The 72089-nt window shown below is 44.6% G+C and overlaps 1 protein-coding gene across 1 annotated transcript; it reads left to right on the plus strand.

The window, feature by feature from the left end:
* The first annotated feature begins 18163 nt into the window (after positions 1-18163).
* Positions 18164-46322, plus strand: LOC138296749 (L-threonine 3-dehydrogenase, mitochondrial-like). Its single transcript, XM_069236159.1, has 9 exons — positions 18164-18287; positions 23359-23558; positions 26279-26321; positions 29311-29381; positions 29526-29675; positions 29774-29946; positions 31764-31854; positions 36113-36382; positions 43091-46322. The coding sequence occupies exons 2-9, from the start codon at positions 23366-23368 to the stop codon at positions 43228-43230; spliced, it is 1131 nt and encodes a 376-aa protein (XP_069092260.1). The 5' UTR covers positions 18164-18287; positions 23359-23365; the 3' UTR covers positions 43231-46322.
* The last annotated feature ends 25767 nt before the right edge of the window (positions 46323-72089 follow it).

Below are 72089 nucleotides of genomic sequence, written 5' to 3' on the forward strand. Positions count from 1 at the left end.
GGAGGTCATATGCCTTTGGTGTCTCAGTTCCAACCATGACGTTGCAGGTGTCCTTTGTGCCAGAGGATGAACCCTAAGGCTTTAAGGAAAGAGAAGCCAAACTGTTACTCTTGAAAGCCAAAAAAGAGAAACGTAGTCGTAGGAGATAGTCATGGAGAGAAGTCGTCGTCCCATCGATCATCAAAGTTGTATAAGAAGCGTCATCGTCATAGCTTACGGCGTCGTTCCTCCACTCCTGGGACGGACCAGTCTGCATTTTTTAATGCCATGCTTAGCTTTTTCAATAGAGCTTTGGCCCTTGCTGGTGCGCCTGCGGGCCCCATGGCACCTTTGGCATTTAATCTTGGAAGACTCCTGGCGCCTTATGAGCAGGCTGTTTTCTTGCCTTTCATGCCATCGACTCCAAAGACATTAGAGTTGATGGCGCTGCCGGAACCGATGTTGACGTCAGATAGATCTCGTCTGGCGTCGATTCACTCCGCTGATGGTGACATCCCGGTGCTGCGAAAGACGTAGTCAACGTTGGCACATGCTTTATCGACACCAAGACTAGACTCTAGGCTGAGGTCTAGAAGAGCAGCCTTGAGGCTCTTAAAAGAGCAGCAATACTATGAGGAGCAACAAGAACTTGAGGGAGAAGAAATTCCTTTACCTTCTCAAGGGTTTGAAGGTATTAATGAGGCTAGTGGTTTGGATACCTCTTCTGAATGGGAGTTGTTATCGCCTGGTGGTATTTCTTCTCCAAAAGTTACTGGTTACCATGAGTGATAAGAAAAGCAGATGCATTTTGTGAACTGCTGTTACCCACTCCGGAGTTAAAAACAAACATTCTAACTTAAGTGTTTAACACCTCTTCTGCTACCTTGGAGCCTTTGCTTCCTTTTAATGATGCTTTGACTGAGCCAGTCCTGGACCTGTAGCAAAAACCAGCCACTACTCCGGCTGTATCCAAGGTGTTTGCCAGAAGATTTAAAGCTGCCTCAAGTGACCTGCAATTTCTAACTCGGCATCCTTCACTTGAGAGTCTGGTGGTCCAGGCTTCTTGCTCTTCAAAGGCAGCTCCTGGTTCCTTCCCTACAACTCTGGTGGATAGGAATTCTAAATGCATGGAACAATCTGCAAAGAAGATCTTCACCTCATGTAGTATGGCATTAAAGTCGGTTAATGCTACATGTGTGTTGGGCAGGTATCTCCATGCACTAATGGACTTGGCAAGAGAGGATGTTCCCAATCTGCCACAGGAGGTGCAGGAATATTTTCAGGATTTGTTACATGATAGTCAAGCAGTGGCTAGACAGGTTATTCAATCTAACCTAGATACAGCCGATTGTGTTTCCAGAGCCATGGGAACATCAGTGGCCATTAGAAGGCATGCATTGCTTAGGGGCCAGGTTTTCCCAGGATGTGCAATCCACCTTGTTGGACCTCCCCTTTGATGGGCCCAAACTGGTTGGAGAAAAAGCTGACTCTGCACTTGAAAGGTTTAAAAACAGCAAAGCCACTGCTAGGTCTTTAGGTCTTCAATCGCTTTCATCGACCTATAGACCTTTCCGTAGGTTTAGGGGGTTTGGCCGTAGCTCGTCCTTTTGTGAGAGGCAGCAGTTCCAGGGTCAACAACCTGCCAACCCCCTCTACAGGCCCTACAGAGGTTGTGGAAGACGTAGATAACGTCATGCCACTCGGCAGCCTTCATCCTCTGCCGGAAACCAGTCAGGAAGCAGCCCTAGTTCTCTCCCCTTTCAGCAGCATGTGCCACCCATAGGGGGAAGATTGTTTCATTTTCTCCAAGAATAGGAGTTGATAACATCAGACTCATGGGTGTTGAGCATTGTAGGAAATGGTTAAGCCCTTCCCTTTTGGGAGTTTCCCCCTCCGTAACCGCCCCAACATTCTTTTTGCTCAGAAGAGCATCTACTGCTGCTTCAACAGGAGGTGAAAAATCTACTGTTAAAGAGCGCAGTGGAGTTGGTTCCGGGGCAGGAAAGGGGTCAAGGATGTTATTCAAGGTGATCCCTGATTCCCAAGAAAGATGGTAATTTGAGGCCAATTATGGACCTGAGGATTTTGAATTGGTTCATCAAACAGGAAAAACTCAAAATGCTGACCCTGGAACAGGTGCTTCTTGTGCTGGACAAAGAAGACTGGATGGTTTCTATTGACTTGCAGGATGGGTATTTCCACATCCCCATTGTGAGGTCGCACAGCAAGTATCTGCGTTTCATGGTGGGTCACCAGTCCTTCCATTTGGTCTTACTTCCGCACCTCGAGTTTTCACGAAGGTGATGGCAGTGGTTGCAGTGCATCTCACAAGGAAGGGAATATTCGTATTCCCTTACCTGGACGATTGGCTGATCAAAGCCAAGTCACCAGAGTTAGTGCCATTTGCAGGTGACAACCCAGTTGTTGTTCAACCTGAGCTTTTTGTTGAGAGTGCCCAAATCTCACCTGGAGCCCTCTCAGCACCTCCTGTTGTTCATAGGGGCAGTACTGGACACATCATTGAATCATGCCTACCCTCTTCCTCAGAGGATTCGGCACATTCAGGCTATGATTCAAATGTTTCAATGGAGCGGTTGTTCCAGTCCTACAGGTCCTACTCTTGCTCGGTATGTTTGCTTCCTGTATTCTGTTGGTCACTCACGCACATTGGCACATTAGAGCTCTTCAGTTGTGCCTCCACAAGCAGTGGTTTCAACACAAAGGAGATCTCAAGGAATCAATAACAATCTCCAGAGATGCTGCAGTGGATCTTCAATGGTGGAGTGTGGACGGCAACCTGTCTCAAGGAAGGCCGTTTTGTCTTCCACCTCCGGTGACCTCAGTTATAACAGATGCTTGCACTCTAGGGTGGAGAGCACATCTGGGGGACCTGGAGATCAAAGGGCTTTGGTCCCCAGTAGAACAAATGTTTCACATCAATCTGTTGGAGTTATGGGTGATACATCTGCCTCTAAAGGCCTTCCTTCCATTAGCGATCAACTGGTACAAATCTTGACAGACAACCACTACTGCAATGTGGTACATCAACAAACAGGGAGCAGTAGGGTCTTACCTTCTCTGCAGAGAGGCTCTGTGACTCTGGTCCTGGGCTCAGGACCATTGGGTTTGCATAGTAGGAAACCATTTGGCCAGAGTTCTCAACATACATGCGGACAGAGTCAGCTGGCACTTGTCAGTCAAACACGAGTGGCGTCTCCACCCAGAGGTAGAGATAAACCTGTTTGCCACTTGTGAGAACGTGCACTGCCTGTCATTCTGCAGCCTCCAGTATCCAATGCAGGGAGCATTGGGGGACATGTTTCGGCTAAGCTGGAGCAACCGGCTGCTTTACTCATTTCCTCCCATACCTTTGATTCCTCGGGTTCTGAGGAAGATTCGCCAAGACCGGGCACAAGTCATACTAATAGCCCCGGATTGGCCAAGAAGGGTGTGGTACACAGACCTTAGACTATCACTGTGCCCTCCGCTCCGTCTCCCTCTCAGGGCAGACCTCCTCTTGCAATTGCAGGGATAGGTTCTACACCCCCACATCCAGAGCCTGCACCTACATGCCTGGAGATAGAACAGGGCAACCTGATTTGTTTTTCTCTACTCCCTGAAGTGGTGGATGTTATTTTATGGGCCAGGTGCACGCCACCAAGACTGCCTGTGCTGGCAGATGGGCAAAATGTGTTAAATGGTGTGAGAAGAGACACGTTGATCCTCTAAAGGCCCATTCATCTAATATTTTGCAATTTGCTCTTTCCTTACCGCAACAAGGTTGCGCAGGTGCGACAGTGAAGGGTTACCTATCTGCGCTGTCGGCTTTTATTTGTTTACCTGATCAACCCTCTTTGTTTAAGTCCCCTATAGTATAAAGGTTTTTTAAGGGTTTAACTAATATGTTTCCTCCCACTCCATTTATAATGCCTCAGTGGGATTTAAACTTAGTTTTAACATATCTGATGGGTTCACCTTTTGAACCATTACATAGTTGCCTATTGAAACTTCTTACGTTTCAAACTGTTTTTCTAATAGATATCACGTCGGCTAGGCGTGTTAGCGAGCTTGAAGCTGTAAGTGTGAAACACCCTTTTTTCTACCTTCAATGCTACTACAATGGTTTTGAGAACCAAAGAGGCTGTCCTATCTAAGGTAGTGACACCTTTCCATTTTGGACAATCTATCACCCATCCATCCTTTTACCCTCCTCCCCATCCTTCGAAGGAGGAGGAAAGGCTGTATCGTCTAGATCCGAAGAGAGCACTGAGCTTCTATGTGGACAGGATGAAAGACTTAAGGGCTGATGATCAGCTCTTCATTGGCTACGTGGGCAAGATGAAGGACAGAGCCGTCTACAAAAGAACACTGTCAAGGTGGGTCATTCTTTGCATATAAATGTTATTTGCTAGCAAAGAAGGATCCTCCAGAGGGCATTAGAGCTAATTAGACCAAAGCTAAGTCTTACTACTTCTGCTTTGGTCAGAGGTGTACCGGTTGTTGACATTTGCAAGGCAGCAATTTGGGCTTACATTTACACTTTTACAAAACATTACTGCTTAGACTCCGAAGTGAGGAGGGATGGTCATTTAGCCCATTCAGTGCTGCAGGATTTTTGGTATAGCCAGACAGGCACCCACCTCTGAGTGCGGGACTGCTTTGGGAATCTATTCAAAAGGTGAGGAATCCAGAGGTAGATGTATCCATCATAAGAACAAGTTACTTACCTTCGGTAACACTTTTTCTGGCGATACAGTATCTACCCGTGGATTCCTCACGGTCCCACCCGCCTGCCCATTGCCTGTTTGGATTTACCAAGAATGTTATGGGTTGTATATCTTGTATACATATGTAATGCTGGAAAATTATATATTCAGAATGTATGTTTACTTATATATATATATATTTATATATATATATATATATATGTGTGTGTTATTGTGTTGATTTTGCACACGTTGTGCTTGTGATGATGATCACCTGGCACGGTAAAAAAAGTGGGCGAAACTGACGTCAGCACGCTGGTGAGGACGTCTTATGGCTCCGATTACGTCAGATGGAGTCATGTGCAAAGACGTGTTATTGTGACGTCCTCGTCAAAGTGGATGCCCTTTGATGGAATTGACATATTTGAAAAGGGAGTCATCAAGGACCCTGAGAGTCTCCGATTCAAGCATCTTGACAAGCCATTCAACTTGACACGAGCACAGAGTAGAGCACTCAGTGAATTATGAGCTATGAATGACATTGTTATTCCCAATTCTTACAAAGGTGGGGTTCATTGTGTTTTTTTCAAAATAAAAATACCTTGCTGAGGGGTACAGACAGATGACAGTGCATGTTACACACCTTGCACCAAGTCTGACATCAATAAGGCCAATCAGGTTTTTGGGGGTAGGCTTCTGAATTGGAGATACCAAGGGGTATTGGAGTGGGGAAATATCTATTCCTCTATAATAAGTATCCCAAAATCCTGATACTATACTTATTGCCTAAAATACACAAAGACCCCCACTAATCCACCAGGACGGCCCATTGTGTCATCCTTGAATTGTCTTTTAGAAAACACCTAAAGATATTTTGATTATTTTTTACAACCACTGATTGAGGCTGTCCATCTTATGTGAGGGATAATGTAGATTTTCCTAGTAATTTATGAAGGAAAGTCTTAATTTTATTAAAGACACTGAGGCGAGTATTATGCATATGTTTCTTACTTTATTAGATTAGCAGCAGTCAAGAAACTTCAGCTCCCAAAGGGCTCAGCAACAGGCTAGCCAATGGGAGTGAAAAAGTAGGCATGTAACGAACCAATAGAGAGCCACCAAGGACCATAGAGTACACTCTTGACTGCAAGCAGCCCTCTTTTCTTGAGTGAGCATGCCAAACAAAGTCATGAAACAAAGGAAAAATTAATCCAATAATTGCCAATGCGAGGATAAAAGATAGTAAGTCTTGACAACAGGAAACAATCCAGGCATAACTCGGAGAGCAAAAGTCTTGAGGGAAAAGGATTTGAGGATACTGAGGTCCTGAACAGGAAGTAGAGGACGGAGAAGGTCCGGTATCATCCTGAAGAAGGAGGCAATGCTGGAGTCGCTGGGAGGGAAAGAAAAAATACATATTAGTAGAAATAGTGGTGGGATAATACTCGCCTCCGTGTCTTTAATAAAATTAAGACTTTCCTTCATAAATTACTAGGAAAATCTACATCTTATGTCAAGACCGGAGGCTCTTATTATGCAAGTTTAAAGCTTGTCAATTACCAAAGAAGTTGCAGTTTTAACAGGTTTACAGTAAAAAGTTTTAAAAACATTATCGTTAGACCAATCGGCCGACCTGAGAATGTCCTCTAAACTAGATCCTAAAGAGAAGGCTTTAGAAGCCATAGCTCCCCTGGAAGAATGGGCCCCAAAGATGGAAACATCTATACCCGCTAAGGACATAACCCATTTGACCCAACGGGCTAAGGTGGCTGCAGAGACTGGCTTATGGGGTTTGCAAAAGGGAATTAGAAGTTGATGGAGAGGACATTCTGAGGTTGAGAGTTCTTTTTTCATATTCTTTTAGACATAAACCCACACAAAGTTTTGGTTTGTTAGGGGAAAAAGGGATAGAAGATTGAATGTAGATTGTTTTTTGTGCGTTTAGAAATATGAAATAAAACACCTATAGGCATAAATTGGCGAGAGAAAACATGTAAGGATTTAATATCGGAAACATGTTTAATGGAGATTAAACACAACAACATGGTTAGTTTGGCAGAAAGCATTTTTAGAGAAAGATCCGGATTATCCGGCCATGCAAGGAACAAATTTAAGATCAGGGATATGTCCCATAGATAAGAGTATTTGGGAGCAGGAGGCTTAGACAATTTTACACCTTTCAGAAGGCGACAGACTAAGGGATGTTCTCTGACGGGTTTGCCGTCAATATGATGGTGCTGCATAGAGATAGCTGATCTATAAAGATTTGTAGTTATGTAAGACTTACCTGAACTGGCCTGAGCCGCTAGGAAGTTAATGATTAAATTCAACTCTGTTGAAAAGGGATTGATACATTTTCCCATACACCAGCTTGTCCAAAGAGACCAGGCTGATCTGTATGCTTTCTTAGTGCCGGGAGCCCAGGCGTTACTAATGAGTTCTGAAGCCTCTGCCAAAATAGGTGTGGTTTGTTGGGTAGTCCCGAGATTCTCCAAACTGAAAGGGTTAACGAATTGTTGAGAATTGGGTTGTGGGGCGATCCGGACGGATCTAGAAGAAGAGATGGAAAAACTGGGTGAAGGAGAGGAAAGTGTTGATAATTCGAGAAGAGGAGGAAACCAAACCTGGGACTGCCAGAAGGGAACCACGATGACCAGATAGGCTTTCTGGCATCTGACTTGGGCTAAAGCTCTGATTAAAATGAATGGAGGAAAAGAGTAATTGAACGATTGGGACCAATCTTGAAGAAATGCATCTGTTGACATTGCCAACGGATCGGGGCGCCAACTGAAGAAGAGCGGAAGCTGGGAATTGAGACGAGAGGCAAAGTGATCTATGCGGAAAGGACCCCATTTGTTCAGTAGTATTTGAAAGACAGACGGATTAAGTTTCCAATCGCTGGTATCCTTGAGATGAAGGGAGTGCCAATCCGCGATAGTATTCTGGGAACCTGGTAGATATTTTGCAAAAAGAGAAAATTTGTGGGAAAGACAGAACTCCCAAAGCCTTTTCGATAGCAGGGCCAAAGGTTTGGATCTGGTTCCCCCAAGATGATTTATGTACCAGACTGCCAAAAATGTTGTCCATGCGAAGAAGGATAGAACAGTGAGCCCTGTTTTTTGTAAAACTTTGAATCGCAAAGGAGCCTGCAAGCATCTCTAAACAGTTTATGTGCAATTCGGACTCCTCTGTGGACCATATACGGCCAGTCGATATTGGTCCACAACGGGCGCCCCAACCCGTGAGTCTTGCATCTGATTCTAACACAAGATCCGGCGCAGAGGGGAAGATAGTTCTGCGGTTCCAGGCTTCTAAATGGGATATCCACCACTGAATCTCTGTCCGAGATTCTGCATCTAGAGATATGAGGTCGGAATAGGCGAGACCTTTTCAAAGGTATAGAATTTTTAAACGTTGAAGAGCGCAGTAGTGTAGAGGACCTGGAAAAATAGCCTGCATCGAGGAAGAGAGAAGGCCTACCACTCTTGCTAGAGATCTGAGAGAGATTAGATCTTTTTGGAGGGTTTGGAAAAGCTCTTTTTTGATCGAAGAAACCTTTGAGGGAGGAAGATGGAGAGTGGTAGAAGAGGAATCTATTTGAAAACCTAAGAATTCTATTTGTTGAGAAGGGACTAACAGGGACTTCTCTGGATTTATAAGAAAACCGAGATCCATCAGAAGGGAAGCTGTGAGATGAAGGTGTGAGAGGAGAGAAGACACATTCTGATGTATGATAAGAATATCGTCCAGGTAAATTATGAGTCTTATACCTAGAGATCTGAGGTGGGATACTACCGGTTTCAACAATTTTGTGAAACACCAAGAGGCCGACTAAAGGTCGAAGGGAAGGGAGGAAAACTGATAAGTTTTTGAGAGCCATTGAAATTGTAAATATTTCCTGTGAGATGGATGGATAGGAATGGTCAAATAGGCATCTTGAAGGTCTAATCTGACTAGCCAGTCGTGTTGAAGTAGGATGTCCCTGAGATGAACTATAGTTTCCATTTTGAAATGGCGATATATTACGAATTGGTTGAACGATTTGAGATTGATTACCGGTCTTAGTTTTTTGTTCTTCTTGTGAAGGATCGGGAATGGAAGGTTGGATAGCGGTTTTGTCAAGGAGCGACTGGACCTCAGAAGTAATGAGAGAATACATTAGATGAGAGAATTTTGGAGGAGGAGGCGAAAGAAGGGATTGAAAAGGAGGGGAATATAGTTCTATGTAATAACCCTGGACTGTGTCTAGAACCCAGGGATCTGAGGAAATTAAACGCCATTTTGGAAGAAGAAATTTTAACCGCCCTCCCATGGAAGGGCCAGAACACAGGCTTACCTTGGAAATTATTAGCTCTGGCATAACGTCCGCAGTTGCGGAAACCTCTGGGGGTAGAATTGAGGTTTGTATTCTTGGTTGTAGGAGGAGATGTAGGAGCCTCTTGTGTCTTGGTTTCGGTAGGTGCGGCCGGTAAAGCGGCTCCTGCCTCTACCGGCCCGTGCAAAAACATGCTGGTTGAACACCTTCTTCAAAGATTGTTGCGCCTTATCAATAGAGGAGAAAGTGGTAACATAACGACTGAGATCTTTGATGAAAGAGTCCCCAAAAAGCTTTCCGTCAGCCTCAATGCCGGGATCAAGGGAGGCATGGTTAGCCAGTTTTGGGTCCAGCTTGAGAAGCAAGCCTTTTCTCCTCTCATGAATAATAGCCAAAATTGGCGTTTCCCAATAGGCAGAAAGCTCTTTGGATCCAGAGAGAAAGATCTGAAGGGTTAATAGAAGAGTCGTCCAGTCTAGCAGCCTCAGCCAGGCCAAAAATACGGGTGAGAGGGCCCACCACGTCGAGGAGTTTGTCTTCACAAGTTGTCCAGGCCTTATCAACCCCTTTACGGGGGTCCTTGCCAAACTTGGTGAAGAAAGTTATTAACGATTGATCTTTGGAGGGAGTAACTGTAATGTTGGAAGATAATGAAGGTCTTGGACATTCAGATTTAAGTTTTGCAGGGGTTTGCTTGTCCAGAGGGAAACGCAAACGGGACGCAATATGTTCACCCACATGCACGGAAGGAAGCCATTCAGTGGAATTGGGGTGATGAATTAGAGTGGGGTCAAACATTGGGACTCCATCAGAATCCATAAAAGCAGAAGCAGCATCGGCAATGGAAAATTTAAAGCGTTTAGCTGGATGAGAGGAAGTCGTAAAACTGTCATCCGGAATATCCGAATGATATAAATCATCCATATCATAATCTGTGTCTAAAATGTTAGCAATAACAAGCTTTTTGGGCGCATCATCAATATTTTTTTATTTAAATTTGCATTTTGGAGTGAAGCGTAGAGATGTTGGGATTTTTTGCGGCATTCCCCTCCTTAGCGGGAGGCCTTGGAGGAACCAAGTCCTCAATCTGATGTGAGGAAACCTCACTAGTCATTTCAGGAATTCTTTTTTGAGATTGTTTGCGTTTTCTGCTTTCCCCCGCAGAATGGGCCAGAGAATTGGACACCATATGTTTCACAGTATTTTCAATGTTTTTAGAAATTTTTTCCATGGAAGCTTATAAAGCTTGTTTAACCGAGGACTGAATAAACAAATTCAAATCTTGTTTGAAGACTTCCTCGTCCTCATTTAAGTCAGGCACGACAGGAGAACTGTCAGAATCCATGCAGAGTAAACAATTGAAAACAAGTATTTGCAGTGCACTAGGGTCTCATTTGTCGGAGTTACAGCTGTTCACAGTTGTAAACTCCCAACCGGATTTTTCTTGCATAAAAAAAGAAAACAGTGCAATTGCGCTGCTACAGTTCACACTAATAATACCTATCGGCAAAAGTGCAATTAACTGAGTAACAAGGTCGATAGTATGCGAAGCGCTGGACTTCTGCCCAGCGAGATCGCGCTGCGAAAACAGAGAAAAAGTAGTCCACAAACCCAGCGAGCCTCGTATGTTTTCTGTACTTGGTTGCTGCGTTCGAGGAGGGCTCACCACCGGAAAAAGCATGACGTATGCGTGCCTTCCACTAATCAAAAGAAGCGGATTCTAACAGGCAAGCCAACTTGCCAATGAAACACACTGACGTGACGTCGACAGGGCTCCGAGCCCTTTTCCAATACCTAAAGCGTCTCGCTAGCGATACGCATGTGCGAGCGCATGCGACGCAGGCTCGACCCTAAAAAAGGGGGTGAGGAAACAGTTAATGTAAAATGAAGCCTTCCAGACCAGTAAGACAAGCAGGTAAAACACTCCCCACAGGGGTGGGGTTAATATGGTCAATGACCAGTGAAGAGCGGGAGGCGGAGAGTAAAGCCGTGCCCCCAATAGAGGACATCGACCGGAGGCTTGGGAACACAGTCGGAAACCGAGGAACGAGCGTCTGGAGAAACGCGCTCTGAAATGAAGTTCCCACGAAGAAAGGGTCGAAATGCCACAGGGAACAAGCGTGAAGCGCTCGAATGCAGGAGAGCGGTGAGTGAAAAGATGCGTGACGGTTGGAAAACGACCGTTGTGAAGCGCGCGAGCGAGACGCCAGGAACAGGGGAAGGGGGATGAGCTATGACGGTGTTGAAGCAAAAAGGAACCAGGAATAATATTTGAAATAAAGTTAATAACAAACACAGTAACAGACCAAATTAACGATATATTCACAATTACAATGTTGAAGAGCAATTAAATAAGAGTCCTTATCTTGACTGCGAGCAGCAAGAAAAGAGGGCTGCTTGCAGTCAAGGGTGTACTCGATGGTCCTTGGTGGCTCTCTATTGGTTCGTTACATGCCTACTTTTTCACTCCCATTGGCTAGCCTGTTGCTGAGCCCTTTGGGAGCTGTAGTTTCTTGACTGCTGCTATTCTTATAAAGTAAGAAAAGTATGCATAATAAGAGCCTCCGGTCTTGACATAAAATAGGGATTACCTCAGGATCATTGATGGGATTCCCTGGGAACCTGATTACCTACTGATGGGTCTAGATGTCAGCAACTTTTACCCATGTATCCCACATGAGTTGGGCATTGAGGAATGCCGTCAGTTTTTAAGAGACATCATTATCATATTTTTAGCATAATGAAATGATTTTAGACCAGAAAAGTTTTTGTCTGCGCAACAACGTTTTTATGTTTGATGGGCAGTATTATCATCAGACCAGGGCACAGCGATGGGTACTTGCTTTGCCCCTAGTTATACATGTTTATATGTGGGCTGGTGGGAGGAGCGGTTTGTGTCCAATCTCCATCTTTGACAGCCGCGTGGTGCTCTGGGCCCATTATATCAATGACATACTTGTCATCTAGAAGGGATCGCAGCATCATGCACAGGAGTTTGTTGAAGAACTCAACAATAATTCACTTAACCTGAGCTTGACTAGTCAAATCAATTGTCACTTGAATTCTTGGATCTCAAATTGGAAATTTGTAATGCCCAACTTGAAACGAAGCTGTTCCGTAAAGCTAATGCAGGGAACAGTCTATTACACGCTACCAGTAGTCATCCCAGCAGCCTTATTTGTAGTATACGATATGAGTAACTCATTAGAGCCAGGCCGAACTGCAGCAGTAATGCCACATTTGAGACTTCAAAGGTGGTGATGCTACAGAGATTTAGGTAAAGAGGGTATGATACCAAAACACTATCTGCAGCTGTTAAGAAAGTGGATTCTATGAAAAGAGAAAATCTCTTCTGATATCCCCCAAGAAAGTCCTGGGGGAACAAGAACAGATCAGGTTTATCACCACCTACTGCACACAGGCTAACAACATTAAGGGCACCCTTATGAAACACTGGCTTGGCATGTCCTCCATACAGAAGACACTTTATCACAGTGTGTCTCCATGGCCTAGTATTACATTTCGACGCTCCAGGAATTAGAAGGACATGCAGTGTAAGAATATGATCCTTCCAACACATAATACAGTTGCCAGGATGCATTGTATGGCATTGTATTGTAATAGTATTTATATAGCGCTTCCCACCCCTGACGAGGCATCGAAGCGCTTACATACTCTCGGTCTGTACCCTGCAGAAACTGTAAAGCATGCAAACTGTGTCAGGGTTGAATCCTATGCACATCTGACTCCAGACATGAGTTTACAATACTTAAAGGGTTCTGATGTAATTCTGACTTGTGTGCAGTTGCTCAAATGTCCATGTAAACTTGTATTACATAGAGAGCATTACACACTCTGCCAATAAACAAGTTCTAGAGCATAAGAGAGCTATAACTCAGCAAGACAAGCATAATTTCTGAATCTCTTGAGTATCTCTGCCAGTTATGTTGCCTTTTTGCTTTGCGGTACTAGCATTTTGTGTAGCTGCACTCTTTTAGATGCATGACTTATGTTATTATTTTGATTTATTTCTCTTGCACATATAGGGCAACAAATTCCAGACTGTAAATAATTAAAAACCTTTTCATGCTTTTTACACACAAGAAAGTACAAAGTGGAATCTCCATCATACCTCATCAAGACTTATTTTTCCGCTGTCTTTTAGTATTTCTGCTTGTATGTTCTAAATGTAGATCTGTAGTGACCAGCGTGCATAGAAAAGCTAATGTATTTTGGTAGACCTGAGTTAACGGGTCAGTGTCTTAATCTTTCACCATAAAGCACTTTGAATCCTTGGCAAGTATATGAGACGGTAAACAAATGAAACTACAATAGAACTCAGGGTCTTTGTAGTGCATCACCAAATACTTCTTTATTTATTTAATGTTTTGCCTATACAGTTATGGGGGCCTGAGTCCTATCAGACAGAAAGGGGATCATAAAAACACACCATTGAACGTGCTGCTCACATCTTAACCCCTTAATCGCCACGGATGCAATGGTTCCGTCCGTGGCTGCGCCTTTCAAGTGCCACGGACGTAACCATTACGTCCGTGTACTGGCCCTCGGGGAAGTGCTAGCGCTCCCCCCGAGGGCCACCCCCCCCCCCCAACGTCAGGGCTGGAGAGGAATCGCTTCCCCTTCCACCCCCCCACCCCCCAGTGACGTCTGATTATGTCAGCACGCGAGATCGTGCTGACCTCATCAGAGGTCACCTCCCATCGCGCTGGAAGCATGCTTTCAGCGCGATTGCGGAAGAGAAATGCTCAGCATTTCTCTTCTGCTCTGGAGGAGGGGGCCAGCAGAGGCATGAAGGGAAAGGCCTTTGCTTTCCTTTCATGTCTCTGCAAGCATTTCTGCTGCATCACGATCGGGCAGCAAAAGTGGTCTAGTGGGTGTCTACCAGGAATTTGTTTTTTTCTTTTGAAATGCCCCACATTGTCCTTTGGGCAAGGGCCGCTCCCCAGGGGGGCAAATAATTTTAAGGCCAGCAGAAAACCCCTAGACACCAAGGATTTTTTTTTCTTTTATGTGTAGGGAGCGACCCCTTCGGCAAGGGTTGCTCCCTGGGGGGCCAGATTGTTTTAGGCCATTTCGGCCCTCCCTGGCGACAGAAACCACTAGACACCAGGGAGGTTTTTATTATCCTTATGCATAAGGGAAGTGGCCCCTTGGGCAAGGGCCAGTCCCCGGGCGGGCAAAATATTTTATGGGCCTATTTTTGGAAGGCCCATCTGCCCCCAAAGGGGGCAGAAAGCTCACCAGAGACCAGGGAAGATTTTTTTTCAAAATAAGAGGGGGCAGAAAGCCCACCAGAGACCAGGGAAGATTTTTTTTCAAAATAAGAGGGGGCAGAAAGCCCACCAGAGACCAGGGAAGATTTTTTTTCAAAATAAGAGGGTGGGGGTATGGCCATACCCCCACCCCAAATAAATGGGGCCAAAGTTGTTCTGCCCACCAGTGGGCAGACGGGACAATTACCCCGATCCACACCCCGGAGGGACAGATAGTCTACTAGATGGCATGGAATAAAAAAAAATAAAAAAAGAAGTGGGGTGGTGGCTACCAACCAGTATGGGCCTAGTTATGCCCCCACCCCAACTGAAGGGGGTAACAGTCTTTCAGCTCTCCCCCCGCACACTAAAACATCTTATCCCACGGCAAGCAAGAAGACATTTGATTATTTTGGGTTTTAGTTTTACATTTCGGCCATGAGAGCTTGGTAACTCTTGAAAACGTCCCACTTGAAATGGTGAGGGCTGCACTTTTTGGACTTTGGGACGCGGCCATGTAGAAAAATCCACAAGACCCCGACACATCTGAAAACTAGACATCTGGTTGATTCCAGGGTGGTGTGCTTCACATGCACCTGCACCATTTTCTTACCCACAATGCCTTGCAAACCTCAAACTTTGCTGGAAATCACATTTTTGTGATGGAACCTTCCGGAATCTGCAGGAATCCACAAAATTCCTACCACCCATCATTGTCTCATCTATATTGATAAAAATTCTGCTGCACTTGTCAGCTTAAAAATGTATTTTTTCAAACTGCCCTTTTGGACCCGCTTTAGTTCCCCCTCAATTTTGACATGTTTTTGGCTCTTTCCTGTCACAGGCACTTGGCCCACTTACACAAGTGAGGTATCATTTTTACCGGGAGACTGAGGGGAATGTTGGGTGGTAGGAAATTTGTCCCGGTGCGGTGATCCCACACAGAAATGCAGGAAAAAAGTGATTTTTTTTAAAGCTAAATTTGAGGTTTGCTGAGGATTCTGGATAAGAAATCATTGGGGGATCCACACAAGTCACACCCATCTCCCTGGACTCCCTTGGGTGTCTAGTTTTCAGAAATGTCTGGGTTTGGTAGGTTTTCCTAGATGGCTGCTGAGCCCAAGACCAAAAGCGCAGGTGTCTCCCCTCCCCCTCAAAAAAAAATAAAACAGGTAGTTTTGTATTTGATCATTTTGATGTGTCCAGATAGTGTTTTGGGGCATTTCCTGTCGTGGGCGTTAGGCCTACCCACACAAGTTAGGTACCATTTTTATCTGGAGACTTGAGGGAACGCTGGGCTTTGTGGCTCCTCTCAGATTTTAGAACTTTCTGTCACCGAAATGAGAGGAAAAGGTGTTTTTTGGCCAAATTTTGAGGTTTGCAAAGGATTCTTGGTAATAGAACCTGGTCAGAGCCCCACAAGTCACCCCATCTTGGATTCCCCTAGATGTCTAGTTTTCAGAAATGCGCAGGTTTGCTAGGTTTCCTTAGGTGCCGGCTGAGCTAGAGGCCAAAATCTATAGCTAGGCACTTTGTAAAAAAAAAAACAGCTCTGTTTTCTTTGTGAAAATGTGATGTGTCCACGTTGTGTTTTGGGGCATTTCCTTTTGCGGGCGCTAGGCTTACCCACACAAGTGAGGTACCATTTTTATTGGGAGACTTGGGGGAACGCTGGGTGGAGGGAAATTTGTGGCTCCTCTCAGGTTCCAGAACTTTTTGTCACCGAAATATGAGGAAAAAGTGTTTTTTTGGGGCCAAATTTTGAGGTTTGCAAAGGATTCTGGGTAAACTGTAAACTTTGCACTTGTATAGCGCACTACTCACCCGTTAGGGTCTCAAGGCGCTGTACTCATACCGCTATGGAACCCCTCCTGGCTTTTCCCTGTGAGGTGCCCACTCCTGGGCACCCCCAGGGTGAAGCCAGGCATCCAAGCGCTGTTGGGGCCGTTGTGGAGATTAAGCAAGCTATTGCCCAGAGTTGCGGAGTGGGACCCATTAATTAGATTAGGCACTGAGGCGAGAATTATCTGGTCCAAGGGAATTGAGCCCAAGACCTGCCGAAGCGGGACTTGAACCCTGGTCTTGAGCCAGATCTCTGCTTCAGGGTCTGCCGCTCTAACCATTGTGCCACACTTCTCCACACAGAAATGCAGGAAAAAAATGATTTTTTTTAAAGCTAAATTTGAGGTTTGCTGAGGATTCTGGATAAGAAATCATTGGGGGATCCACACAAGTCACAGCCATCTCCCTGGACTCCCTTGGGAGTTGGGTAACAGAACCTGGTCAGAGCCCCACAAGTCACCCCATCTTTGATTCCCCTAGGTGTCTTGTTTTAAAAAAATGCGCAGGTTTGGTAGGTTTCCCTAGGTGCTGGCTGAGCTAGAGGCCAAAATCTACAGCTAGGCACTTTGCAAAGAACATGTCAGATTTCAATGTAAAAAATGTGATGTGTCGATGTTGCGTTTCCTGTTGCGAGCATTAGGCCTAACCACGCAAGTGAGTTACTATTTTTATTGGGAGACTTGGGGAAACACAGAATAGCAAAACAAATGTTATTGCCCATTGTCTTTCTCTACATTTTTTTCTTCCACATGTAAGACAGTGTGTAAAAAAGACGTCTATTTGAGAAATGCCCTCTCATTCACACGGTAGTATGGGCACCCTGGAATTGAGAGATGTGCAAATAACCACTGCTTCTCAATGGCTTATCTTGTGCCCATTTTGGAAATACAAAGGTTTTCTTGATACCTATTTTTCACTTTTTATATTTCAGCAAATTAATTGCTGTGTACCTGGTATAGAATGAAAACCCATTGCAAGGTGCAGCTCGTTTATTGGCTCTGGGTACCTAGGGTTCTCGATGACCCTATAAGACCTATATTTCCCCGCAACCAGAAGAGTCCAGCAGACATAACGGTATATTGCTTTAAAAAATCTGACATCGCAGGAAAAAGTTAGAGTAAAACATGGAGAAAAATGGCTGTTTTTTCACCTCAATTTCAATATTCTTTAATTTCAGCTGTTATTTTCTGTAGGAAACACTTGTAGGATCTACACAAATGACCCCTTGCTGAATTCAGAATTGTGTCTACTTTTCACAAATGTTTAGCTTTCTGGGATCCAGCATTAGTTTCACCGCCATTTTTGTCATTAAGTGGAAGCAGGCTGAAAGCACAAAAAATAGTAAAAATGGGGTATGTCCCAGTAAAATGCCAAAATTGTGTTGAAAATTTGTTTTTCTGATTCAAGTCTGCCTGTTCCTGAAAGCTGGGAAGATGGTGATTTTAGCACCGCCAACCCTTTGTTGATGCCATTTTCAGGTCAAAAACAACAAGCCTTCTTCTGCAGACATTTTTTCCCATTTTCCCACAAAGTCTGGGTACCTCTAGAATCCCTAGGATGTTGGAAAAAAAGGACCCAAATTTGGCATGGGTAGCTTATGTGGACAAAAAGTATGCCAGCCTAAGCGCGCCCTGCCCCAAATAGCCAAAAGAAGGCCTGGCACCTGAGGGGGAAGGGCCTGGCAGTGAAGGGGTTAAACATGGTATAACCTGTGATCACTCAAGTACGTTTGTGGAGTCATGTTTTTATTATTTGCTCTTCGGTATGCAGCTTCCTGCCCTTACGGCACACTACAAGTACCAGAATGCAACTATTAAATACACAACCAACCTTAACTCAGACCGATAAATAATTTGACATTACTAGTTCCGCTGGTAATCTTTTTTTGTATTCAAAGATTTCGGCTATCACGGGGCAGCTGGAGATCGGGCGCAGCTTGCCTGAGCGGTACGCGAAGTGGACCTCTGCATCCCCGGGGTGAGGAGGCAGCAGGAAGAGGCGACAGTGATACTCTAGCCGCGTGCTTCTGCCTGACGTCAGGGCGAACGCCCAGAGGCTGACGAAGTGGCCGACGCCCCCTTCGCCGCAGCCTGGGATTGGGCAGGCCTGTGGGCTGTGCCGTATAAAGAGATCGACACGCCCTCTGCTCTGCTCCTGTCTTCGGAGGCCACGGTAAGGGCTGCGGGATAAGCGTGGTTTGTGATTAATTAATGCTGCGCAGGCTTTCCATTTATTTATTTATGTATTATTAAGAGTAGACGTCAGTGTTTTCTGAAGTCGTCGTCATGGCTTTGGCGGAAGCTACGTTATACGTTTATATATATTTTTGTTTTTTCCAGTTTGCTTTTTATATACCCCTGTTCTAGTAAGCGTGATTTTAGAGGCTGTGATACGTTTTCAGTGGCTCCGTGTCGTCTGTCTGACTAGCAGTGACATTTTGCGAGCTACCTTCTTTACTCCGCATACTGCGTTCTGGGGATGCGCAGCGCCTTCCAAATCACACTCTACAGGTCTCTTAGCTTCTCCCAGTTGCCGATTTTTAAGCTATAAATAAGTGATGCTATTTTAACACTCATCCTTGTACAAATTTGTTTAAACTAAATCGGTTTAACAATTGCAGTTTCATTGTTGTGAAATGCCACTAATTCTACTATGTACTAGGTGTTTAGGGGTAATATCCGTGGGTACAGTTGAGATCGAGGGCGCCCCAAGAGCTTTAATACGAATGTCTTGGTTCTGTTGTGGCACAAATCTAATAGAGACTACTTCAACTTTTAATGTTGCTGCTTTGTGCCTGCGTCCTATGCTTGACTTAAAACTATTTCCCCTTTTCACTAGGGTGGGGGTGGGAGTGATAAAACTTCCTTCTAGGTGAAGGAGGGACTGGGAAGCTCTGGTGCAAACATGGAGTGACTGGTAGGTAGCACCGCAAGCTTGACGCAGAATGAGACCGCTCTAGAACGGGACTGGGTGGAATTGGCTGGTTTGGTAAGGGGTATAGTGACACGGACGTATTAAAAATCTAGTTTTCTTGTAACAACTGCCGTTGAATTCGCTTCCACCGACGGGTGGCCACAAACAGGACCAGCTTCACACGCGAGGATCTAGCCGTACTGCGGGTTGTTTTTCGCTGGGTGGGGCTCCCTGGGGCCGGAGGACAGGATTACCCCCCGCCTAGCCCGGTGGAGCACGAGAGACGAATCTGTGCGGTCTGAAATGCCCTGTGCGCCTCACCATGCTGGAAGCCACGCACCCCGAATTGAGGCACTCGCTGCCTGTGTGGGCTAGCGCTGCACATATTATAGGGATGAAGGCTACTTTGCAGCTCTGGACACCTTTCTACCGACATTTCGGGCAGCTGCCCATGGCGTGGAATTACTGAGGTGGACAATGGCACCCGGGCACACCCAAATAGTTCTCAGTGGAACCGCTGTTTTCTCGTCATGTAATAAACGTGCACGTACGCTCGACGGGGAGTCACAGAGGTCTGGAAGTCGTTGGTTTGTGGTCCCACCCCACGCCGAACTGCAATATGTGCGTATCTTGGATGCCATTCTGTCGACTGAGTCGTTATTAGACCGGCATGTGTATACAAGCAAGCCCACGTCAGCAAAATGACAGTGGCCCAGTAAAACACGTTATTTGGAGCACGTGTATTAACTAACACAGATGAGTATTTGAATTACGGGAGCGCAAGCTCAAATCCCATCTTTGAGCCGTAGCAAAACTGTCTTCTGGAACTAAATCACGGTTTCTCACTGTGGGCCATGCTATGAAATTGCGCTATGGGTCTGCTTGAATATCTGTAATGCACGTGAAAGAACATCATGCAGTAAACCATACGTGTGAAGAGTAGCATGCTATTACACCATTGTTAATGGGGGGAGGAGGATTGGAATGGACCTACTCGAGGCTTTACCTCTTGAGTCATCACCCTTCCCAGGCAGTGTGGGTACATGCACTCTGCCCATCTGTGTAAATAGTTGTCATGGGGATTTTCAGAGTGAATATGCCCTAACCATGCTTCAGCTGGTCTGCAGTGGGGTTCCCTGTGGCTGAACATACAGTAGAGGTAGGTAAGCCGCTTGAAGGCTCCAGCCAGATGCCCTGCGCTGAGTGTGAAGGGCTTTTGGGCCAGAGCCCAAAAAGGTGAACCTTAAGTGGCTTTGTCTGCGATCTAATCTCATGCCAGGAACTAAAGGCAACGCGTGAATCATTTCTCAGAACAGGAGAGAGTAAGATGCTCATTTAGTGCCTGAATTGCATAATGGGGAAATCTGGAAAGCCATCAAGCCTGACTTTCCCGCCGACCAGTGTGTGATCTGACATGTTTTCACTGTACCTGTTGTATCCTCATTATCACATATAAGAGCACCCTGTAATACACGAGTTCGGATGTTCTGTGTGCTAAAATCTTGTTTTTAGTAACTGTTTCTCAATGGTTAATAACGTAGGCCACAAGGTGTGCATGACAGCTGACTTGCCTTTTTGCTAACTGATTATTCTGGTGGAGGACAGGGCCTGAATGTAAGTTCAGGCTTAGACTATCACTTTTAATAAATGCCTTGCAATGATTTAACCAGTTGTTCAACGGTGAAATGTTTAAACATGTTGAAGAAATACTTTATTTCAGTTTTCACGATTCTTTAAACATATAGTTGCATGATTTACCTGCCGAAGCTTTTTAAGACTCTTAAGCCAAGCCAACTCCTGGCCTGGCTTTGTATGTTGATTTCTTAGCCGTCCCCCCCCCCCCCCCCCCCCCCTCTAAATAGTCCGGGCTGAAGTTATGTCTAAGCTTCTCCGAAGCAGCATGCACAACTACAGCTTCCAAATGGCCCAGTGTTATGTCACATTTTTTTTTTTGGGCGATAGTATTTGTACGCACATAATACAGTTACAAGTGAACAACTCACTAATCCCGGAGTGCAAAGTGATATTGTAAAAAGAATCGTAACTGGCTGAGTGTGTCGCATGATTACTGGGACCACTTGGTAGCTTCACTCACAAGTCAATTAGGCCAGTGCAGGTTCCTGGCTACCAATGCTCGTAGCCTTAGTACTAGTGCGCCTGCTTCCACCCCCTCGCCGCTCAAGCACCTGAGGTCTCTGCTCGTGCTTTTGAGCACACTGAGACTAACCTAGATGTGTTTCAACTGAGAACTAGTTGAGGTGCTCCTAGAGGTTAAAAGCTTGATTCGTCCACTTGATTTCTTTTGTCTCCACTTTCAGTCCATGTGGGGTTTGTTGAACTTTGGTCTAAATGTCCATTGGAGAAAATAGGTGTTGCTAATGGTTTATTGATTTTTATTAGATGCCAAGAACCAGTTCATGGCGCAACAGCACGTTTCCTAACCGAGGGATGTCAATCCAGTTGCTTCCAGTGTGATGCTGTATAAACGATTTCTAACCGCTACACTGGAATGTGCATCATAACTTGTACTGTTGCCAAAACACAGCTTCTTAGACATATGTTCTTACAAATGCAATACACCTGGGGCTGTATTATGGCCCTTTGGTGTTACAGAAGGGGCCGCAGGCGCTTATGCGGCCCCTTTTGTAATACCAATAGCGCTGAAGCACATTTAGCGCCAGCGCTGTCACCAGAGGGTGTTCATTCATGCAAATGAAGGAATCCCTTTGCCTTGGAATCCACGCCATATTATAGACGAGGGTGCAGAGGTAAAGAAGCTGTCAGGAGGCACACTCAGTGAGTCCCCTGGTGGTAGCCCTCTGGAAGGGGGGAGGGTCCTATAGCCCCCCACCAGGACATCCTCTTGCTTGCAGGTGCAGTCCCTCGCGGCACCTGCCTGCAACAGGATCTCTGATGCCTTTAAAAATAAAGGCCGGTTGCCACCTGCAGTGAAGCACAGAACGGCGTTAAAGCAGCTGTTCCGTTTTTCACTTGGCAACGCAAGTTCGCAGCTTTCCTGGGAGCAGAATGTTTGTTAAAGGGTGCCATGGTGCAAACAAAATGTGTCCTCTGTGTAATAGTCCCCTAGGTTTTGTAAATAGAGTTGAGTGAGTGACTAAAAGAAACCGGAAGTATGTGTGGTAACCAGGTGGAGTCCGGTCCGACAGAACTGGGCTGGACCCAGAAAGTCATCTCCTCTGTGTCCCGGCTGAGTATGGGGCACCTGCAGCCGCACCTATGTTCAGTACAGGACCGCACTGTATGTTGTGGGTATGTAATATCTTAACGATTTACATATCGCAAGCATCGTTCATTTCTTATCTCTGTAGCACCTGTGGCCTCCTCAGTTTTAGACTCTCAAATATATAATTTGGAGCCGATGCCTAGTATTAGCAGACTGCACTTGGTTTACGGGGTAGAACTAGCGTGCGAACGCTTGACATTTGCTAGAGCCTTAGTCCAAGTTCCCACCGTTCGTAGGGGGAAACGCTGAAGATAAAAAATAATAACCGCTATCCTGCCCCTCAGTCCGCCGCTGAGCACGCGACACCGTCCGCTCGCGCTGTTACCACGGACCGCGAAGGGAGCTGTGTCCTCTGAGCGCGTGACACCCGCCCGCGAGGACTCCTAGAGGAGTCTATCCCTGCACGGAGCGCGCGCTGATCGATCGCACGGTGTTGTCTGGGACCGGTTCCATCCTGCCTGCACCGCCGCGCGTACACACTCGCACGTGGGGCACGCCTGATTCTGAGGGCGTCGGTGTGAATCCTAAAAATGTGATGCGCAGGTGATGACGTACAGCGGGAACCGACGGAGGTTTTGTGGGCTGGATGAGAGCAGACATGACCTGCGGTGTACAGGGCCAGGATGAGTACATGGGCCCATTGGGTTCCACAATAACTGCAAATAACAGGAGTTAAAAGTGGGAGTGAATCTGTCCTGAAAGCCGACTTTCCGCCTCAGTCGGGAGCGTTTGCTGTGGCAATGGTGTTTCAAAATACAATTATGTAATTTTCTCCAATCCGAGAAACTCTGGTCTTCGGTTACTAGCCCACATCTTATTGTGTTGTAATTGCCCAGAGGTTATAGGTGACAGTGATCTTCAACTGCATTTTTGGAAGCTGATTTGTTTGTGCATTTCCTAAATAACGTTTTCACATTGTACAGTAAATTTCGTATTACTGCCCTTTAATTTTACTGTGCAGATAAGGCGTCAATACTTTTAGCCATGGACCTCATGGTTGAATTGCCAGGGCTGCTTTATTAAGTGTTTGTATCATGTAACAAACCACGTAAGTTTAAACCTCTTCTCTTGGGATCTTAATTGCAGACTCTGTATGTCCACCATGCCAGTTATCCGGACTTTAACAAGAGTTGCAAAGCATGCGGTACAGAGCCCCTGCTGCGGGTGTCAGGCCTCTGTGGTACCAGTCCGGTTTATTGGTGTTTCACCTCGTCAGGTTACATCAGATGCCAGTTTCCATTCCGTGTCTTTCTCCGAAACAGATCACCCCCGGGTACTGATTACAGGTGAGTTGTCTTTCTGACTTTTTTTTACTCGCTTTCTTCTGTGGTGAAACTTCATACTTGATCTGCTATCGATGTTTGCTTAGATTTAGTTCTCTTTGAGGCACTAACACTGAATATACAGCAGACATCCTTTCCAGCTTGTTCATCACCACATCTACCATCTCAGCCCTAATTAATCCGCTGTGACAGCTCCAAACAGTATCACTGCTGCAGCAGCACACAACCCTGCGTGTATATCACACAACTGCACAGGTTTTTTTCATACACAATCCTACCATGATTCTTTCTTTTACTTGACTAGTAAACCTCTGGCAAAAACCGTGCCACCGGTCACACAATCTCCACCACTTGCTGTATTAAATAGACTACTGCCTCCTACGAAGAGGCATCACCTTTCTCCCTTGAGGCTCAAGGGAGCACCGCAGAGCACCATACAACAGTAACTGCAAAAATCATGACCTTGTCACCTAGCAGAACCATGGAAATCACAACTTGTTAGGAAAACAATCTGAGCATGCTTCAAGCAATTTCTAGAGTTTCATTGGCAACCTAATACTAGGAACCTAGCTACAGGGTGGAGCATCTAACCTCCACACCCCCACTTTTTCCTTTGTCATCCGTTAAAGCACCCTTTTGGCCCACACATGAAAGGCCAGTGCCTAGGCTTTGGGACGCTGGACTGTCAGGCAGATGTTTTTACTCATTTATTCTTTCCTCTTTCTGCCAACGTTCTTACCTTACTTCATTACAGGAAGTACAATCTACAAAATCCTATTCATGTTTATTGCCTAGCTGTTCAGAAGACTTGTTAAGTAAGGGTAGTGGCCCCAAAGCACCTGCCCTTGCATCCAGCTGCATTCTCCTTCCCCCTCCCCCCCCCCCCCCCCCCCCATTCCCTCACCCACAAAAAAAAAATCACAAGCCATGTATGACCCTTCGTGTTTGCGACTTACGATTTTGCAATTTTCTGTGAATTGTGAGTTGCAAACATTGATGTACAACAGTGTCTGAGACACTGTTAGCAATTCCCAATGATCGCGTGAGACTTGCCTCGTAAATATTCATGAGACAGGTCGCAACTTGTGACCTGTTGGGAATGGCTGGCATTCACAGGGATGGTGGCATGCTGGGTTCAGCGGACCACCATATCTGTGACTGCTTTTTAAATAAAGTTTATTTTTATTTTTTTAAATATATCCCGTTTTCTTTAAAATAAAACTGGATATATTTTAAAGTGTTCATTTTTTTGTAGTAGTAGTAGGCAGTGGTCTGTGGGACCGCTGCCTGCTCTGAAACTGTTGGCACCCCCATTCACAAAAAGGAACAGGTCCCTTTGGGGCCCTTCTCGTTAGCAATGAGTTACTGCCTCCTTCAAGGAGTCTGTAGTCTTAATGTTACGTGACTGCATTCTGGTTTCAAAACATTCATTCATGGCCCTGTGATTCAATATTGGGAAGGGACACCCCTTTCTAATAGTGACCTGCAATTCATATTTTGTGAATTGGTAATAGCTACTGACTCTTAAAATGCAGTTGGTACGTGCCAAGATTCCTTTTACTGATCGCAAAGGTTCCAATGGGCCGTTTGTGATTGCTAAAATGTGTCGTACATATATATGGCCACTTATGAGCAAGCCAACTCTGCCTATCAAGACATCCTCATTTGTGCACGTCTAAACCACAGACAAAGACTGTATTGAAAGTTAAAATCTGTTTGTATTTGTTCTACAGGATGAAATTCTAACGTTTCTTCAGATTATTTAATATTTCTTCTAACCCATATGCATCAATTGGTCATCTCGATAGCCTAAAAATATCAGTTCAAAAGCCCTAAATGTGTGCGGGGTTGTCAAAAGTGAGAACACTATATTCGTTCTCACTGTACATAACTTTGTCCCCTGTATCAACAAACCAGCCTCAACAAATCTTGACTGGATACTATCATGGTCCATTACTTCTTGCTAAAGAACACACTGATCACACCAACGACTAACTGCTCACTTTTCGGAGTTCTTCGTGGTGCCTCAAGAATCTCTGTTGCTTGGTTAAAATGAAAAGCTGTTCTTTAATAAGGTGCTGCAGAGTCTCGAGCAAATGTGCCAAGTTACATGCGTTTTTTTTTTTTTCCTTCTGTACTCGGTATTCAGTTGACCGTTTTTAATGCATTAAATAAAACGTGGGTAAGTTGTAAGGAACAGTCAGCCATTGATCATTACTGGTGCCAGTTCAGACTTCTCACCCCTGCCACCGAGGTTACCAAAGTTGCTTCACAATTGCCATTCCTTGACAAATCCAGTTCTAACATTCTGGGCCCACATCTCGGGGCATGTACACATGCATGTGTTTTTTTATTTTATAATCTTCCTTTTTTTTTTTTTTTTTCCCTTAACTCGCTGGTGTCAGATTGGCACTTTGTAACCCTGACGTTAGTTTCGGTAGCAGTTCTTGGTGAATTATAATCCCCCTTCCTGCAAGGTACAGCTTCCAAAGTTTTGGAGTATCTTTTTATGAAAAATGACATTTCTGATCTTTGTCAGGAGTAAACTCCTTAGACGGGTCCTATCCCATTGAAATCTATTCGCCCTGCACTCCAGAGTAGCTTTGTCATGCACGGGAATGTTCTCCTTTATATAAACTGCGCTAGACTGTTTTCCTAGATAACACTAACACTAATTGGCTCTCCTAAGTGTTTATAACTGTACACGTTTCTCATTCTTGCAGGTGGTCTGGGACAGCTTGGAGTAGGCCTTGCCAAGCTGCTAAGGTAATAACTGATCATGGAAAGGTCGTATGTTGATTGCACTGCCTGAATATGTTATGGTTCAGAGGGCTGCGTTGGGTGCCACTGTGATTAATCATGCTTTCTGAACTATCTGTGGGAGGGGTTGGCTTGGCTTATCTGCAGTGGTGGCAATGTCTTATTCCGCCTTCTGGTACTTGCAGCTCTGAAGTACTGTTAAACCATGCCTATGCTAGCAGGTGCCCTTTTGATAGAACAGGCCTTAGGAGTAGGACGTTTGGGCCACATTAAAACCTAAATTATGCTTATTGTTGGACGTTCCTAGTGGCGCATGATTCAGGGTATTTTAAACGGCACAATGCGGCCTGAACAGTCTTGGAACAAACACATTTTGTACCCTGGCCTCCAAACATGATACATTTTTGCAGCGCCCCCTGCAGGATGTTTTAACACTGATGCATGTCCCTCAGCTAAAGATCACATCTTTTCTGGCATTGTAGTGCGCTGGTATTTTAGAAAGCCCCTCCTGTGCCCAAAGCGTTGTTCGTGCTGCTACAAAGCTACTTACTATGTACCATTCCTATAGGTAGTCGAGGACGCTGCAGTTTGCATTTGGTTCATGGATGCCCTTCAGGTGTTTGGTAAAAAGATGTTGGCTGCAGGTAAACATGTTGGGTGAACTGCACGAAGCTTGAAGGTGTAAGTCATGATGCGCCTATCTTCAGTGCAAATAACCAATGGGTGTTGCGTAGAGCATTGGTTCATAACCTTCTGACTTATGTCGCTCCTCCACTTAATCATCACTGGAACCTTGGGACCCACACTGAATTATTATTGAAATCTGGTGACCTCAGCTGAGTCGCTATTGGAAAGCAGGCACCCCAGCTATGCATTTTCGATGACTTGAACTACAAAACATTATACAAAAACAAGTGTTTACCAAACAGATAAAAATGATGAAATATTTTATTTAATTCGTAAACAAATGTATAAAAACAAATTGTAATGGAACGGTCTGAGCTTTTCTAAATTAAATTGAGGGCAAGCATAGTCCATACTATATTTTTGATGCATTTGAACTGCTCCCACAAATCAGTCTGAAGATACTAACTTAATTTTAGCCTCTGGTTTCATCTCTTCACAATGACATAACGTTTTAGGATTTCTAATTGTACATTTTGCTTCTATATTCATACACCCTATTAATCCGTTAATGTTTACCCGTCTAGTTGCAGACTGCACACGCACGTCCACAGATTAAGAACCACTGGTGTAAGAACTGCACCCATGCATGTAGATGCATCCCATTTCTGTATCTATCGAAAATCCTCTTGTGGGGCATCAGTGTGACTAACAGGGAAGGGCCCCAAGGAGTCTATTTAAAAGTGAAAAGATGAGCTCTGCAGGGTGTATGAGAGCTTCATCCTATGTACAGCCATGAAAAACTTTACTTAGTGAGTTGAGTCACTTTTGGGGGAAGGGAAAGGCCCATTTTTTTATTGCTTTTATGAATTTAAAATGGTTACTGATTAACCTTATTTTTTGAGTAGGATGTTCCATAGTTCGTAGGAATGTCTGCCTTTGTGGATTCTTCTGATAAGGGGACAAGCGGAAGTGTTGGTTTTATTGATTTACAGTTTTGTCTTTGGGGCGTGGAGCCTAGATTGGTACTACAGAAAATAATTGGCCAGTGTCATGGATGCCAAGTGTGTGATACAAAGTGCTTTCAAGGAGAATTTGCTGTGACAGGTAGCCAGTGCATGGTTATAAGAGCTGAAGTGATGGGGCCACGTCGGGCCATGCAATGAACTGTGACAGCAGTATTCTAGACACCTAGAGGTTTTCTGGTGAAACGCTTCACAAGGGCTCTTTGAGTAGCAAAGTAAGGAGAGATGCACCATCCCATTGCAAGGATTTTTCATTATATTCACCTGACTTGGAGGGAGAGTTTGGAGTTCTGATAGCCTTTAAATTTATGTTGGAGGGAAGGGGCGGGGGCGGCAAGGGGTAGTTTTCAGTAGCTGGAAATCACGCTGTGGTGGGGATCTTCCATAATCTACACCTGATCTCGGGTTAGTAGTTTGTTTCAAGTGATTTTTGTAGCATTCAGTTGCTTATTGCATGGAGACACTGGAGAGTCCAGATGTTCCTTGGAGTGACATTTTTCCAGTTTTAGAATGATGTTTGTATCCTCAGTCTAGCTGTAATTTTAGTTTTCGAGTGCAAGAGAATATATAGATACAGTGATCGACTTTACTAGTGAATATACCAGAGTTCAGGGGCATACAGAAGCACTTGCAACTGTAAAGTAGTTTAACGGCTAGGTAATATTTCAGACTTACTAGCTGGATACTGTATCGGGAACTCCATAATTCATGCCCCAATATAAGTCTCTTTCAATAACCTGTCTGAGCAAATGGTGCTATCTTTTTGGGGGAAGGGATGGAAAACTTCTCAGCACACCTTCCCATTAAATTACTGGTGTGTGTTCTGCGACAGTCCAATAGGTGTGAAGTCTGTGAGGAATCCTTTGTGAACAAGTCTCTGGCTGCAATTTGAAGAGTGTCTTGTGGGCTTCTCCCACAACCCCCTCCACTGTGTAGACGTTCCTCCGGGTGAGCGTCAACTCCTGTACACCAGAGGGAGGCCTCCTAGCAGAATGTTAGCCAGGCTGGAGCATCAAAAGGATGGGGAAAGCGCAGCCAGTGTAGTGACAAGGACGATCAGGCCATATAACAGCACCTTTTAACTATTCTGCATATCAAACTATGCTTGATAAAATAGCACTAAGTTGTGTATTCATCCTTCGCTTCTCATGCGGGGTCGGAGCTTGTTGTGGGCTCATATTTATTTAAAGATACTTCCCTAGTTGCCGCCTTTGTCCGCCCTTTTGAAACTGCACGAATGTCGTGGCGTTGTAAAGTGAAGCCATACACACTGCCTTTATCTGAAGTAAACCCACTAAGTGATCGCCATCTTCTCTTGTAACCTTTAATTGTGGTTTGCTCTGCAGGAAGCAATTTGGGAAAAACAACGTTATTCTGTCTGATATCAGGAAGCCCCCTGATAGTGTCTTCTACAGTGGTAAGGGATTTAGAAACCTTTTTACTTGTCTTAACCTTTCATGGGAGGGGTGTAGATTCTGAATTTTATTTAATAATGCTATCATTTTTTTTAGCATTCATCTTTGACGCCTGCATAATGATTGCTTTGCTTCTTTGGAATTAGGTCCCTTCATCTATTCAGATATTTTGGACTACAAGAACCTGCGTGAAATTGTGGTGAATAATCGCATCACGTGGCTCATCCATTACAGTGCCTTGCTCAGTGCTGTTGGAGAAGCGAACGTTCCCTTGGCCAGAGCTGTCAATATAACAGGTAAGCATAGACTCCCCACCCCACCCATCTCAGGTGGATCCATGATGGACAACAGCAGCAGTGCTACTAGCCCTCTGACTTAATGTGTTTCGCTTTAGGCTTGCACAATATTCTAGACATTGCTGCGGAACACAGTTTGCGGCTCTTTGTGCCCAGTACGATTGGAGCATTCGGACCTACATCTCCACGCAACCCAACACCTGATCTTTGTATCCAGCGTCCACGGACAATCTATGGTGTGTCCAAGGTCCATGCAGAACTCATGGGAGAGGTAAGTGCCAGCTGTTCATGGATGCAGGGCTGCTCTTCCAAGTGTATTTTTTTTCCTTTGATTTGAAAAAGCTTAATAGCTACCATTGGCACTATTGGTGTGTTGGGATTTTGAAAGCCTGGATAGCCAGCCATCTAATCTGTGCCAATCTGGGTTCAGATCACTACCTCTCAAACACCGACATACTTAGAAATTTAGTGTTCTAGTTACACTCCTACAACCTCCCTGTCTGTCTTGGTACTCTTGTCCCTTACATGTAGGGGATTTGGTTCCCTGTAAGCCAGTTAGTAGTGCTAAAAGGGTATATAACAACCCCGGGTTTAAATAAAGACCACTCTCTATACAGAAGTCCAGTGCCTGGACTGTGGTGTGTGGTGTGGTGTTTTTTTTTTTTTTTTTTTTTTTTCCCCTCTGAAGTTAACATTCTCATTGAACCAAATGCCAAGCTCCTTAACCCTAGGCTTAGGAGAGAAGGCAGGGGCCACGAGAATCTGGCCACCATAGCAGAAGATCAAATGTAGAGTTGTTTACCTAAAATGAGGACCTCCGTTTTTTTTTCTGCTTAATACAGTAATGGCAAGATAATTTATCATTGTAGGACTGGGCAGTCAAGTTAAGGCCCCTTACCTTTGTTTTTGCACCACATCCTAATGTCCGGATTTAGTCCAGTGAATTCCTAGTATAATGCTGTTTTCCCAAAATTGTCTCCAAAATAAAGCGGCCTCTGAAAACACTTTTGGGTGTTGGATGTTCATTGAAAAGAATCAACCATAAAATAATGCAGAAGTCACCTTACTCTAATGCAAAAGGTTAGAGTCGGCTGCTTAACTGAACTTGTGTCTTTGGCAGAGTGCCTTTTTCGGAGTATCAGAAACCCACTAGAGGATTGCAGGCTGTCGTCCTCGATTGGTAACACAGGACCTTCTTAGTGCAGTATGCAAGTCCAGTTGACTCCTTTTGCTATATATCCGGAGAAGACCTGTACTTTACAGAACTCATTCCCTTGGGGATCTACAGCAAAATATCTGTTTCTCCATGATCCAACCGAAACCCACTGGATCTGAATCTAGACACTGGACACCACTATTGCTCGTAGGCTACCCTTCTTTTCCACTGCATCCATTCACATTGAAAACCAATACCCAGAAGTTGTGCTAACCGCAAACATAGAAACACCAGCAAAAAGGATCCCGAATAATGCAACTAAATGAAGTGCTAAGTTTGGCGCATGTTCCAGGCGTTAAATTTACGTGTCTTTACTTTACTAGATCTCATGGCACATTGTGTGCTTGGAATATATATATGAGCGTAAGCAGAAATGTGTTTTCAATAATCGATTGGTTGTGCATGTTCCCAAGTATTGCTTGCTGCGCAGCATAACCTGAAAACTCCTCTTAAATAGAGGAAAGCTAATATTATCTGAGTAAAAACTTTGAAAATATAAGCATTCGCATCTTCTGTTAAATAAGCAATGCACACTGTTTGTATGATCGTTAAGGCATCTATCAAACAGTCTTTGGATGGATGTGGTTGGGTTTTGTGTCTTTACCTAAAACGTTATTATGATTTTTATTTTTTTTAACTGTAGATGTCTGTTTGAATTATTAACATAGGTCGGGGCTAGAAGTATTTCATCCTTTTCCTCTGTACTGTTACATAGTAATAAATGAGAGGCATGCTTATGGCACCAGAATGTACTAATCTAGTCTTTGGGTCACTGTCTCAACCCCCCCCCCCCCCCTTCACTCCCCGATTTGCATTGAATTCTTGATTGTGTTTGCTTGCTTATTGTATTGACGCAATTCTTTTGTGCTCAGTACTATCACTACAGGTATGGATTGGACTTTCGGTGTCTAAGGTATCCTGGCATCATCTCTGCAGACACACAGCCTGGTGGCGGCACGACAGGTGAGAGCTTGTGACCAATGCTACCATATATGTATGTGTGTATATGTGTGTGTGTGTGTATGTATATATATATATATATATATATATATATATATATACATACACACACAAAATATTCTGATGAGCGGTAAAGAACCTGTTAGTAGTACTAACTTTAAGGCCACTTATTTCACTGACCATGGAAGAGCGGAATTCCAAGTTGGACTTGCCAGGCTTTGAACTGCCAAATAACCACCAGTTTTCAGTGACCAGCATTCGGCTCGCTGACCACTATTCCAGTGGTGTATCCTGGCCTAGCACAGTAGGAACGCATTAGAAGCATGCTTCACAAGTAGCATTTCCTTGATGGAAAGAACTATTTAGAATTACTATACACTCCAATGCGACAGGAGCTTATAATTGAAGTCTTCCCCCCCCCCCCCTGCACATTTTTCTGTTAGTGAATGTTTTTACACTCAAGTTATGGTTTCCCGACAGCCTGTCCTTCCTCGCAGGCTTTTCTTTCTGCACTCTAGTCTCTGTCATAAGTTTTGAGATCATGGCGCAGACAATTAAAAGTGGGTGTGGGGGACACTGAAACTAGGAAATGTATGGTGTGTGTTTGTGTTTTTTTTTTTTTTTTTATAATTCTGTAGAAACGTTACTTTTTACTTTACTGCCACAGTATACAGTTGTTCAAGTCACCAATGAGACAGTGTATAGGATCTTGTTTGTGAGCTGGCATAACTGCTCTCTGGTGTAAGGCGGTGGTTTTGGCCATGCCCACGTCTGTGCTTGAAGTGTGTGCTTCTACTGTGGCCACATCTGGCCTGACAAGTTTTGAGTGGAGCAAGAACCGCTGAGGACTGTTTGGTCACGAGCTGGGGAGTCTCCAGCTTTACATTTTCCACTGTCTCTTATGGGAAAGGGACATCTTCTGGAAACCTCTACATAGTGCCAACTTTACCTTCAGGTAATTGACTGGTAAGGCATTGAACTCTCCACCGTGTTACAAAACCAGAATCTCATTGGATTGTCTGGGCACCATATTAGTGCTAGCAGCCAAATGGCTGTGTAGCGCGAAAGAAAGTTATCACACTATCTTGCATATCATAAACAGTTCAGTTTTTCAGCTAGAATCACCTTCTCAATGCATCATTTCTGATGTGTTTTTTTTTAATTTTTTTTAAATCATTTCACCTTTTATGACTTTGGGGAAAGCGGGGGGGGGGGAAACTATGGGTGGGTGAGACAATGCAGTTTATTCTCTTGTGTCCATCTACCTGTCGATTCCTCATCTTTTTAATTTCCCCAATGCACCAACATTCTACTGAAACTTTTCTTCAAAGCTCTCCATGTCAAGGAGAATGTCATAATGCTACGGCTCCGCACGCAGCTCTGTCTGTCATTGGAGACATACGTAGCCCTTGTTGGCATGCTTACGTCCGTTCCCTATTTTTCTGCGCTTTTGACGTGTAACAGTTTTCTTATAGCTCTTACATTGTGGGCTTTCTTTGATAGCTCTCGTCGTCCGTCCACCCCCCCCCCCCCCCCCCCCAAGAAATAAAGTTGCAACTTGGTTGCTGGAAGAAAAATGTCTCCTCCAAGGAAGTTGAGATTCAAGCTGTGTAGGGAATGCAAAGGTCAGATGTCCATCACTGACCCGCACGGCGATTGCCTTTCAATCATGATGTAGAGACTAATTCATTGTCAAAAAATGAACACAAAGGTGTTAAAGGAATGGGAGGCGAAGCTGCTTATGGCAAAGGCCAAACAAGAAAAAAAGAGGTTGTCCGAAGTCTTGGCTCTGGTTTAAGTCACTAATGTCTCACACTTCAGTCATCGAAGAGAAAACACAAGAAGAAACAGTGTCATTCCTCTTGATGTAGTTTGTCTGGGGATGATTCTCTGAAGTCTGTCTCTAAAGCGACAGAGTAGAAAGATTGAGGTGTCTTTATCCATCTACAATGCCCACTCCAATGTCGCCTGTAAGTCTGGCTCTGACTTTGCCTGGACATCCTAATCTAGAGCCTCAAGCGGACCCTTTTCCTCCTGTGACACCTACTCCTACAACACAGGAGCAGAGTTATCCAGCATTTCCAGCTCCAGGGATGGATCCCTCGAGATGTCTAAATGCTATGTATGACGTCTTTGCAAGGGTGTTGACTTCATCTGGTGCTCCTATGGGCCCCATGTGTCTGCTGTCATATTTGCTGGGTGGATTCCTAGCGCCGTACCAGCTAGATCTCTTTGTACCTATGTCTCAGGTGTCCTGGCCACATCCAGCGCCACGGTGGCCAACTTTGCTGATGGCACAAGGTTTGTCAGCACCAGTGCCAGCTAGGCCTTCCCTGGTGTCGATTGAAGTAGCTGCAACATTGCGTCATTTGACTTTGCACCCTTTGTTGCTTAGGCCCAGGGTGGGATTGGGGGGGGATTTTATTTTCTTCTTTTTTTCTTTTTCCTTTCCTCTTTATTTCTTCCTCTCCTGATGCACAAATGCCTTTGTTAGACTTTCATTTGATGGGTTGAAATTGTTTGGTGCTAGAGCTGACTAGACTTTGGAAAGGTTCAAAGAGTAAAGCAACAGCAAAATCTTTGGGCCTGTAAATGCAACCCAAGGATTATGGACAGTTTCAGAAGTTTCAAGGATTTAGAAGATTCTTTTCCTTTCGAGGGTGACAACAGTAACAGCAGCAACTGAATCCCCTCTCTAGAAGCTACAGAGGGTTGAGCTGTGGAAGGCAGCGTGGAGCCACCCATTAGCCTTCCTCTGCAGCCAGTCTCCCAGGAAAGCAGCCCTCGTTATGCCCGTCTTAGAGCATGCTTTACCTGTAGGAGGGAGGTCCATAACATCGGACGTTTGGGTGTTAAGTATTGTAGAAAATGGGTATGCCCTACCCTTCCAGGATTTCCCCCACCACCACCCAACCCCCGAACCCCTCTCCTTTTCCTACTCAACAAAGTTTGTTATGAAGTTCATTTTCTGGTGCTTCAATAAAAGGTCCAAAACCCCCTTTTTAAAGGGTGAAGTGGAGTTGGTTCCACAGCAGAAATGAGGCAGGGATTTAGTCTTGTGGATTTATTTTTTATTTTTCTCCTCTTGATTTCCAAAAAGGAAGGTTATTTACATTGTCCTAGACCTCGGGTTTTGAAAAAGTTCCTCAAACAGGAAAAAGTGAAAATACTGACCCTGGCACAGGTGTTTGTTGTGCTTTTAAGGTAGATGGGCTGGTTTCAATTGATTTCTCTAACCTAAGTTGTGGCTAATTTCTTTGTCTCCATATGTGCCAAATGTGAGCATCTAGAATCTGCAGCAGGTCCAATAAAAAGCGGTACATAAAAAAAAAATATATATGTATTTGAATCCTTTTTTTTTTTTTTTTTTTTTTCTTTTCTCAGTAGAGTGCAAGCGTTCAACCTTGTGTATACTATTAGTATATTTCTTATGGCTTAAAGCAATTTCATTTGTTGGTTGCAGTGTTGAATTCTTCCTTGCTATTGGTCAGTTCTGCCTTTTTCGCCCTCCTTATTCTGTTTCAGAGCAGTGACCAACTACTGTATTCCACTTTCTTTTGTTTCTGTTGCTGTGACAGACTATTTTTGTCATTTCTTTAGTGCCCTCTTTTCATTGTTGGTGTTAGGCTGGTAGCTGCCTGTTATTTATTGCAGCATTCCAGTCCTCCCATGTCGTTGACATTTGTTTGGCCTCTGGCTCCTAAAATCTTCTTTTACAAAAAAAACTCCTGGTCGTTTAGCTCATGAATGTCACAATATACCCTTTCGGGTAGAATGTAGCTAAACCTTGAAACAATTATGAGAAACTTGCTTAGCCTTGCATTTCAGATAGTCTCTTTTTCCAGGGCCCCTACCTGCCAGCACTCACAACATCGCACACAGGACATTGCTTATATCCTTTATTGGGGCCATAAATCTTCTCAAGCTGCTCTGCTCATTGCAGTGTGAGGCAAGAATACTTGCAAGACTTTTCATTCTGTTAAAATAAAAATAATATACTTTTTCCAGCCTTATTTTTCAATTTCTGTTCAGGTGTTTACACAACTTGAGCTAGTGCAATTGCCTTCTTGTCTCTCCCTAAGGGCTGGTGATTTCTGATGTCAGTAGCCGCCAGTGACCACCAGACATGGCAGGAAAAGACAAAATGAAGAGACCGGGTTGACCAATTTGTGTGTCAAGTTGTGAATTTACAATGCCACTAGCTCAAGAAAATGTGAGACCTATTGCATTGCAAATGCTTGTTTTATTTTGTCCCTCACAGATTATGCAGTGCAGATATTCCATGATGCAATGAAGACTGGAAAGTTTGACTGTAACCTGAAGCCAGACACACGTCTACCAATGATGTACATTGATGACTGCTTGAGAGCCACTCTGGAGGTTTTAGAGGCCCCTGCAGAAGCTCTGAGTATGAGGACTTATAACATTAATGCTATGAGCTTTACCCCTGAAGAGCTGGCTGAGGAGGTTCAGAAACACTTGCCCGAACTCAAAGTGTCTTACAACGTTGATGCTGTCAGGCAAGGCATTGGTGAGTTTCAACTGCATGACTTGCTGCCTTCTCCTTCAAGAAATCCTTGGTTTTAGATGATGATTTGCCACATTGCTCAGCACAGGCACCAGAGAGGGTGCTGTACTTCCACTTGTATCAGAGTATGTTTTGAAAACTTGATATCTGCTTTAGTTGAGTTTAATCTAAGGTTTTCGACTCATTGGCACAAATAGTGCCATCTAGTACGGATTAAAAGCAGATTGGTTGCAATGGCTTCAGTTATTCATGCGGTAAGTTACACCATGACTAAAACTATGGGATGTCCAATTATTTCCAGCCTCTTCTCACTAAAAACTGTAGAGGATATGTTGATCCATAACTCACACTTTTTTGCAAACATAAGAATTATTGAATATATAAAAACCTTTTCAAGTGCTGTCTGGTATTACCCTTGCAGTTAAGACAAACTGGTCTTTGTCACTGTTGACTTGCAACCCTGATGAGGAAAATAGTTGGTAGGAGAGGTAGGAAACACTCACTCTGAGGGGGCTGTCACAAGGATGGGCATGGTAATTCTCAGTGGGTGAGGGGAATGGTGAACAGGGTACAGTCTTTGGTAGGAGGAGGCGCAGGAGGAGCCCCTGGCTGTTGGGCAAGAAAATGAATGAGGGAGCCCCTAGTGGGAGTGGGCAGGAGAAATGAAAAACTACAACAGGAAAAGCACGATTCAAAGTGGAGAGGCCAGAAAGCAGGCCTCTTGATGCACAGGGAAAGTAGAGTTCGTGCCTCCCTTTTCAGCACAGACCTTTGTGCATGCGGTCAGTCTCAGCTGGCACTTATCAGCTAATCATGGGTGGTGTTTCCATCCAGAGGCGGTGCTTCACATCTGCAGATCTTTGTGCAGTGGTGTTGCAACATCTAAGTAGTTGCCTTACTATCCACTATATTTATATTTCATTTTTCAGCACGCAGAGTAAATATTTCTCTAATAGAAATACTTCAGCTTCTTTAACACCTTCCTTGGCACATGGAATAGTGTCACTTGAGTCGAAGACACTGGTGTTTATTGAGTAAGAAAGTCTGCAACCTAGTTCTCGTTTTTGGACCTTAGAGATAGAAAATGTACGATTGTGGTGCCTCAGGAAGTTGAAATTCAGTCTGTTTACATCTTCATTTGTGTTGATTTGCCTGTCGCAAAATCACAACTTTAAGGCTCGTTCAAAAACTTGAACAAAGTAGTTGACTTTTTATTTTTTTCCTCCTTTCAACTTCGTTCTTATTTGTTTGGACACTTTCAGAAGAGAAAGGTCTGCATTTTGTACACCACAAGCTTACTATAGCAATATTGCTAGTAATGGTATAGGATGCCACAATTTTACAAACTTGCTCAGTGTTCCCGCATCAGGCTTTCCAATTTCTTTCTATGCCAAGGCAACTTGAGCACTTCTAACAAAATTGTGGCGAGTAACAAACATATGCTTTATCCGTGTAGATGCACCTGCCTTTTCCTTTCTGCTATATGTTCATCTCGTCCACATGCCACAGCAATGAATTTGTACTAGCATCTTACCCCATACTAACGTCTCTGCCCCAGTTTACCTGAGCCCAGCATATGTGGTGCAGTGGTATAGCTGGACCCAACATGTCTGACACATCTGTTCTTATCTATACACATTGAACGTGCCTTTATTTAAAACTTCTTCACTTACATCATTGTAGGTCTGACATATGAGACTTCTTTTTAACAATTTCGCCAGACTGTTTTCACCAATAAAATCATACAAAATATAAATACGCAGAAAAGCTTTTAGTTAGTAGGCTTCATCTATTGGTCTGTTAAATTGTCATTCACATTTTGTTCTGCCCATCACGCCGTTCTGCATAGGGCAGTCTGCTTTACCCAAAGGCTCCCTTCCCTTTGCATGACTGCACAGAGCCGATGCAAGCTGTTCGTATCTGCCTAAAAATAGCCCCTTTCTCTTAAGGTGCAATGCTGTTCTGTGTGTGGGTTTTTTTATTTTTTTTTTTATTTATATTTTTATTATTTTTAGTAAATAACCGCCATTTATTTAGCATGAACTTTTTTTCAAAGTTTGTTTTAAATGCCATTGTAGCTGCCTGCAATTTATTCCTGGCTCCTTCACAAATAATAAAATGCATGGCACAACTGCAAACAGCTTAAATATATATATATATTTTTTTAATACATTTTTATTGCACACATTAGGCTGTCATTTTTAAGTGATTGCTTATTTTTTTTTTCCTTTTCATTTTTGTGGCATATGCTTACAATAAAAACATCACCATCAGCTTGCCAGAGCTGTTGCCTTTGCTACTGTTGGTTTGGAAATGGCATATGTCCTAAAAAAAATGTTAACCTTACCTAAAGTATCCCTTTAAAAATGTTGGGAAAGATTTCCTGTTAATCTCTTCTGCATAATGACAAAATTCTGTTCTATGCTCTGCAGGCTTCTAGAAGAAAATTATACTTGTGTCTTAGTTCAGCTGTCCTGCCCAAAATTTCACTATTTTTCTTTGTGCTTTCACCCTATAACTTGCTAGGCTGCTTTTTATGTTTTTTTTGTTTTGTAAACTACTTGTTTCTGTACACGTATAACACACTTATTATTTGTTGGTGAGTCCAAATTATTTAGACCGCCTTTAAAGACCAACGCTCGATAGGGTGCAATATTTAAATGCTCCTACGACATTGGTTCTCCCAGGGGTCCCACTAATTTTGGATGGAGGAAATAGTGGGATTTGCTGATAATCGGAGCGTAGCCTGCAGGAATCTGATTTACCTTAAGGATTCCTGCATGTGTTTTTTTTTTTTTCTCTTCTATAATTGCAAGCGGAGACTTTGACTGTAGCAGGTGAAATATCCAGGTGGAATGCCACTTACCCCCGGTATTACTGTCAAATGTATAATTTCACTTAGATCCTCGTTACAAGTGGCACTTTAGAGGCTGTGTGCATATATATATCTCTCTCTCTCTCTCTATATATATATATATATATATATATATATATATATGCGACCCTAGCCTGTGGAGCGCTCTGTGTTACAGTTTTTGTGCTACTGATGTCCTACTAAGCCAGAAGAGGAGACAAGTTCATGGTGCATGCACCTCAACCCTGTATCATGGTATGCCAGTTCTGCCTTGATAGCCTTCAAGAAATTACTTAAACTGTCCTCTTTCTAACCTCTGGGCTGGGATTAATGCCAGAATTTCTGATCTGGTGTCTTGATGATATTTGCATTACTAACTTGTGCACCTGAACCCTATTGGCAGCCTGACATACTAATATATTTGGCTTACTGTGCAGTCCCTACTCTTGCACCCCTGACTGCCGTTTTCCTTTCCTAGCCCACCCCCCCAATTTTCTATTATATTAATTATATAAATATAGCTGCACTGATTTGAGATGATTACATTTGTAGTGCTTCTTTTTCAGGCAGCTACATACATGATGTAAGAAAGCCAGACTAAAAATGTTGGGGCATATTTACAATTTTTTTGGTGTAGGGCAGCGCTGCAAGGTTTCTTGCTGCACTGTCCTGCGTCAAAGGAAAAGGGGCAAGAATGCACAATATCTATAAGATAAACATATCTTATAGATATGGCACATTCCTGTCCTCTTCCACTGTGCTGGTGTGCAATTGGCTGCCATGCACCAAAGCAGGCACCCGTGCAGGAAGGGATACCGTCCTGCACAAAAACAACCAATGGAGGTGTTTTCCTCAGAAGAAAAAATGAGGATTAAAGATATTTCTCCCTGTTATGCCTCCCTAGGGGAGGCATAGGCTTTTGACACATTCCCAGGTTTATAGATCTTTGTAAATCTGGGAATGCATCAAAATCCATGGGTGTTGTGTGGGAAAACCCACATGGAATGTCTCTTTAAGGCAGAGTGAGGCAATGCTCTGTGGCCTTTTAGGTATGGGCCTACGTCACATCAGGAAAAGTGTGGCAGTGCAAGCCGCTTGTAGATATGCCCCTGAGATTATAGGTTCCACTACCAAACCAGCACAGTGATTGGCTTGTTTCTGTTGTGAAATTGTATATCTTTATGGCCCTTAACGCTGTATTTTATACATTCTATCTGGTTAAGTTAATTGAACCTAGTTTAATAATTTATTGTAAACTTTTTCCCCCTTCGTGTGATGGTTTCCTAAATGCTAGTATAATTGTCCTGTGAAAATGCATTGAACACATTAAGGGGGTAGCAGGTTCGGGAATAATCCTGGGGAATTATTTTCCACAGAATGGGTGGTGTATCCGTAAAACTCTTTTCCTGTAGGAGTTGGGAAATTTCCCTATGGCAAAAAAGTAAAGATTTTTGACAGCTGCAGAGGTAATTATAGAGCACGAGCAGTGATAAATGAGTTGATGATTACAGTTGGGGCTCTCAGCACTGAAGTTTGGGCACTGGGAGTTTTTTTGTTGTTGTTTTTTTTTAATCAGCCTTCCACATCAAAAAAGATAGGCTGAAAAGGGCGTAGGGCTTTTAAGGGAAATAACAAAGGGAGAAATCAGGGGTGAACAACAACCCATCAAGAGTATGATAAAGTGATGGGAAATGCAGATGACGGAAGAAAGAGGTAGAATCAAGATGAAGTGTCTGTCAAGGCTGACATGCAGCGGTGCCTGTGGGGAGCTTCTGAGAAAGCATTTGACCCTGCCACTCTATATATATATATATATATATATATATATATATATATATATATATATAGTATAGTATTTTGGGTAAACTAATTAGGCACGGGTTACGCTGCAGACTAAGTAAAGCCCAGCCAATTCTAAAGTAGAGGGAAATGAACTGAAAACACGATCCCCCTGCTCGCGTTATGGTGCAGCTTTGTAGGCTAATCCTAGAGGAGATGAATAAAATGGAAGTCTTCTGACTGGGACTCCGCGGAAGCACAGGCTGAAACTGGCCTTGTATTCATATTGTCTCAAGGGCTACAGTCGCGATGGTTTTCCCAGGAAGTTAAACTTTGCTTGTCCTGAGGACAGCCCTCTGCAAGCGATACTGTAGGAACGGGAGTACTGCGCGAGTCCCTAAATGATGGCCTTGTTCCCTTGTAACCCTCCATGATACTGTAGGAACGGGAGTACTGCGCGAGTCTCTAAATGATGGCCTTGTTCCCTTATAACCCACCATGATACTGTAGGAACGGGAGTACTGCGCGAGTCTCTAAATGATGGCCTTGTTCCCTTATAACCCTCCATGATACTGTAGGAACGGGAGTACTGCGCGAGTCTCTAAATGATGGCCTTGTTCCCTTGTAACCCTCCATGATACTGTAGGAACGGGAGTACTGCGCGAGTCTAAATGATGGCCTTGTTCCCTTATAACCCACCATGATACTGTAGGAACGGGAGTACTGCGCGAGTCTCTAAATGATGGCCTTGTTCCCTTATAACCCTCCATGATACTGTAGGAACGGGAGTACTGCGCGAGTCTCTAAATGATGGCCTTGTTCCCTTATAACCCTCCATGATACTGTAGGAACGGGAGTACTGCGCGAGTCTCTAGATGATGGCCTTGTTCCCTTATAACCCTCCATGATACTGTAGGAACGGGAGTACTGCGCGAGTCTCTAAATGATGGCCTTGTTCCCTTATAACCCTCCATGATACTGTAGGAACGGGAGTACTGCGCGAGTCTCTAAATGATGGCCTTGTTCCCTTATAACCCTCCATGATACTGTAGGAACGGGAGTACTGCGCGAGTCTCTAAATGATGGCCTTGTTCCCTTGTAACCCTCCATGATACTGTAGGAACGGGAGTACTGCGCGAGTCTAAATGATGGCCTTGTTCCCTTGTAACCCTCCATGATACTGTAGGAACGGGAGTACTGCGCGAGTCTCTAAATGATGGCCTTGTTCCCTTGTAACCCTCCATGATACTGTAGGAACGGGAGTACTGCGCGAGTCTCTAAATGATGGCCTTGTTCCCTTGTAACCCTCCATGATACTGTAGGAACGGGAGTACTGCGCGAGTCTAAATGATGGCCTTGTTCCCTTGTAACCCTCCATGATACTGTAGGAACGGGAGTACTGCGCGAGTCTCTAAATGATGGCCTTGTTCCCTTGTAACCCTCCATGATACTGTAGGAACGGGAGTACAGCGCGAGTCTCTAAATGATGGCCTTGTTCCCTTGTAACCCTCCATGATACTGTAGGAACGGGAGTACTGCGCGAGTCTCTAAATGATGGCCTTGTTCCCTTGTAACCCTCCATGATACTGTAGGAACGGGAGTACTGCGCGAGTCTCTAAATGATGGCCTTGTTCCCTTATAACCCTCCATGATACTGTAGGAACGGGAGTACTGCGCGAGTCTAAATGATGGCCTTGTTCTCTTATAACCCTCCATGATACTGTAGGAACGGGAGTACTGCGCGAGTCTAAATGATGGCCTTGTTCCCTTGTAACCCTCCATGATACTGTAGGAACGGGAGTACTGCGCGAGTCTCTAAATGATGGCCTTGTTCCCTTATAACCCTCCATGATACTGTAGGAACGGGTGGGGTGGAGAGAGGAGAGATCCTTTCGGAAGTGCTCTCCCTGCATGTGTCCTAGCCGACACCACGCCCATGGGATTTCATGGGACTGGTCCTTCCAGGAAGTAGTGTGCGGTTCATTAAGCTTTGCTGTGTTTGTCCTCGGAGGCCTCCCTCCAAGAGTGATATTGTATGAAAGTGCTACTGCTTGCTCAATTCCTTGTGTTCCTTCTAGCTGACAGCTGGCCGATGGATTTTGATGACCGCAATGCTCGCAAAGACTGGGGCTGGAAACATGAGTATGACCTTCCGGAGCTTGTGACGACCATGCTGAACTTAATTAACGCGGACTCCAGACTCGCACAGGCCAACTGAAGCTGACATTGGACCTGCGCAGTGAAAGGCGGACCAGGAGGCTACGTCTGAACGCTTTTTTTTTTTAATGTTTATTTAAGAAATGTTCTAATTCTGCTAGCATGTAAATGTGTATATATATATATATCGCAGTGCAAACTCCCCAACCAATCAGTGTGCTCCATTTGGTGACGGAACGGTGTTTGATTGACAGTGCCCTGTACTAGTGGTTCAGGTGAAATAACTCGCATTGATAAGGCATGTAGCTGACAGTATGGTGTCTTCCTACAGCTGTCCTGTAAAAGATGTGGAGTGTGTTTTTGGAATCTACCTTACTTGAGGCAAATAATTACCACTACATACCTAATATTAGTGTTGCAGAGTTTTCATTGAGGTTTCCCAAAACGTGTGTAGCGCACTCTGTATGTATCCAGCTCCAAAGGCTGGACATGGTGTTAATGCCTCAGTAGAGTGTAGAAACATGGCAGAACCACGTGCCAAGGGTCTTCTGCATAGAGCTGCAAATGTCTCCCTGGATGAAGGGGGAGGGAGGGAGGGAAATACTGGTGGCACGGCCATTGGTCTGAATGCTATGGGGGGGTGGCGAGCCTTCATGTGCAGGTCTAAAGCCCCCCCGCCCCGACAGCTGTCGGTACAGAACTGTGCCAGCCTCCCATCAAACAATGTGTGTAGGGACTGGAAAGCATGGTCGTCTGGCCTGGAGGGGAAAATGCTGACCTGGTGCTTATCTGCTCTGTCAGCATTTAACAATGTACTGGGACATAATGTGAAGAGATGTGTGACTGGAGGGTGGGCCTAGCTTAAAACAAATAGACAAACAAATCTACTTTCAAGTAAATGACAAGCACGCTTCTCTTAGTTAATAATTCACACGGGTATGTTTATGCCAGCCCAATGAAAGTAAATGTGGACATATATAACACATTTATAACAAGTGTAGTAATGAACACTTTCACTACCACAGTTCGAGGGTTAACTTCTTTATTGTCAACATATCACAGTGGAACTTATACGATAAAACTGCTAAGTGACTCTAAGATTGCATTCTAGACTCTTAACAGAAGAAAAATAAATTAGGCTTAACATGCAAAGGGTAGTTACTGTTGTTCTATCACATTGCTTGAATTTAACCCCGTATTCTCCAGATATACCTTCAACACATGGAAAAATAGCATGGCATGGCATAAACCATCCTTGCAGATCTGGCGAGTGCAAAAGGATATTTACTGCCATTGTTGAGTGTAGTTGTGGGGCCATGACTCGTCCTAGGTCTGACCTCTCGTGGGTCCTAGCGCCGAAGCACACTAGACAGTGGTAATCAATATTCCATGACACTCCACATACACACTATTCGCACACCACCCGTTCCTTTCGTTTTACTGCTGATGTGCCATCATTCTGCTGACTTGTATACGGGACTGAAATGACAAATTTAAACTGTCACTTACTCCTACATTCACTGGACAGTCCGGAGTTACAAAAGCATTAGTATTTCTTGAAGTGTGGGCGATCTGGTACTTGAATGAAAACAAGGTGGCGTGGATAGCCCAGTCCCTTACACAGCCGACAGAGATTCACGTCCCAGCAGGAGAAGTAGCATTGAACAAGTGTCACAAGAGTATAGGGGAACCTGGGAGAAGTTCTGTACAGTGCGCATATGCATGTTTGTAGATAGTGTGTATATATTCCTGCTCAGGTGTCTTTTTCTCAATGGATATGGATATTCTTCATGTACAATTAAATGAGAAATATTTATTATGTGTATTTAAGCGATTGGGCCAAATGGGTCACTTTGGGGTAAATTGTTGCCTGATACTTATACTTGAAACCTAAATTAATTGTCTGGTGCTTTAAGCTTTACAGGTGTCGTAAACTGCAGAAATTTTAGCCAGTGGAATCCAGTAAGTGCTCGGTGGCAGTTCCACTCTTAGGCACAAAACAAACATCTTTATAGATTTCTAGCAACCAAGTAAGAGAATTTGTATAATAGTTTACAGTTTCTGCATTTATTCCCTTTTGCTCAAGCAGTGATCTGAACTTTAAATAAATGAACCTCACTGGAAGACGAAGCCTGTGGGATTTAGGGAGGGTGTGTGTCTTTTTCAGCCAAACATGTCTCACCAAGAGTGTATGTGCTGACTGTTATTTTTATTCAAACCCATGGCCCTAAAAAAAACGCATATTTTCCCTTGCAAAATGGTGAGAGAATGAGAATGTGCGTGCGTGTGCTCTCGTGTTCAGCCTTGATAAGTTTTGCCCTATATTCTCAGCCATGGCACGCCTCCTTGTTACTGTTACTTATGTTTTTTATTTTGAAGACATTGGCAGTGCCAGTGTGCACTTAATCACTTGTAGATCACAGAGTGGGAGAGAACACCTTAAAAATGCCTCTAAATACTGTTGTATGTAGAGGCCCACTTCTGCTTTGAGTGTAGCGAGCCATTCTGGCTGAAAGAGATTCACCCGGATCGTGCAATGAGCTTTTGGGCCCCATCAATTTCTATGTAGCTGGTACCCACAATTAAACGTCCTCTCAAAACTGCATAATGGAGCTACAAATGGTAAGATTGTCCGAAGAATGTGTTTCCAGCTATTTGTTGTAAATGATTTGTATGACAATATCAATGTCTCGAAATATTCGATTAACCTTGGAAACGCATCTACATTATAATGGTCTTGACACGAAAGGGCAAAGTTGTACCCCCCCCCCCCCCCCCTTTAAAGTCGCCTGAGGAAGAGAGGGGGTTTTCCACTATGGACTGGGCGCTGAGCGAAATGAGTTTGCATTTTTTTCTTCAGCTGAAGGCCTTTCTGAACAAGTCCGTGCAATAGAATGCTTGGTGTAGAGCGACGCTGTATTCCCTCGTCGGGATGTGGGCAGATACAGTGTGCAGTTTCTAACCCTTGCAGCTCAAATAGCTGGAGTTGCATTATATAACCAAGGTTTCTTAGCAATAATGGACATGGAACACAATAGGTGTGTGCGGACATAGTGAATGCCAGTAAAACGCAGAAGAATTTATTTGGGACATGTTTCCGTTTCTACTGTAATCTTGCAGGTCATGCTTTAATAAAGCCCTGAAAGAAGTGTCCTTTTTTTGTCCTTGTTTTTCCTCCCAAAGACAGACTGGACACCTTGGTCTGAACACCCAACAATCTCACAGATGTGATGTCTGTTCCAGGTGCTCCCAACAAAGCCCAAAAATCTTGCTATATTTTCACGATAAAATAGACATGCATGCAGTCAATCTAAATGGCAGTGGTGGTATTGAAAATCTGTCATGGGTCTCGCTCGCCTCAACATAAGTTGAAAATCTTTAGTGTATTTGGTGCTTAAATTTTGCACTGAAGGTGCACAATGCTGTGACTGCTTATTAAAAGGTTGCATCTCCTTATTAATCTCCAGTTAGATGATCTAGTGCACTTGCTTCGTTTTTTGGAGACTAAACTGTTAAACGCTGTGACGATTACTCCTGACTTCAGATCATGTTGCATGACTCGGCATCACAATAAAAAAAAAAATCTAAGACAACACTTCTTAGTCATACGGCTTGTTTTTCTGGGACTCGATGTCCAACTCGACACATTCACTCACATTACATAACCACCATCAGAGAACATATAGAAGTTTTCAAATAAAACTTTTATATACATGTGAGATTCGGTCCACCGCCTCTAAAGATGAGTCTGTATCACAGGAGCAGGATATTGTTTTTTTTTTTTTGCCGGCACCGCCTCAGTATGACTTACCTGCCTTCTATTCAGATACACCAAGGGTTTCTGACAACCCACATGGTGTTTCAATACAAGCGCAGATCCTTCCAAAGAACAACAGATGCCTATTTCATGATACATTTGCACCAAGCAGGCATTATGTGCTTTCTTACTTACTTTGGATTGCCTATCGCGGTTCCAGGATGCTCGGGTGTACCGCCTGCTTTGTGTTGTAATCTAGGCCTGCACCACCAAAGGTGGATAGCAGTTTGCAACATTTTATACATCAATAGATACAAACATACACGATGGAACATTAGTTACATAGAATTTGAAATTATAGCTCAGATATATTAAAGAAAAATTTGGGTTGAAAAAAAATGGGTTGTTCAGCAGTTGTAAAAATTGTAAGGGTGTGCAGAAAGTGAAAGGAACATCATAAGAAGGAATACATTGTCTTGCAAAGTCGTATTTGTGGTTACCTCTGCAACTGCTAGGACATAATTCAAAAAGCTGAAACAGCAATCTCATTTGAGCAATGTAAATTCTCAGTTCATGCAATTAAAATGTTCAGTGTAATTATGTAAATTTCGGAGTTTGTTAAAGCTCTGGAGGTGTGCATCCCCCTCCTGCCTCCCTCCCCCCCCCCCCCCCAAAAAAAAAATCTGAGTCTAAACTTTAAAGGGCGAAAATTAAGTATTTAGCATATTTCCAGCCTCCTTATCATTGGTTTTCAGCTTGCCAAGAGCAGTGTGTTCTTCGCTCTGAATGCGAACATGGAGAGCAAACAACTTTGGTATAGATTACATTGGTACTGCCAATATGCAGACAGTAATTTCTTGTCAGCCACCAGTAGTACAGACCCACAGCATACTGGGGGTCCCAGAAAGGGAACCCACCAACTGCTTACTGGATCAGGACTAGGAAACCTAATGAGGGCCAGAGGAAAGGTGAGAAAGACCGCATCCCTTCATCCACTTGGGCTACCTCGTCCACCTTGCTGGAGACTCTGAGGAGGTTGCAAATCAGCATCGCTTCTAGTGCCAGCTTCAGAACTCGGGGCCTCATTTACAAGAAACTGATGCATCGTCATCTATGTGTCAGATTTCTTGTGCCTGCTACATATCCCCTAAGGACACCATAGATGCGCTGAATTTACAATACAGAGCTCCATGGCACACATTTTCACAGATGCGTCTGAAATTCGGATGCATCTGTTGGTAGTAAAGTGACGCATTGCTGGAGTTGCATTGTTAAACTGATGCAACTCCAGCAACGCAAGGAGAGTCCGATTGGAGAAAGTCCCATGTCAATGAGAAAAAAGATTCTCCCTTACCTTCAAAGGGAATGGAGAGCCACAGTTATGTTAGGATTGGTCATGACAAAACTGGATTACTGCAACGCTCAACTTGGACAAGACATCACTTAGGCAGCTTCAGCTTATCCAGAATACAGCTGCCTGCCTTATTCTTGATCTTCCGCGCTTAGCTTCTGCTAGTGACAGTCTGAGATTACTGCACTGGTTACCAGTAGCGAATCGAATCAGGTTTAAAACCTTAAGTTTGACTTAAGAGGCCGTACATGGAAGCGGTCCTAACTATCTTTCCTCTATGCTAAGTTGGTATAAGCCTAAACGTCAACTTAGATCTTAAAGATCCTATTTGATCCAGGTCCCTAGGACTTGCAAAGTTAGATGGGGAGATAAGGCCTTTACAGTGGAAGCAGCTAAATGCTGGAATTCTCTTCCGATATTTATAAGAAAGGAACAAAATTTCATGACTTTCAGGAGGCTTATTAAAAACCTGGCTGTTCCCCCCGCTAATCTCTTTTGACCCTCACCCCCCTCTCGAGCGATTTGATGCTTCGGCCGGAACACGCTATACAAATACCAAAATACAATACAAATACAAATTTTACGTCTGGTCTGAGAATGCAGTAAAGTTTTGATGCAGTGAAGTCGTAAAGTAACACAGTGAAAAATTTAAAATGTCACTGCGTCAATTCTATGTGGCTTTTTCCATGTGAACATCTACCATGCTTACATTATACCCGGCACTGGTATAATGTGATGCAAGGCATTACAAACTGCCGCATTGAGCCCAATGAGTCAGTTGGTAAATATGGAGCAGTGTAGTGCACTACTAGTGCCCCATCAAAAAAAAAAAAAGACGCGGCGCAAGGCGCTTGTAAATGAGGTGCTCTGTTTCCAAAATCAATTGTACCTCTCATGACATTGAAAAAACAGGTTACCCTGTTATTGTGTTTGGACGCTTCTAATGATTGTCACACTCCCAATTATTTTACCAGGGCTTCAAAGAGCCCCAATATAGTTTAGTTGTAGGAAGCCTTCGCCTCCATATTCCAATATCTATCAGCAGAAAGCATTCTGAGAAATTTGTAAGCAACAGCCTGGCTAAAAACATCAGCGTGAGAAAAATGATGTTGACAGGTCTGATATTACCTACAGTACTGTCAGGGCTGACTGAACCCAGGAAGGAGCGATTGCTACTGTCAGTAAACATACACAGCTGTAAGGAATCATATTGGAATCCAGAGCGAAGACATAGGGGCCCAGTGTCATATACCACTTCGTCTCATTCATATAGTATGTAGAAGTTTTCAAATAAAAGTTTTATATACATGTGAGATTCGGTCCACCGCCTCTAGAGAGGAGTCTGTATGACAGGGGCAGGATATTTTTTTTTTTTTTTTTTTGGCCGGCACCACCTCAGTATGACTTACCTGCCTTCTACTTTGATACACCAAGGGTTTCTGACAACCCACATAGGGGCATATTTATACTCTGTTTGCGCTGAATGTGCGTCAAAATGTTTGACACACATTCGGCGCAAACCCTGCCCCATAATTATACTTTGACGTCCGACGCAGCGGGCGTCAAAGTTCCACCATGTGCGCCATTTTTTGGAATGGGGAACCAGCCTTGCGTTAATTATATGCAAGGTAGGCGTTCCCTTCCAAAAAATGACTAAGGCCTGTGCCCCATATTTATACTGTGACGTCATTTTGACGCACAGGAGGGGGCAGGCCTTAAAAAACGGCGCCCAGCCTGATGGGCGCTGTTTAACGCCTGGGTCAGGGCAGGCGTTAAGGGACCTGTGGGCTCAGAAGGAGCCCAGAGGTGCCCTCCCATGCCCCCAGGGACACCCCCTGCCACCCTTGCCCACCCCAGGAGGACACCCAAGGATGGAGGGACCCATCCCAGGGAAGTTGAGGTAAGTTCTGGTAAGTATTTTTTTTCTTTTTTTTTTTTTTTGTGGCATAGGGGGGCCTGATTTGGGCCCCCCTACATGCCACTATGCCCAGTGACCATGCCCAGGGGACATAAGTCCCTTGGGCATGGCCATTGGGCAAGGGGGCATGACTCCTGTCTTTGCTAAGACAGGAGTCATTCCCATGGGGGTTGTGCGTAAAAAGAAATGGCACAAATCGGGTTGAGGCCTGAATTTTGCCTCAGACCTGACTTGCCCCATTTTTTGACGCCCAACCTCCATTTTCCCATACGCCGGCGCTGCCTGGTGTGAGTCATTTTTTTTTTACGCACACCAGTCCGCAGCGCCGGCTAACGTCATTCCATAAATAAGGCGCCCGCATGGTGCGTTGGAATGGCGTTAGCCGGCGGTAAAATTTTTGACGCACAACTGTGTTGGCGCAGTTGTGCGTCAAAAAGTATAAATATGGGCCATAGTGTTTCAATACAAGCGCAGATCCTTCCAAAGAACAACAGATGCCTATTTCATGACACATTTGCACGAACTCCATCTGCACCAAGCTGGCATTATCTACCTTCTTTCTTACTTTGGATTGCCTATCGCGGTTCCAGGATGCTCGGAGTGTACCGCCTGCTTTGTGTTGTAATCTAGGCCTGCACCACCAAAGGTGGATAGCAGTTTGCAACACTTTATACATCAATAGATACAAACATACACGATGGAACATTAGTTACATAGAATTTGAAACTATAACTCAGATTTATTAAAGCAAAAATGTGCTTGAAAAAATGGGGTGTTCAGCAGCCCATTCTCTTGGACACTGGGAAACCGATTTGATGGTCAGATGCATACTTTCTGTGGGGGATGCCAAACTAATCTGGCTGTAGCTTATGTAACAAATTCAGGAAGCATTTGCACAGCCATCCTGAAGGATCAAAAAAAAAAAAAGTGTGGGCACTGCCTTGCATATATGTTTACCCTGTTTGTGACAGCTAGTGCTTGGACGAGCGAATGAGGCTGAGACAACGTGGTGATGTAATACTGTATCTATAATCTATTGTGTGTGATCGAGGTGAAGGAATGGGAAGGTGGAGAACCCCAAAGCTGAAGTGAACTGGAAAGTCCAGTGCCCTCGCGGACAGTGTCCTGTGTGTGTATGCTATGGGTTGATGACCTATCAATGACCACTCTGTATCTGCCCAGCAACAGGCTCCTGGTTTCATTCAACAAAGGGTAATGGCCTAATTACTTACGAGTAATCTTCATTACTACTACACCTATCTGTTCCCATTCCAGTCATTATGACCCTACTGTCCCTCCATTGACAATATGGCCTCGCTATGTCAGGAGGATGCTGGGGATGTGGATCTCTTTAGGACATCCGGGAAGGTGGGCAGGGCTTTCATTTCCAGCATTCAATGGAGTTTCCTGACCCGATGAGGTGGAAATCAGCGAAGAAATGGACAATCGAGCTGGGGGCCTAACTGAAGCCTTGCTGCTATGTTTTGCACAACGTTGCAGCTTTTTGATGAGTTAGCTAGGAAGACCTCAAGACAGTTACTTAAATTAATACAAGAGAAAATTGTGGCCTGGATTACCGTTCTTTGCAGTTGATCGAGAGCAGACAAATAACCTATTTGAGGATTCTGTTACAGAAACATGAAGATGACACTCGCTGATCCGCTCGGTAAACCATAAACTGGTGGGGGAAAAAAATTATCTGGCACAATTAACATGAGATGTAGGGAGCCTAAGTTTCAAAGCCCACGCCTTTGCGGGCTATAACATAAGGACTTTTCATTGAGTGTCACAGTTCGCCTATAGCCAGGTGGCCACAGCAGGAATACAGCTGCAGGAGTGATGAAATTGCCCCAGGTCATCAGTGGAGTCAATAATCTGAATGGTATCGGCATACAACATCAGAGGGAAGCAGAAAAGGAGCGGTGGGGGGGTGTTAGATATACATTTATAGACTAGGACTGAACAAGTAGCCCAAAGGGACCTCACATGATATAGTTCAGAGGACTAACTCAAAAGGAGTATGTTTGATAGACCGGAGTAAACCAGTCTAAAGCTTTGCCATGGCTACTGCTGTTTAAGATAGAGTTTTTCCACGTAGAGCATGTCTTATTCCGAACTACAGGATTAGAAGCGAGTTTTCCATCACTGTCCAGGGACATCTGAAAATCAGCTAAGGCCAGCATAGAAACCTCCAGAGAAAAGGGGAGAGTTGGGAAAGCAAGCTTGGTAGAGGAGATGGTTAAGATTGACTAAAGATTACAATATATTTATTTCATTTTCTAGGATTCTGAACAGATAACGCAAGAATTTGCTGTGTTCTGTCTTGCATACATCAATGTGCTTTTACTTTGAAATCTTGTTTTGGAGACTGCCGAGTCATAAAACTACTAAGTGCTGAAAAGTAGTTTCTTCATCTTTTAGAGATGTTGAACCCAAGGTATGAAGCAAATCAGTTTTATAATACCAGACTACCGCACAGTGCTTAAGGAGGGAGATAGGCAATCGTGAAAACAGTTGTTTTCTTAAATCACTGGCGACAACGCGTGTCAAACCACCATTTACATCATCAGCACTCTCACTGAACCGACTATGGTGGACTCTGATTATAAGTAAAGATGAGCACAGTGGACTTTAGGGGAAAGGATGATATTTGCTGGGCCTTGATGTAGGTCCAAACTGGGGTGGCATGGTGAGCAAAAGAACGATGGATTAAACCCAGATCTGTGACTGGGGGTGAGTGTTTGCATTGTCAGAGCTCCGTCCATCATCTTTTTGTATTGCTAAATTTTCCCTAAGTGGGAAGGGTATGCCCAGACGTGGGTCCCTTGCTCACTGTGCCACTGGAATCAAGCTAGCTTGGCGGAAGAAGGGTGATACCCTGAAACCGGTCCCAGGATGCTTGTTTCCGGTCCAGGGAGTACCTGGCCTGGCAGTTTGGGCTGGACTGTTCCCATGAGGAACAGGTTCAAGACTGATTTGCATATGGCTGGGTCCAAACTGGGGTGGCATGGTGAGCAAAAGAACGATGGATTAAACCCAGATCTGTGACTGGGGGTGTGTTTGCATTGTCAGCACTCCGTCCATCATCTTTTTGTATTGCTAAAGTTGCCCTAAGAGGGAAGGGTATGCCCAGACGTGGGTCCCTTGCTCACTGTGCCACTGGAATCAAGCTAGCCTGGCTGAAGAAGGGTGATACCCTGAAACTGGTCCCAGGATGCTTGTTTCCGGTCCAGGGAGGACCTGGCCTGGCAGTTTGGGCTGGACTGTTCCCATGAGGAACAGGGTCAAGACTGATTTGCAATTGGCTGGGTCCAAACTGGGGTGGCATGGTGAGCAAAAGAACAATGGATTAAACCCAGATCTGTGACTGGGGGTGAGTGTTTGCATTGTCAGCACTCCGTCCATCATCTTTTTGTATTGGTAAGGCCCAGCATTCAGAACACATTGGCACAACCTTGGGGCCTGCCCAATGGATTCAACCCAGAGCCTATGCACAGTCCTGCAGCTGGAAACCACTTGACTTAGTTATTTGAAAGGCAGGTCCTACTAGTGCCAGATGAGTACAGCTGACGCTGTGCAGGTGGTCTTGGGAGCATAGGTACTGCGTTCCAAGCCGTGTACTGACTTGGCAAAGACCATTCTCCAGTATTAGGGTATCTTTCATATATTCACATGCTTGAATCATTCCCCGTCGTCGAAGTGGGAGTCCCACGGTACATAGAAAGCAATAAATAGATTAAAAAAACCTTTTCTCTTTTTTTTTTTTTCCATTGTAGTCAATAGGAAAAAACATTCAGTTTTGTAATTATCAGCCTCATTAGAAAAGGCCCAAACTTCTGCCAATCAGGTGATACCACCCCTTTAGAATCCTCAGCACAGAGGCTCAGTCTCTCAGATTTTCTACTGCACGTCGTGTGTAAGGGAGTCTCCCTGAGCTCTGCTCAGTTTACTTTCTCTTCAAGAGATATTCTTCAGCTTTCACTTTTGCTTTTGCTGTAGTACTTCTTCCATCATGTCTACAGCAAGAAAAGGTTTGTTTAGACCTTGTGGTACCTGTGGAAAGCTAAGGCTTCATTGTGAGGACCCTCACAAGGAATGCATATACTGTCTCCATCCAGAGCATAAGGTCAAAGACTGTAAAATCTGCAGGACTTTTCCTAACAAGACTCTCAGAGACAGAGAAGCCAGGCTCCTACTTAGGCTTCAGAAACAAAAAGCCAGAGAAGCTTTTTCTGAGGAGGAGGACAGCGACACATCAGTGGCCTCAAAGAAGAGGAAAAAGTCTGTGGAGAGCTTCTCCCCCAAGAGCAGTAAGTCAGCCAAGAAGCTGCATGCATTTAAGGACAGACCTGAGGAACAGGCTTCAACATCCAGGGAACTTGGTGGTAAGGTTCGTTCAGAGCCATCTACGCCTGCTACCACCTCAAAAAATCTTCAAGTTCCCTACCACTGTCGACATCCAGGATACCCACACCGTCGACGAGCGCATCGTCGACGGCAGGTCTTCCTTCATCGACAACAGCTACGGCCACGTTTACGGCTCCGTCGTCACCAATGATTGTTACCTCATCTCCGCTGTCATCTACGACTATAACGTCGGTGAGCTTAAAATACGGTCCCTCACCTGCTCACAACTTGAAGATCGCAAAGAAACCGTAGACGGGTAAGAAGATGAAGTCTCTATCGTTGACGCATTCATCGACGGGTAAGCTCCGGGGTTTTTCGTCGACGATCCCACCGACGGAGGCAGCGACGGCGCGGCAATCGAGTTTGCCCTCAGAGACGACTACTCCATTGACGACACACCCGTCGACAGCACCTCCGTCGACGGCAGCCCCATCGACATTGGCTCCGTCGACGCTCGCATCGCCGATGACGGCTCCGCTATCGACGGCTCCGTTGATGCCTACACCGTCGACGAGAACACCATCGATGAACGTACCGTCGACGGCTCAATTTCCTGATCCTATACCCAAGCATTTTGGAGCATCTCCTTACCTACCTCAGAGGATTCTGCCAATAAAAAGCAAGTCTTCTCTCCTACTACCATCCCATACATCACCTAGTAAAGTCACACCAGTACCTCCGCAGCATCTCTTTGCTGACGAGGAAGAGGAAGATGATGTATATTCGGATGATGGGTTTTTCCCGGTGGCACGTAACCCCTCAGAACTCCGTATTAAATGTCAGGAGGAGGATGAAGAGGAAAGTGACCAGCTTTATTTAGATCAGCAGAGGCAGAGTCACCTGCAACCTCAAGAGCAGCAGGAGTAGACAATTCAGATGCCTGTTTCTTTGATAGCCAATCTACAGCAAATGATGCAGGACTATTATTCTAGATTTCCTCCACCTGGCTCCTTTACCCCCGTACAACCTCTGCATACGCCAATATCCACCCCTGTTCGGCCATCGGATTCTACGGAATCTATCCCAGGTCCTTCATCTGGACAGGATGTTGATCCTTCTTCGTCAGAGGATGAGCAGGAAGAGGGTGAAATTCAGGACACTGACTCAATCATTCCAGAATGGGATGAATACCAGATTCAAACACCATCTCCTTCTACGTCTCCACCAGTGGACTCTCCACCGCAGGACATTGGTGGTTTTCATAGTGTGATGGAAAGAGCTGCAAAAAGATTTAAACTACCAATAATATCAAAGCAGTCAGACTGTTTCCTATATGACTTCAAAGAGGATACTAGGAAGTCAGTAAGAGCTACACCCATTGTTGACTTCATTTGGGAAGAGGGGCTTAAGGTCATGCAGACGCCACCTTCTATACCAGCAGTATTACCGAGACTTGAAAAGAAATATAAGGCACCGGACAATTCTCCAGCATGTTTGGTTAGTCACCCTAAACCAGACTCTGTCATATCACAGGCAGCTCAGAGAAGGTCCAGAAATCCATCTTCATCTTTGACTGCCCCCCCCCAGATAAGGAGGGACGACGGTTGGATTCGATTGGGAAAAAGTTCTCAACGATGGCGGCCACTACTGTCAGAGCAGCAAATTCCCTAGCAATCCTGGGAAGGTACGACCGTCAGATGTGGTCCGATATTTCGCAGTTTATAGATCTATTACCGGAAGATAGTAGAGCGGAAGCGCGCAAGATTTTACAGGAGGGTGAGAAGATCTCGGCTGAGATTATAGACTGCGCCATAGACGTCTCGTCTACAGGTTTCCGCCAGTTAGCCGGAGCAGCCGTACTCAGGCGTCAGGGGTGGCTGAAAGCTACATCGTTTAGACTAGAGGTACAATTGAAGATACTAGACATGCCCTATGATGGTGAGCTCTTGTTCGGCAAGCATGTAGATGATGCTTTGCAATCTATTAAAACAGACACCGAGACAGCCAGATCTCTGGGAGCATTACAATACAGAAGACAGCCCTTTCGGGGAGTGAGAGGAAGCTTTTCTTATAGAGGCGGCGCACATCAATACCGTCAATACTCTTCTTATCAGAGACAGTTTCGTTCCACCTTTGGCCAGCAACAGCCACATACCTTTCGACAGCAGTCAAGAGGAAAGTCGACTTATAAAGCCAAAGAGGCAGCAAGGAAACACTGACCTTCATCAGTTGCCTGCATCCAACCCCTATACCAACACTCTAATAGGGGGCAGAATTTCCAAGTTCCTCCACCAGTGGTCCCAGATAACTTCAGACAAATGGGTGCTCGATATTGTCAACCGAGGACATACACTAGAATTCAATCAGCCTCCCCCTCATGTACCACCAAGAGGTCCCCTGCCGGCCCATCTCAATGAACTTCTAGCGCAGATTGCTATCCTAATGGAGAAGGGAGCAATAGAGATCGTACTGAAGTACCAGAGGGGAACAGGTTTTTACTCCCGCTTCTTCCTTATACGGAAAAAGACTGGAGACCTATTTTAGATCTTCGTTCTCTCAACAAATGCCTCAAGAAGCAATCATTTCGCATGATCTCCCTTCAAGACGTCCTACACCTACTCAACCGGGGGGATTTTATGACATCCTTAGATCTCCAGGACGCATATTTCCACATTCCCATTCACCCCAGTCATCGGAAATTCTTACGATTCAGGGTTGCAGGCACTCATTACCAGTTCAGAATGTTGCCCTTTGGCCTCAGATCGGCCCCAAGAGTGTTCACCAAGGTTTTGGCACTAGTTGCAGCCTACCTCAGGCAACTAGGGATTCAGGTGTTCCCGTACTTAGACGACTGGCTAAAAAAAGCATGAACAACGACAAAAGCTGCCAGGGACACAAAGACATGTTTATCTCTCTTCGGGACACTAGGCTTAACAGTCAATTACCCCAAGTCTCATCTAGATCCTTCCCAGAACATTACCTTTTTTAGGAGCCGTCTTGGACACGGTCCAAGCAAGAGCCTTTGCTCCACACGACAGACGGAAGAGACTTCAAGATCTAGCAACACGTCTCAGCAGAAGAAGGTCCGCTTCTGTTCGGACTTACAAGTCTTTTCTGGGGATGCTTTCGTCTTGCATTCCATTGATAGAAAACTGTCGTCTGCACATGAGAACACTTCAACAGCAATTAGACAATCAATGGAAACAAATAGAAGGATCTTTCGACGAGGTCGTTCGAATAACCCCATCAGCAAAACAAGCTCTCAAATGGTGGAAGGATACCCCCCCTCATCTCGGAAGGTCTCTCATTCTTGAAAGACAAGCCAGTGCATATTATAACAACAGATGCATCCTTAGAGGGATGGGGAGCACATTTACAAGATCTATAGTGAGAGGGAAATGGTCTACTCAGGAGTCGACTCTTCACATAAACGTATTGGAGTTAAGAGCAGGTTCCTTGGCGCTCAAGTCTTTCCTCACCAACATCAGGGGTTCCTCAGTCTTGATAAGAACAGACAATACCACAGTCATGCATTACCTCAACAAACGGGGGTACAAGATCGCAGGCATTGTCGCTAGAAGCACAGAAACTGTGGCATTGGGTGATTCAGCGTCAGATATCCATCAGAGCAGAACATCTCCCGGGGATCTCCAACACCTGGGCAGATGCCTTAAGCAGGTCTCGAACCAGCTGCCACGAATGGGAACTCAATCAGACAGTTCTCGACCACCTCTTTCATCGTTGGGGCAAGCCCAGTCTGGATCGGTTTGCGACCAGAGACAACAAAAAATGCCAACACTTCGCAAGCTGGCGACCGCAAAAAGGATCAAAGGGGAATGCGTTTTTGATCAAATGGTCAGGGATTTATGGATACGCTTTTCCCCTGCTTCCTCTCATCCCGAGACTTCTGCAGAAAATGAAGAACCATGCCGGCTTGTATTGATTGCTCCCAAATGGCCACACCAGTTTTGGTTCACAGAACTTCTATTACTCTCGGAGCAGCCGCACCTACGGCTGAGGACAATACCGGACTTGTTAACAACGAATCAGGGGCAGGTCCGTCATCCCAACCCGACATCTCTTCGATTATCAGCTTGGCTCCTGAATTCTATGAATTTGACGGCCTAGATATCCCTTCAGACTGCAGGGAGGTACTTGCCTGTGCCAGAGCTCAATCTACAAACAGGACGTATAAGTTCAAGTGGAAGAGGTTCTGCATATGGTGTTCAACTTCCAACGTTCATCCTCTGAAGTCCTCTCCTGAACAGATCCTCCCATATCTGTTGCATTTAGCGAAATCGGGCCTTTCCCATTCGTCTATCAAGGTCCACCTTGCTGCTATATCCCGTTTCCGACGAACATCACACTCACCATCTTTATGGTCATCCAGGATAATAAAACAATTTCTAAAAGGCTTGTTCAGGATGTTCCCGCCGATTCACAGTCCTCCACCTCCATGGCATTTAAATATTGTGCTCTCCCAATTAATGAAGCATCCGTTTGAGCCCATTCAAAAGGCAGACCTGAAATATATTTCTTTGAAAACAGCCCTCCTTCTGGCCCTCACTTCCGCGAAGAGGGTTAGTGATATCCAGGCTTTCACAGTCTCACCACCTTTTCTTCAATTCAAATCAGAGGTGGTCATTCTAAGAACTAATCCAAAATGTATCCCCAAGGTTCCATCGACTTTTCATTTAAACGAGCCGGTGGTTTTGAGAACATTTTTTCCAAATCTGCGAACTCCAGCGGAGCGGGCATCACATTCGCTAGACATTAAACGATGTTTAAAATTCTATATACAAAGGACTAGCAGTTTCCGTAAATCTGAGCAACGGTTTATTAGTTATGGGCAGACCAATAAAGGCAAGGCCGTTACCAAGCAGACCATAGCACGCTGGATCTCTTCTACCATACAACTCTGCACCAGTTAACAGGGAAGCCGTTATCGTCCAATGTCAGAGCGCACTCCACTAGAGCGGTATCCACTTCGGCAGCTCTATTCACAGGAGTCCCTCTGAACCAGATCTGCAAAGCGGCAACGTGGACACGTGCCTACACCTTCACCCAGCACTACTGCCTGGAAGCTACTGACAGGATGGATGCCATGGTAGGACAAGCAGTGTTACGTAATTTATTTGCATAAGGTGAGCCAATAATCTCTTTACCCTCCATCCTCTATGTATTACCAGACTAATATTTTTCATGTATATATATCTATGTGTATATGTATATAATCTTTTAGAAGGTTGATTAGCATATTTTAACTACCTATATGAGTCCATATAGGAGGAATTGTGAGCAGGCATGCTTCTGGTGTTTCAGAACTCAAGCATCTTTCTTACTGCTGACTACTCTGATTCAAGCATGTGAATCTATGAAAGATACCCTAATACTGGAGAAGAAAATAAGTTACTTACCTGTAACTGTGGTTCTCCAGTATTGGTATCTTTCATAGATTCACATGCGACCCACCCTCCTCCCCATAGGGGCTCACCTCTTTTATTTTCTTGTAATCACTAGTGCGGAGAAATCGGAGAGACTGAGCCTCTGTGCTGAGGATTCTAAAGGGGTGGTATCGCCTGATTGGCTGAAGTTTGGGCCTTTTCTAATGAGGCTGATAGTTACAAAACTGTGTTTTTTCCTATTGACTACAATGAAGAAAAAAAAAAGAGAGAAAAAGGTTTTTTATCTATTTATTGCTTTCTATGTACCGTGGGACTCCCACTTTGACGACGGGGAATGATTCAAGCATGTGAATCTATGAAAGATACCAATACTGGAGAACCACAGTTACAGGTAAGTAACTTATTTTCTTCTCTGGCTTCTGAGGGGGCAGACTACACATCAAGATTCTGCTGAGCATGAGCAATGTAGGCTCTGACCGCCACATCTCTTACCCTTTCATGCAGGACCAAGCAAAAAGGCTGACCCTGTTCCCAAGGCCTGCTTAGCATAGCCAACGCCATCTCCAGCCTTGCTGCCTGCACCCAGAGATACAAGTAAAGGTTTATCCAAGTAGACTCTGGGGTGCCAAGTCCTGAATGGCTTTGGTGATGCCTTCGATGGTACCCACGGTCATGTGATGAGTGACGTCACGTGAGACCAAGAGCAGTCAGGGAGTTATGCTTGTGTTTCTAATCTTAACTAGCAATTTTCAGTGGCTTTTAGGTTTATCAAATAAAGCTTTACAGGGGCGTGTGATTATATACATATTTTTGAGTTATTACAATGTATTTTATTATGACATAGGCCTTGTAAGTCTTAGATCGATTGTTTTCTCCTTCACTTCAGGTTGGTTATTCTGTCCTATGGTAAGAACGAGGATTTTTTCCCTTTGCACTGCAATAATAAATATGCATACATTAGTATATGCGTTTCCATTAACATTGTATTGGGTTACATATGTACATTCCCAGGCTTTGCGCAGACACGTAGAAGAGGTTTATTTAGCACAGGCTTGTGACTGCTACTGTCGCCTCCCCTCGAGCATCGCCTTGTGAGGTGAAAGCACGCCCTGCCGCGGCACTGCCTGTGTTTTGACGTGGCAGCCGCCTCTGATGGTAAAATTAGGCCACTGGATGCGCGAGACCACCCGGGGCAGGGACGGAGCTAGCGCCGCTCTCCGAGGGGCGAGGCCGGATATGTTTCCAGCGGGGGGTTCCTATGGAGCCAGCAGCAGGGCTGGCCGTGTAAGCCTGTTATTAGCGGCGTTTCTGCCCGCTGCGTCCACCCTCGGCGCACATGCAGATGCACACGTAGGCGTCCAGCGAGAAAGTAAACACCCGGGCCCTGCTGACTGCCTCCAGCCCGACCGCTTCCCTCGTGCTGGACACTCGGGTCCTGTGGTCGCAGCGCTAGATCAAGCATATTCTGCTAACAGGAACCCCACCCAACGCTGCAAAATGCTACCTTTCTTTAAAAATATTTAACTTTTTTTTGGGGGGGGGGGGGGGGGGGTTATACACCCCCTTGTCACGGACACCGTTTCTTGCTCTGTTTTTTTATGTTTGTTTTTTAATTTACAGGCTATTGCTACCACACGTATTCACCTGACCAGTTCAATAAAGACAAACCAAGACTGCAGCACCCATAGCATCAGATTGTGAAACTAAATTACAAGACGGGAAACTGCCCAGGATGGCTGGGAAGGGGCGGAGATAACCAGCAAGCTTTCCTGTACTTCGAGTGCTTAATTTGTAAAATGATGAGTGCCGGTGGTAAAGGCTCTTCTCGAAAGCTCGCGAGCAATGCAATTAAATGGCAGCGCCTCCAAAACCGAGGCTCCGTAGTCGCGCACCCTCCTCATTCCTCTTTAATTCACTACTAGACACTGCCCGCCCTTTTATCTCGCTCTTGCAGGTCTCTGCTTTAAATCTGTTTTTTCCGACTTTCTCTTCTACGGTCCACCTGCAGTGGCATTTTATTTCTCTTGCTCTCGGTAAACGTTGCGGAAAAATGAGGGCCAGTGGCCACCACCGGCTCAAATTAAACACCGAGTCTGAGTGTGAGGTAAGACTGTCCCCTTAATGTGCCACCAGCAGGCAGCAAGAATCCGTGTTGAAATGTAGCTAGGAGCTGCAAATGCAACTCGGCTGGGGACCGTCGTCGGCAAAATGCAATTTTGATTGATGAGCCTTCCACTGTTCTATAGACGTATGCGCGTACGCCATCAAGTTCCTTTCTGACAGCTCCGTCCTTGGCATTGAAGGGGGTCTCACAGATCTGATCTTGGATCCGGATTGGCGTCAGTCTTGCCAGTGCAACCTTCTCTGGTGCCATCCCAACGACAATGGTCCTGGCGCCCACCGGGGGCAGCAGCATCATTCGCATCCCCGATGACTCGGATGGTGTTGATTCATGTAGATTCTGACCCTGGTCCTAGGTCATTGCCTGAGCATTTTGTGAAGCAGCCAGGCATGGGGTAAGAGTAAGAGGGCTCACTGGACCCTTCAGAATACCAGTTAGAGACCCCAACATCATTGGACGGGTATGAGGAGCTAAGAGATGCCACTGGACTGGACAGGTACTGGCTTGCTCTCTCCAACCACTGTGGCTGTGGAGGAGGGAGGATCTTACGCAATGGTGGTAAAGAGGGCAGCGGAGGTCCTTGACCTCAAACTTCCCTCAGTGGCGGTCAAGACTAAAGTCTTTACCGAAATGCTTCAGCCTGGGGCTTCCCCATCCAATCCCCAATTGCCCTTTAATGAAGCACTGACCGATGTCCTTCTAGGAACTTGGCACAAGCCCAGCACAAGGGCTCCTGTGAACAAAACAAATGCCTGCTGCCATCGCCTTGCCCCCAGTGATCCTAGTTTCCTCACCCAACACCCCACCCCTGAGAGCTTGGTAGTCCAAGCCTCAAATTCTCATGGAGCATTTCCTGCTGCTACCCAGGACGGGGAATCCGAGAGGCTGGACAGCTAAGGCAAGAAATGTTTTCTTCCACCAGCCTAGCGTTGCGATCGGTGAACACTGCATGCCTGTTGGGCCATTATTCCCATACCTTGTGGGATGCGGTTGCACAGGTGCTGAAACAGGTCCAGGCCATCTTCTCCTAAGCAGTGAAAGACGGGAGGGACGTAGTGAAGTTCACCATTAGGTGTAGTCTGGATACAACTGACTCACTGGGCAGAGCAGTTTCGTCAACAGTGGCCTTATGACAACACACCTGGCTGTAAACCTATGGCTTTTCAGGGGATGTCCAGGCAAACTTCATTGACATACCCTTTGATGGGACTTATCTCTTCGGAAAGAAGGCAGACTGTGAAAGAGAGCTTCAAGTACTCACAAGCTATGACCATGTCATAGAGCATCTGAGTGACACCATTCTGCCTTTCGTGGCTACGGAAAGGGTCTGCCATCACACCAACCCCATGCCAGCCATTTCCTGCACAAAGCTTCCCAAGCTGTGCGAGGATGTGGATGCGGTTTTGCAGATCATTCGGAGGGGCTACTCCTTCCCTTTCCAATCTTCCCCTCCCCATCTCAAAAACAGTTGACGAAGGATCAACTGATCTTGCTCCAAGAGGACGTTGAAGCTCTCCTGTCTCTGGCCAAGGGGGCTATAGAAAAGGATATGATATCAGAGTAGGCAGTGGATGTTATTTCTGCTACTTTCTGATACCCCAAAATAACAAGAGTCTTCACCCTATTCTAAACCTCCAATCCATCAATCTTTTCTTCAAAAAGGAGAAATTCAAGATGCTCACTTTGGCTCAGGTTTGGTCTTCCCTAGACAATGGAGACTTGTTAGAAGCATCTGTCTTGCAGGATGCATATTTTCACATCCTCATCCTTCCTGTCCACATGCGTTACCTGTGGTTCAAGGTAGGCCACAAGCACTTTTAGTTCACTGTGTTACCCTTTGGCCTTACCAGTGCCCCTTGGGTGTTCACCAAGGTGATAGTGGTGGTAGCTCACCTGTGCAGGTTAGGGTTTTCAGTCTTCCCCTATCTCTACGACTGGCTGTTGAAAGAAACTGCACCCCAGACTGTTGTCGCCCACCTTCAGACTATGGTGGACCTCCTGCTTTCGCTGGGGGTTCACTATAAATATGCCAAAGTCACACCTAACTCCTTCCCAGATGCTTTCTTTCATTGTAGCTGTTCTGGACAGAGTGCAGTTTAGGGCTTATCCTCCCGAGCAGCAAGTCCAAGATATTCAGGTTATGATACCAATGTTTCAGGCTCTATCCTGGATTTTAGCAAGAATGACTCTGAGGCTGCTGGCCTCATGGCCTCCTGCAGCTTGCTTGTGAAACATGCCAGTTGGCTTATGTGGGCTCTGCAGTAGGACCTGAAGATCTAGTGGGCGCAGCATCAGGAGACTCTCTCCGAGATGGTCTAGATCTTATTGGTGGACGACCAACTCTTTTGTGGGGAGCGCATAAAGTCGGGCAGTATAGAAGCAAACCATTTCGCACAGTCATTCTCTCTATCAAGATCTGCTATGTCCTGGCTAAAAAGGATCCTACTGAGGGCTTAAGGGCTCATTCCATCAGAGGAAAAGTTGTGACCACAGCATTAGCTTGTGGAGTCCCAGTCCTGGACATCTGCCAGTCAGCACACGTTTGCCATACACTACTACCTGGACAATCAGGTCCGCAGGGTAGGGCATTTAGTCTGTTTGGTCCTGGTCCTGCAGGACTTTCTTGTTTAGAAAAAGGGTCCACATCCCACCGCCAGGAGGATATGGCTTAGGTATCTATTCAAAGGTGGGGAATCTGCAGCTAGAAGCCTCTATTAAATGAACAAGTTACTTACCCTGGGTAACGCATTAGCTGGTAGAGAGAATATCTAGCTGTAGATTCCTTACAGACCCACCCATGCCTCCCCGCTCAGTGGACAGATTTCTAGGACTAGGGTTGTTCCCCTTTCAGGGCCCTAGTTTTGACACACACTCATCAGTTCACTTAATGGCTCTGCGTTCCTGGCATGTAAAGTCATGAAAAGTAACTTAAGTCCATGTGCCTGGGATGCGCCTATATAAGTGACAATGCCACGTGGAACCAAACAAAGCCACCCGAGATCACAAAGGGGTGCTGCTCACGCAAAAGTTTCTGGATCCAGTCAGATGCCTGGGAAATTCAAATGTAAGGAATATGCAGCTAGATATTGTCTGTACAAGATAATGCATTACCAAATATAAGTAACTTGTTCTTCTTTCTCTTTAAGGAGGTGTGCACCGGGCCTGCGGTACCCCTTTCTTCACATATTGCATACCATTTCTGTTTATGATGTTGGTTTGTACCACTACATCACATTTACATTCAACTCCCTTATTAGCTTTCATTTTTTTCAGATAAGTTAATCATTTTATATAGATGTACATTTCTTTTAATCTGTCAGAGTATCTTCTGAGAAGACAGTCTAGCCGTGGCCATGGTACTGAGCACTTCTGCAGGAGTGGCATCTCTGAAAGAAGATCATGTTACCCTAGCTTCCTGTACTGGCATGGTGCTGGCCTGATTTTTTTTTTAAGTACATACTTTATTGTTTTGATCAAAAACTGATTACAATATATAACATACTAATCACACCCACTCTCACTAGAAGCTCCACTATATCCCTCTCATTTCCTAGATCTGGCCTGATTTTTAAGTTGGTGAGTGAAAATGTTCTAGGTTTATCTTAAACAAAATCAGGGGAATATAGTTTTCTAATTTGCCAGTAACCAGTGAGGAAGGGTTGGTTGCCTGTTTAACAATATCAAACAGTTTTTTTGCCTGATGCATCTCTGTTCGAACACATTTGGCAGTAAAATATTATTTCCCTAATGAAGGGATTTTGACACCGAATGCAATCCATGGGTAATTCTCCTTTCCAATTCAGCCCTTTTGAGAAAATGATGTTGAGCTCTTGAATTTTAATCTTAGTTTTTGTTGGATCATGCGTACATCTTCAAACTGTAATGCAAAGTCCACCTATGGAAAGCATTTTTGAGTGCCACCTGCGCCCCCCTCAAGTTGATGTGCGCGGGGAGACTACATTTCGGGAGGCACAAACACTGTAGAAGGGAAGAAAAACATCTCACTTGGATTGCAAAGTGGGGACTGTACTGGGCATGAGGCTACAGTGGGATATACCTGTTGCATCCTGACACCAAGCGTCTTCAGTACTTCCCAACAGCTGCCCCCAGCTTTGTTTCCTCCAGCTTTGCACAGCCTTCCTGCCTTAATTACATTTCTGTAGAACTTCCCCTCACACTTTCTTCTATTGCTCTCCCTCTATCCTTACTTATCTCGCACCCCCTCCGGGCACTTTTGTACCCCATTAAGCTCCTGCATCACACCTTCATTCCAGGACACTGCAGCTGTTTCTTCCCCCTAGGCTCCTCCAGTGCACCTACTCTTCATGCTCCTGCAGAGCTAACTTCCTTCAAGATTCTGGAGTGCACTACCCAGCAGCCCCCCAGTACCCTTCTGGAATTCGATAGCACTGTACCTCTCTACTTGTTCCAACAGACATCACCCCCCTTCCATTTTCAGTGTCTGCAGTTAAGGATGTGGCACTTGGCCAAGCGGGTATGTTTATGTCAAAACCAAAAAAATATGGAAAGTTAGCAAACTCCAGTAATTTTCCCCCTTTGAAATGCAAATTTAACACACACAAATCTGTTCAAACGTATGTACTATTCAGAAATACAAAAGTAATCAGAGGCATCTGATAGGAACATCTAGCCACAGATTCCGTACTTTAGAATCTTCCCCAGGCATGAGACTGGATTCGGTAACTTTTTTCCCCATGGCACGTCTGCCTGTCAGAAGATAGCATTGCGTGACTCCGTATCAATGTCATTGAAGTCTATATAATCCCCTCGCTGACATCAGTTCCTTCTTTTCCATGCTTGCAATGCAGATCTGGTAATGTTGGTCAGGCCATTTTCAGCAGACTTCAGTTTTCATCGACAGAACCTTTTTCCTGTCCATGTCTTTGGGGTACAAACCCTGTGGATGACAAATGTTTGATACGGAGCCCCACTTGATTTGTATGTAGTGCGAGGGCCAGCACCATGACACCCAAGAGTGTGAGTGCTGTCATCAACTTCGGCCTAAAGATCTGCAGCAGTGTCATATGAAGATTCTGGTGGTGCGGATGTCAGAGCCGTCCCTAACTTCCCGTCGACGAAAGGCTCTTTCTTGTACTGAGGTCCATTTGTGGCCCGTTAAAGGAGTCATTCTTGTGGACGCCATTCTCCATCGACTTCCTGAGGTAAATCAAGACGCAAGCGGTCGAAGACCTGGAAATTGCCGACTTCACCACGTACAGCCTCCCACTATTCCTTGGTTGAGGAGATGAGGCCGGGGTGACTCTAAACCAGACATGCGAGTATTACGTTTACATTTGCGCTGTCTTTGGAAAATCACCTGCCTCTGGATCGCCTGTGGGCCCTAAGGAGCTGCAATGTGCCTTGACTGTGGTCACACGCGCAGAGTCACCCTCAATTTCATTTAGGCCTTTAGTTCCAGTTGGCAAAGCTGTTACGGCACAGATGCACAGCTCTTCGGGGTTTCCACCTTCTGCACCTGTATCCGATCAGCCAACTCCGGCAACTCCACTAACTCCGAGGACACCGCTAATCAACGTTGAATTCCTTTACCCATCTGAAGCCAAAATCAGCATTGAGGAATCGCTTTCTCCAACGCCGGTCGATGTCAGGTACTGCGCTAGTCATGCTGGTTATCCCTGACCTCCCTCCACATTCTGAGGAGTCCCCTCATGTTTATCTTTCTGAGGGACATGGTGGAGAGGCTGTGGAAGAGTTGGAGGGTATACCACCCATTTCAGATATTCATCAGCCTCAAAGAGAGGACAGCTGACTGGCTGCGGCTAGTAGCTTCAACTCTTCGCCAGCGTCCGGTCAGGCCTACTTTCTCCACCTGGCCTTGCTACGGAGGCGAGTTCCTCTCTTGCTGAAATGCTGAGAAGGGTTGCTGTAGTTTTAGATCTAACACTTCCTTCAGGGGAATTAACTTCAGATCCTCTAATTGATGTCCTTTAACAATGCCAAACGGGTTGAACCAGTGCTTCCTTACAGTGAAGCCCCACATGATGTTTTGTTGGTGGCTTAGGCTGATATAGCTGCTCCTGTTGATCGGGCTACATCTCACAGGCACTGACCTGCCCCTTGTGATCAGACTTGTCTCCTAAGAAATCCCACTCATCAAACTTTGGTGGTACATGTTGCTTTGGTCTTCCAACATATTGAGTCTCTCCCACATGTTCCATCTGATAGAGATTCCAGGAGTCTAGATGTCTGTGGCAGGCATATTTTTTCCTCCACAAGTTCTGCTTGGATGTTTCTGACATTCATTATGGGACTCATTGGGAAACATCTTGCCTACGCTTCTGGATTATCTCAGGAACACTCTTGCCTCTATGATTCAAGATGGTCAGCAGGAAGCTAAACTAATCTTTCACTGTGGTATGGATACTATTGATTCTGTGGGTCGGGCTATTGTGTCTTCAGTTGCACTATGTCGCCAAGCCTGGTTATGCACCTCTTGATTTTCAGAGGCAGTTCAAGCTACATTGATTCACATGCCTTTTGATGGTGGCCATTTATCTGGTGCACAGGTTGACTCCGCCTTAAGGCGCTTTGGCAACAGTGGGGGGTGGCACAGCAAATTAGCTTGGTTCCTCTATACCCTTTGTCCTAGTTAATACCTCCTGTACTGGCTTGTCTGAGTTATTTGTCTTTACTTATTTCACAGATGAGACATGCTTTGGGCTGTGCTGTGAGGCTTTTTCAGTTCAAGGTCTGTTCCACATACTGGTGGCACCAGGTGAATGTTCCCGCTTTCGGCAGTTATTTTTTCTTAAATTGCCAAGGATAGATTATTGGGGTGTTTTTTACCCAGGGACCCTATGGATGTTTCCTGTCTGATGCTGCAAAACTAGTTTTATTATTATTATTCTTTATCACGTGGTGTGAAAGTGGTAGTCCTGCATTTCAAGTTTGTCAATGACAGCTTCTTAATGGTTTATCTCTTTTTGATTCTTTGTGATACCTGATATAAAGGTGATATTGTTTACTTTACTCCGAAGAAGAGCTTGTGCTTAGAGTCGATACCTTCATGGAATGTTCCTTACTATAAGTGGAGTATTTGTTTTGTATGCCCAGTGAGCATTTATATATGCACAGTCAGGATTCCTTAGCCTGTGGGCTATTATATCTTCATTAAGGGTACAGAGTTGCTCCTTCTGCAGAAAGTTATTTTTCTAACTTGAGTTCATTAATTATAAGGGCTAGTATCCCTTATAGGGAACTTGTAATATTAACAGCTCCATGGGACACTGACTTATTTAAATAATCCTCTTGTTGCTCAGGGTCACTGCGAAGAAATGTTTCTTCTTCTTCAGCTTAGGTTTCTTTATAAGAATTATACAGCACTAAGGGTGTCTGTTTACTAAATCCTTCTTGTACTGTCAAATGAGGTAGCTGTTGATCTACTCTATTTGTTATTGAGAGAGAGATACACACATACACACCTTTCCCCCTCAAAACCCATACCCCCCTAAACCCTTAAAACTCCCTTACCATCCAAAAACCCTTACCCACCCTGAACACCCCTTACCAACCTAAAACCCATACCCACCCTAAAACCTAAAAATGCCCTTATCACTCCACAACCCATACCCACCCTAAACCCTAAAAATGCCCCGAGCACCCAAAATCCCATACCCACCCTAAACCCCCTTACCACCTAGAAACCCATACCCATTCTTAAACCTAAAAATGCCCTTACCACTCCAAATCCCATACCCACCCTAAAACCTAGAAATGACATTTCTATCCAAAAACCCATACCACCCTAAAACCTAAAAATGCTTTTTTACCCTTAAAACCCATACCCACCCTAAAACCTAAAAATGCTTTTACCCTTAAAACCCATACTGTAGTGAATCCTAGTTTGTTTTAATGGGATAACAGGAGTTAACTTAGCCATTGGCTTGCGGACTCGTGCCCCGTCACCTGGTACTTTTAACCTACTTAACTTGCTCTGTCTTAGCCCATTTAATTATTTAATTCTTCTAAAATGGCTGCCTTGTTTATAGTTAGGCCACTTGTTATGATTTGCATTATCAGTGCCACTGCGTTAAGGCGTCAAGATCAAGTGACAAAGACAAACAAACTGTAGGTGTTCACATTTAGGGACATTCCCTCTTCATGCTTTCGAGGGAATTGTTTATATTAAATGCCGTCCCAAGCATGCCGTTATCTATTGTTTGGGAACACACCTATGTCAGGGGTCCAAGTAGATCTGTATAAATACATCACACTTTAGACAGATAATCAGAGGGATTCCAACCAGAGGGCATCGCCACCATTGCTGATATCGATGCTGCACGTCTTCTCGATGCTGACCCAGTCTTCGTGTCCCTGCGGAGTCTGAGATAGAGACCTCATTCCAAGGTAACGAGGGTTTGGGGGATCCTCCGTGGACATGGCATTGGCAGATTAGGTTTAACATACCCAGCTCTCCTTTAGGTAGGAGGTTAGGCCTATCATGATAGGGTGTTAGGACATATTATACACTTCATGTCTTTTCATGTTATTGCAAGATGGTGGGGTCTTTGTAATAATAACTCTTGTCTTTACAATTCTGTTTCTTGCACTGTTCATTATCCTAATCATTGCAGCCCATGCAACTTATTGCAGATTGCAGTTGTGTTAAATAAAAACTATTGAAACTTTACTACATCTTCGTTATTGCCTGTGTTTGGATGAGACATGATATCTGTGAGAAAGGGGTAATCTTCGTTTAACCATGACACTCCCTGAGATGTCATACTCTCAAGTCCATGCGTAAAGGCTGCCACAAATCACCTTTTACTCTTTGGGTTTTTGTTGAGGTGCTGCTAGTGAGCCGGAAGGGTTGGGACGATAGCTGCGACTTGTTGTAGGATAGGCATAGTTGCCTACAAACATAAGTACTGTCATCCTTAAACCAGCAGTCTTGCCTGGAGCAAGAATCCAAACTACAACAATACCACCCTGAAACCTAAAAATGCCTTTACCCCCAAAACCCATACCCACCCGAAAACCTTAAAATACCCTTAGCACCCCAATACCCATACCCACCTTCAAACCTAAAAATGTCCTTAGCACCCCAAAATCCATACCCATCCTAAAACCTAAACATGCCCTGACCACCCCAAATCCCATACACACCCTAAAACCTAAACATGCCCATGCCACCCGTTAACCATTATCCACCCTAAACCCTCAAAACCATATATAAAACACTCAAACTACTTAACCCTTACCTCTACTTACCTTTAAAACATTTACCACACATACATCTTAACCCTTCTTGCCTTCACACATTTTTTTTTTTTTAAATGCTTACTTTTAAAACCTTTACCACGCATATACCTTTAGCATTAATGCCTTTACAATGAAATTAGTTGTAAAGGCATGCGTGGTAAAGGTATATCCGTGGTAAAGGCATATATGGTAAAAGCATTGTGCTGTATTTGCTTCGTTGTAAGCTATGTTTCCCCTCTATCGATTCTGTTCACTTTTGGATAGAATAATTAGTATTATTGACTCTTTAGGAGTTGTTCTGTGCTTTTGCATTTAAGACTTCCTTCTTTTGTGAAGGGTTTCTTCTCTAGGAAGATGTTCATATCTGTTGTACATGAGGAGGTTAGGTGTTTGCTTCATCCAGGTACAACTGTTTTCATTGTTTACCTGACTCTAGTTGTAGGTTGAGTTCACACTTTGTAAAGTCTTGTCCCAAGACTGAATATACAAAATCAGATGGATTATTTTATTTTAGAATATTTTACATTGTCTGTTTTTATATATTTGAGACCTTTTTAGTTCATCTGTAGATGGGTCTTATTCATATATAAGAGAGACATACTCACCTTGGTTTCCACTATGCTACCAAGGTTTCTTTTTAATACTTGTTATTTTATTCAGCTTTTGCTTCATATAAATATATATATTTACATATATTAAATAAATAATAAAGAGAATATATATTTTGTTTGTTACTACATAGGTGTTTGTTTATTTTACTCCTGTGTCAGTATATAT

This window comes from Pleurodeles waltl, chromosome 5 (genome assembly GCF_031143425.1).
Source record: "Pleurodeles waltl isolate 20211129_DDA chromosome 5, aPleWal1.hap1.20221129, whole genome shotgun sequence".
Classification (NCBI taxonomy): domain Eukaryota; kingdom Metazoa; phylum Chordata; class Amphibia; order Caudata; family Salamandridae; genus Pleurodeles; species Pleurodeles waltl.

Bases quoted from the DNA above. Each gene is read 5' to 3' on its own strand.
- LOC138296749 (XM_069236159.1), top strand. From the start codon at position 23,366: ATGTCCACCATGCCAGTTATCCGGACTTTAACAAGAGTTGCAAAGCAT. The intron at 29,382-29,525 runs GTAAGGGATTTA...CTTTGGAATTAG, and splicing joins TGATAGTGTCTTCTACAGTG to GTCCCTTCATCTATTCAGAT. The intron at 31,855-36,112 runs GTGAGAGCTTGT...TGTCCCTCACAG, and splicing joins GCCTGGTGGCGGCACGACAG to ATTATGCAGTGCAGATATTC.